Raw genomic sequence first — 72,089 nt, forward strand, 5'->3', positions numbered from 1 at the left:
CTCGATCACCTCTGAATGCCTGTACACCAATGCACGCAGCATGGGGAACAAACAGGAAGAACTAGAGATGTGTGTGCGGTCGCAGGGCCATGGTCTCATTGCCATTACAGAGACATGGTGGGATAGCTCGCATGACTGGAGTGCTGTCATGGATGGCTACGTGCTTTTTAGGAGAGACAGGCCAGGAAAGCGAGGTGGTGGAGTTGCTCTTTAGGTGAGAGAGCAACTGGAATGTATTGAGCTGTGCCTAGGGGTGGATGAAGAGCGAGTCGAGAGCTTATGGGTAAGGATTAAAGGGCAGGCTAGCATGGGTGACACTGTGGTGGGTGTTTACTACAGGCCACCTGATCAGGAAGAGGAAGTTGATGAGGCCTTCTACAGACAGCTGGAAGTAGCTTCACAATCCCAGGCCCTGGTTCTCATGGGGGACTTCAACCACCCTGATATCTGCTGAAAAGACAACACAGCTAGGCACACACAGTCCTGGAGGTTCCTGCAGAGCATTGGTGACAACTTCTTGACACAGGTGGTGGAGGGGCCAACAAGGAGAGGTGTGCTGCTGGACCTCGTACTAACAAACAAAGAAGGACTGGTGGAAGATGTGAAGGTCGGAGGCAGCCTTGGCTGCAGTGACCATGAGATGGTGGAGTTCAGGATCCTGCGAGGAGGAGGCAGGGCACTAAGTAGGATTGCAACCCTGGACTTCAGGAGAGCAAACTTTGGCCTCTTCAGGGACCTACTTGGAGGAATCCCATGGGTGAGGGCCCTAGAAGGAAGGGGGATCCAAGAGAGCTGGTTAATATTCAAACATCACTTCCTCCAGGCTCAAGAGCGGTGCATCCCTATGAGTAGGAAGTCAAGCAAAGGAGGCAGGAGACCTGCATGGGTGAGCAAGGAGCTCCTGGCAAAACTCAACCAGAAGAAGGAAGTATACAGAAAGTGGAAAGGGGGACAGGCCACTTGGGAGGAATATAGGAATGTTGTCAGAGTATGCAGGGATGTGATGAGGAAGGCTAAGGCCCGTTTGGAATTAAATCTGGTGAGAGATGTCAAGGACAACAAGAAGGGCTTCTTCAAATACATCAGTAGCAAGAGGAAGACTAGGGAAAATGTGGGCCCTTTGCTGAATGGGGTGGGTGCCCTGGTGACGAAGGATGCAGAGAAGGCAGAGTTACTGAATGCCTTCTTTGCTTCAGTCTTTACTGCTCAGGCCAGCCCTCAGGAACCCCAGACCCTGGAGGCAAGAGAGGAAGTCTGGAGAAAGGAAGACTTTCCCTTGGTCGAGGAGGAGTGGGTTAGAGATCATTTAAGCAAACTTGACACCCACAAATCCATGGGCCCTGATGGGATGCACCCACGAGTGCTGAGGGAGCTGGTGGATATTATTGCTAGCCAACTCCCCATCATCTTTGAAAGGTCATGGAGAACAGGAGAGGTGCCTGAGGACTGGAAGAAAGCCAGTGTCACCCCAGTCTTCAAAAAGGGCAAGAAGGAGGACCCAGGGAACTACAGGCCAGTCAGCCTCACCTGCATCCCTGGAAAGGTGATGGAGCAGCTCATCCTGGAGGCCATCTCCAAGCATGTGGAGGAAAAGAAAGTGATCAGGAGTAGTCAGCATGGCTTCACCAAGGGGAAATCATGCCTAACCAATCTGATAGCCTTCTATGATGGAATGACTGGCTGGGTAGATGAGGGGAGAGCAGTGGATGTTGTCTCCCTTGACTTCAGCAAGGCTTTTGACACTGTCTCCCATAACATCCTCATAGACAAGCTCAGGAAGTGTGGGCTAGATGAGTGGACAGTGAGGTGGATTGAGAGCTGGCTGAATGGCAGAGCTCAGAGGGTTGTGATCAGCGGCGCAGAGTCTAGTTGGAGGCCTGTAGCTAGCGGTGTCCCCCAGGGGTCAGTACTGGGTCCAGTCTTGTTCAACTTCTTCATCAATGACCTGGATGAAGGGACAGAGTGCACCCTCAGCAAGTTTGCTGATGATACAAAACTGGGAGGAGTGGCCGATACACCAGAGGGCTGTGCTGCCATTCAGAGAGACCTGGACAGGCTGGAGAGGTGGGCGGAGAGGAACCTCATGAAGTTCAACAAAGGCAAGTGCAGGGTCCTGCACCTAGGGAGGAATAACCCCAGTCACCAGTACAGGTTGTGGGTCGACCTGCTGGAAAGCAGCTCTGCGGAGAAGGACCTGGGAGTGCTGGTGGACACCAAGTTAAGCATGAGGCAGCAATGTGCCCCTGTGGCCAAGAAGGCCAATGGTATCCTGGGGTGCATGAGGAAGAGTGTTGCCAGCAGGTCGAGGGAGGTGATCCTCCCCCTCTGCTCAGCCCTGGTGAGGCCCCATCTGGAGTACTGCGTCCAGTTCTGGGCTCCCCAGTACAAGAGGGATGTGGCACTACTGGAGCAAGTCCAGCGAAGGGCTACAAAGATGATTAGGGGACTGGAGCATCTCTCTTATGAGGGAAGGCTGAGAGAGCTGGGCCTGTTTAGCCTGGAGAAGAGAAGGCTGAGAGGAGATCTTATCAACGTGTACAAGTATCTGAAGGGAGGGTGTCGAGAGGATGGGACCAGACTCTTTTCAGTGGTGCCGAGTGACAGGACGCGAGGCAATGGGCACAAACTGAAACACAGACGCTTCCATCTGAACATGAGGAAAAACTTCTTCACTGTGAGGGTGACAGAGCACTGGAAGAGGTTGCCCAGAGAGGTTGTGGAGTCTCCTTCTCTGGAGATATTCAAAACACGCCTGGATGCAATCCTGTGCAACGTGCTCTAGGTGACCCTGCTTGAGCAGGGGGGTTGGACTAGATGATCTCCAGAGGTCCCTTCCAACCTCAGCGATTCTGTGATTCTGTGATATTCATTATTGGTTTTACTCTTGTAATGAGGACTGCTCTAGGCAGTCAGGTTTTTAAGTACAGATAATGGACCATGCTCAGTACACACAAGTTAATAAGACATAATTACCATAATTCTGCCTTTTTTAATCTTTCTATTTTCACTGGATACATCCTGAAACTCTAAGGTGTCTTCCAAAAGCAGTTATTCTATTTTCTGGTTGTCTTTTTTCACAGATTTGATGTTAGAAATGAATCATGAATTTACTGTCATTAGAAGTGGAAATAAATGAAACTCAAGGCTATGTCACTGCTTCCTGAATGTTCAAGGGTAACTCAGAAAGACTCAAGAATAGCATTGTTCTTTGTCTACCAAATTACTGACATGCTACACACCTGATTCCAGCTGAAGTTAGTTTTATTAATTGTATCCTTGCAGAAGTGTTTCCCCTTTTGTTTAGGTATGGGCTCAGACCATTTGCGCTGTGAAGTTAGATTTTGTCCTCTCTGTCATCAAATAACCACGAAGAAATGAAATGAGCTAGGTTAGTTCTCTCATACACAAATTTATTTTCTGGATGCAACTGCTGAAAGTATCAGGACTTTTTTAATCTTATACCATTGCTTTGGTTCAGGAAAAGTCATTTTTCTCCTTACATGCAATAACAGTCCTCATTCCTGAGAAATTTTTCTCTTCCAGAGAATATGCAGTGTAATGAAACTATCATTGCTCAGGAGGTGAGCTAAAAATTTTGTGTCAGAGGAGATTGGTTCTACACAGAAAATAAGAAAAAGTTTGGTTACATTTACAGTAGCTGGTCTGTATCAGAACTGGGGAAGGACAAAATCAAGTAGCATTAAAGTCAACTGCGATTTTTTGATCATCTTGAAACTACTTACATTGTTTGGATTGCAATCAGACAGCTGCAGATGGCATTTTTTAGTGCTTGATTTATGAAGGAAGTTACAAAATATTTTCAGTACTTACAAGACTTACAGAAGTCCATGTCTCACCTCTGCTTAGGGAGAACTTTCTTGTTTTCCTTTCCAGGGAGGTTTCTGTATCACTAGAGCATTTGGAATTCTTGTGTGGGCTGTTCTTCCTCTTATTGATATTACATTAATGTTAAAGATGTTCCTGCACTGCAATCCAAGTGCTCTATTTTGGGGTGTCTGCCCTATGAGGTCTGAGCATCATTCCTCCTTCCAAATTAAGAACTGTGCAAGTATTTTATACAAACTCTGTTGATGCTATTAGATGTTTCAGCTTTGCAAAAGGTAGAAAGGAATGTCCCTCTCCATCTACTTGCTGTCTGTCCCCTGTCCTTCATCCAAGATTGACTCAGCCTCTTCCCATGCCATGCCCATCCACACAGCTTTCAAGATTGATCCCCGTTAAGCCCAGCCTCTGTCTCTGGTTCCTATCTAATCTATCCTAACAGCTGCTCCCTGTATAAAAATTCTTCTCTCCCTGTTTCTGTTTCTCTTTGCACTCAAGGGCCAGAATGAGTGCAGAAGATAGTGTGAGAGAATGGGAACAGAAGGGAGAAAGATCTGCAGACAGAAGGGGGAGGACTGAAGATTCGTACCATTATCAGGAAGAGGCAAATCTATGTGACTGGGGACTCCTTGTTAAAAACTGACAAGCCTGTCATCAGACAAGCCCCACAAAACAGGGTGGTGTGTTGTCTGTCAGAGTCAGAAGTATAACAGTGAGGTTGAAATGGATCCTGAGGGGAGGATCCATGTGTCACATTGCCATATTTTCACTGGAATGAATCCAGGATGACATGGCAGAATGGGGAAGGCAAAGAAACTTCAGAAAAGATGCTTATGTGATCCTCAGAATACTCCCAATTTTTAGTGAAGGTCTAAGAGGAACAGTAGATGATTGAGGAATGGTGCTATAAAGAAGACCTGCAGGTGCTCAGTCACTGGGATTTACTGAATGCTTCCTGAAGGATGACTATTCTGGAAAGGTATTTTCCAAAAATAAGACTGATTTAAAAAATAAACCATTAAATTATGCCTTTGGATCCACAGAAGCTGTCATAGTTTTTCTTCCAGTTCTTTTAGGTAACAAGTGATTAAAATTAATAGGTTTTAGGTGGGAGAACATACTGAAGCTCTGGAAAACATTTTTTTTGCCAAATGTATGGAAATTTGAAGACAATAGCCAAGTATTAGTTTCTGCATATTCTATAGCTTTTGAGCAAGATAGTGATATCTTCAGTTGTGGGGGGTGACTTCCTCAGCTGGGACAACACTGGCTGAGAAGAAAACATGGACAACAAGCAGCCCAGCCTTGGCAGTGGATGCTTGATAGAACCCTAAGGAAGATGATATGGAAAACACGTGTCTTCTGCTCCCTCCTCCTGAGGAATATATTTCCCTGTGGGTACAGACTCAGCCCTAGTAAGTGCAGGTGATACAATTTACATGTGTCCTGCAACTGTCATCAAATAACCCACTTCTTTCACAGGAAAAAGTTCCACTTAAACACAATGCAAATGATAGTACTCACTTAAAAGCAAAAATACTGGCAGTGACTCTGAGCCCAAAACGGTTTAGAGTGACATTTTCCTTCTGGAATAAAGGAGGATGATGATGGAAACCGAGCAGGATGCACTGAGGAGATGCTAAGACAGACATGTAACATGTTGTGAAGCAATTGTGAGTGAGTTTGGCCTCTGGATTTGAGCCCAGAGTTGTTTTTGCTGGAAAAGTGGTGCTCTCTGTGTGTGCTTTTGTCTAAATATCTCACAGAAGAAGGGCTGTTTTCAGCCAAATGTTTGCTGACTATTTTGAAGAGCTACTACAGCACTTCAGTACACCATCTCCCCATGGGCCAGAGACTTTCTGGGCCGTAAGTCTGACTCATAATATGTTTGTCTGCCAGCCAGTTAATTGAGCCATCACTGAACCAGGGCTGATGATTCCTGATTCACAGGCTGGACCCCTTGCAGTTTCATCGCTGTTTTATTTTTGCCAGGCTGTGTTTGGCCTTAGCCCCATCTATGCTAAGATGAGAAGCAGCAAGTTTAAACACTACATTTGCAGACCTCCTGACAGGCAACAGGTCTGTCTTAGGAACTTCAGGAAGCACAAGATCTGTCAGCCTCAGATAAATCTAATGGAGAGAGCACTGACAGCATCTATATTGGTGTTTTAGTTCAGAGCAGTATTCCAATTTTTAAGCAAATCCCCTGATGTTCCCCTGCTATGTGTTGGCTTGGTTCAAAGAGAGGTTTTATTGTGCATGAAATAGAATCCTTTTTGGGGAAAACTAAACTAGAGCATCAATCCAGGTGTAGGCCCAAATATGCTCCCACATCTCCTGGAGATACATGGGTCTGATAGATGGTCCTTTGGACATCTTTAAGTTACATGTGAGAAAGCTCATTCCAGGGGATCAGACTAAATACACTCTGAAAACAAATCCTTGGATTAATCCTACATGTAAACGTAGGAGCTTTGTGCAATATACTTGCTAATGTACACATTATTGTGTCCCTTCCTCCTTTTTGAATCATCTAATGAAGTGGACCACATACACTACTGGGTCTAGTTACATAGGGCTTGTGATGCATACAGATATTTCCAGATTGCAGGGAGCTGAAGGTTGTATATGTGCTTCTCAGAACACTGTAGTGGTCAACCTCTAAGCTCTGCCTTCAGTTCCTCGAGGAAAAAAAATCAGGAGTTTGTGTGTGTGCGTGCTAGCCAAGCGTGACTGTACCAAAGCTACCAGGTGACTGCAATGCCATGTGGTTCTCATTTGGATTTCAGCCTTTCAATACCAATTTCTCCTTGCTCTTTAATAGATCTGCACCTCTGTACAGCAAGGAATAAGGCTGTAGGATGTGACGGTCTTATCGATCAATGTCTCTAAGGCTGTTTTATCCTATTCCAGGACAGTTCCTGCTTCATAAAGTACAGCATTTGCCCTGGGTGTGGATGACCTGAATACTAAGCACATGGAGGAGCATACTGTTTGCTGTTGTGTCTAGTTAATGGACCTGATCCTAAATCTCAGTCTCAGTTTTGTTTCCAACCAGTAGGTTAATCCAGAGAGTTTCCTTCTCATTCTCGTTTACCAAAAGTAATCCTGAACCTGAACAGTGTTTTCAAAGAAAGTGACCCTTTCCCGTGATAATTTAGATTCTGAGAAGCTCATTCTTTCCAAAGGGACAATTCCTGCCTACCTCTGCAACCCACCTGTTATTACACCACTTGCTCTGCTCCACTCTCCTGTGACAATAGCAATAAGCTAAACCCCACCAGACTAGCATTTACTAGATCCAATGCAGCCTCTTTAGAAGAATACATCATTATATCTCTTCTCCAGTGTTTTATGCATTTTCCTGTGGCTATTAATCATACCTGTGTAGTTTTTTTTTTCTTTTTAATACTAAATGGTGTCACCATTATAGACCTTCCTTGGATTTGGAATAATTTTACCATTAGGAGACTTCAAATATATTTCATGATTTTCAACAATCTTTCATAAAGTATTCACTTTGTACTTGCTTGCTTTCTTAATCAATAAAACTGCAAGACTGGATATCTGTCTATCGTGTTCTGCTCTGTTCTGAACTATCCAAACCAGAACACTTCCAACAACTTCATTTCTTTCTGTGCCTAAAATTGCCATTAAACCTTTACGTTTTGGCCAATACATGGGACCATGGTAAATTATTTCTCCTGGAAGGAAACCTGCTGATCTGAGTTAGGTGTTTCTCTGGCACAGCTGGTTTATTTTTAAAAGAATATGCACAGATTTCTGAATGCAATGAAAGCTATTTGCTCTTTTCTTACGAACATTTTCCAAGGTTGTCTTTTGTATATTCTGCCTCTGCTTCTTGCAGAATTGCAGTTATCAGGGAGCTAAACAGGCAATAGTGCCCTAATTTTATAGCCTGCTGCAATGAGAGTGCTCCGATCCTGTGATGCTGTAGTGCTTGCCTAGCTCCCATATTCCCACAGTGGTTGCATCTGCCCTTGTCTTGTCAGGGTCACCCTGATATTCTTTCACTCTATACTGCTTTTTTTCTGGCAAACATAGAAGCACACAGCTGTAACCAAGCCCACCCCTTATTCCCTCTGTTGGTAGCCACTTTCAGGCCAGGGTTGCTTATACCAGATCAGTGTACTGCTGAATTGCTCAGCATACAGATTTGAAACATCTCAGGTGATGGTGTGTTGTCATATTTTAGATGGACATTATGAAATTAAAAAGATAGGTTCCTGGTTCACTTCCACCAGTGTGGTTTAGCCTTGGATGGACTTTGCTGAGTGTTTGTTGCCTTGAGTGGCTGCTTCCCAGTGCTTTTATTTACTGCTGTAAAAAGGGGCACTTAATTGCCCCTCCCAGTATGTCTAGGGATGGTAAATAGACACCTGTCGAGTTAAACAAAATCTGTGTTCACTTGCACAAAGGCTCACTTGATGAGAGCCATGAATGTCTTTCAACAAAATTCCTTCAGCTCAGTTTTGCCCATCATCTACATGGAGTTATAAATGTTGACAGCCTACACAGTCCATCTGTAAGACCAAAAAGTTATAATAATAGCAATATTACTCATAATGCCTAAAATTGGTACAAAACAGCCTGTTGGCACAGAGCCTGTTAAAAAACAAGATTGTACTGGTGGAAATAAGGCCATATGCCCATATAGTGCATGAATTTAGCAGTCCTCAAGCATGTCTGCATCTCAGTGGAGTTGAACTTTATTTATTTTACACAAAGTCCTTCCTGTCAAAGCTTCTCTTGTGCCAGATCTTCTTGTTATATATTTATTTTTGGCTCCCTGACATTCTTTTAGATATCTTCTTTGTTATCAGTGGCCCCAAATTTAAAGCTCGCTGTATGTGTCCTGGTTTGACCATCTACGCTGGACATGCCTGGGCTTCCTGACATCCTCCTGCCTTGTGCCATCTGCTACAAAATGTCCAGAAGCAAAATCTGAGTTCTCAGATTTCTCCAAAGAGACTTCTGGGTGGAAAAAGAGGACATGTCCAGGAAAACCCAAGCTCAAGAGCAAGTCCCACACTTTTTGCTGAATCCATCCTTATCCATGATGGGTGAACTTTTTGTTTTGAAGGATGTTGCCTGTCATAGGAATTGTGTCCTGTGGGAGCAAGCATAACTGTTCCTGTGTTTGAAATGATATCCCATGAGTACTTTGGTGTCTAATCTGGAACTCATCACATCTACTTAATACTTGGTCTTCTGAGACTAAAGGCATGTTTCTTTCATGCTCCTTGTTGTCTGTACTCTCTGTCCAAAGGAGGCTAAGAACTGACTGAGAACCAACCTGTGGAACTTGGCAGATGGGAAGTTTTGGTAATCTTGCATTTTGATGTTGCAGTGTGTCTTACTACACTCACATGTGGGTGCCTGCTAGCAAAATCTGAAGGATGGAGGTAAGTCAGAAGCTTACACGACTGTTAAAGGGAATATTCATCTCTGGTGGCTACCTTGTTGCTCGGCAGAGCCTAAAAGGAACTAGTAAATCACAAGTGCCAAGAGGAGAGCTCATACAGGTATGAGGTAAGATTATTTTTAATTGGGTTCTTAATGTATGCAATGCAATGTTTTTGAGCATTGTCTGGACTCAAGTTATACTGAAGTGGCCTTAAAGAGCTACACCCATAGTGTGATTTGCATGCATTGTGCAGAGTTTATCCCTACTTTTGTTGCTGGAAAGGCCTTCCAGAGCTAAGTAGTGTTGTCTCAGGATGACAGACGAGTGCATCATTTTGTTGAAGCAATTTCTTATCTGCTTGCTAGTGCCTCCGATCTTGCTGTTTACAAATATAAAGCCATACAAATGTTCTGTGCATGCCTTGCCTACTGCTTAATCATTCAGAGATATTCTGTTCCATCTAGAGGGAAGAGGGATGCACCCATTTTGTGTGTGTTCGTGTGATTAGAAATAAGGTTTTTTTGGTGCAGAAGCCTGCAGACTTCTGCAGGAGCTGTGTGAATGCACAAGCAGGCTCTGATCCTTTAAATCTATTCTGAGGCCCATGTCAGCCTATAAAATATGGTCTGGAGTTGAAAATAAAGTTTTAATTAACAGCTGTCATTTCTGAGACTGCTGCTGACTATGCCCAGCTTGTAAAAATGAGCCATTATTTGTGACACTGTAACGAAGGTAATTTTGTGTCAGAAAGACTGGAAGTGTTACTGCTCGCCCATTTCTCAATACAGTCCAGCACACTCTTTCCAGTCCATGCAGTTTTCTCGTCGCGTACCCACACATGGTCATCACTGCTTTTTGTTACATTCAGTGTGACAGCTACAGGCTCATGTTACCTAACTCCCAATCTTTTCAGTAGAATAAGCTGATCTGAGGAACTGGGAGGGCTATGTAGATATTTGGTGATGAAATATATTTAAAGGCTTTTGTGGCAGCTGACCTTGGCAAGAGACTGATACAGAGCTAAATTAGTTTAGGAGACCGTGCCAACCAAATGTTAAATAGACTGGACAAGTTGAGGATAAGTGAATGCTGTGGCTCTGCCATAGACTCAGAGGTCTGGGGAGTTCAGTCACAGCCTGTACATAGAAGAAAAATATAGGTTATTCTAATCTCCATATAGATGCACCATGCTAAGGACTAGACTGTAGCAGGTTACAGTACTACAGACCTGCAAAGTCCAGGAGAGAACACAGATGGCATTTATCTCAGCAGGAGAAAGTTTTCAGGAGGTGTAAATACTTACCCAAGTAAACTAAGTTTGGACATGCTTAGAAGACTGGTAAAGCACCTCCTGATGAACCTGCCACAAAATTGGCTATCTGAAAGGTCTCTCTTTCGGTTTGTTACCTGATAAGATGTTTTCACACCTCAAATAATATCCAGTTTCTCCTGATGCTGAATGGCATCATGCAGGTCAGCTGGGCTGGGAGACGGGCACAAACTCCTCGTACTGTTGCGGTTGGGTTCAGTTTGCACATGGCAGGTGTCTCAGTGGCCTTTTCTGTGTCTTACCAAGGGGTCGTACTTGAAAGGGGGCTTTCCTCTCTCATGGACAACACTTCAGTATCCTGCAACGTACCATGCGAGTCTCTCAAAATGAGATGCAACTAACCTGCCTTCCCCTCATTTTCTTCTTCTGTGAACTGCCTTATGTGTGACAAATTGCTTAGCCCTTGCTATAAAGCCACACAGGGCCTGCAGTGGGTAAATATAGAAAAGCTAAGTTTCTTCCTTATGTCATAGCTGAATTATATAAACAAATTGGTGCTAGGCCACTGTATCTGTACAGCACAAGGACTGGGCTCAATCCAGTGCCCCATGAAACAAATAGAAAGACTCAGACTGGCCCCAATGGGCCTTCAATCAATCCTACCCTGCAGACAGACTAATAGCAACAAAGAGTTTGGTGATACTTGTGGACATACTTTTCTGTAATAAATTAATATTATTCTATTTTGGGGAAAATAGAAGGCAAGGAAAGGTGTAGGCAGAGAACAAACTGATTTTGCTGCAGGAAAAAGAAAACAGAGGATAGAGAAATTATGAAAATGCACTTGCAAAAATAAAGCTGCTCCTTACACAAGCCAGATTGTTTGAATAGCTACCATGTATTTTTGTGAATTAAGTTAGTTTAATTAATTCGAATGGTTTTTATGCATGTTTTCAGAGTCTTTCAGACTACTGCAGACTACTTCAGACAGTGTTTTACTGATCAGCAATAAAGATTGTTAAAAAACATTTGCTAAGTGTGTTACATTATATCCTGACATTTGTTTGCTGTTCTAAAAAATTGTCCTGTCACAGAAGGACGCTAATGACTTAACAACCTAAAGCTTGCCAGTCTGTGAAACCTTGGTGTTTAATCGAGATAAATTTCCGTGTTTATATAGCTGTGTAATCAATGTGTGCAGGAGGGTTATGGTCTTATACAACTATTAGCTCTGCTTTACATAAATATTATGTTTCATCCGTGGACAAATGCATCATTTTATACAGCAAGGTATCACAAGCAAAAATTTAGAATTTTAATAAGACTTTCTGCCATATTTTTATGGCATATCGGATGTTTATAGGATATAGTATAATTTTTCACAAAGCTTCATGAGTCATTCTAGCAAATCATTGATTTCATACAAATCAAATATTACCTGGCCTGGGAAAATTTGAACGTTCTCAACTATTACTAGTTTGTGCACTTTGAGGAAAACTGTTTATGACTGGATATTTCTTAAAATAGTAGAAGATTTGGGAGTGTTCTATAAATTTCCTTTTTCAGGTGAGTGGTTGTTGTGGAGTTTTGAAAGTATATATTTCTATGAACTTGATCACAAGAATAGAAAAGTCACAAACAAGACAATAAGTGAAAGATATGGCAGAGAAGGGATTGTGCCTTAAAGCGTAAACTGTTAATTCCATTGACAACTGTACCAGTACTTCTTCAATTTTAATTGGAATATGAAAGTCTTGATCAACAAAGCTTCACTACTGCTTATAACACCTCTAGACATATTTATACACTTCAAGACTTAGAAGACAGTATTTTTATTTGTAAGGTAATATTCTGATAAAGAGAAAAATTGATAGAGTTGGATGAATTGCTTTCTGCAGACAGTAAATTTATTAAAAATGCAGCTTAGTGAAAGAACAAAGCTACCTGTGCATTTGGGCCAAGGTGGTGAATAGAAATAATAAAAGTAAGAAAATAGAGAAAAGTGAAATATGTTTCTCTTGTCTGTTTTCTAAATTAAATAATTTAACTTTTCATTTCAAAACAGTTTCAATTTGAAAAATGACTTAATCTTCTATGAAACTGAATTTTTAAAAGAAAATGAAACAAAACACTATAAAACATATTCTTTTTGAGGCTGATGCAAAGCAGAACGTCTTTTTTCTTTTCTTTGTGGAGGAGAAGAAATGGGGAGGGTTGGTGGGCTGCAGACAGGAAACATTCATGACTCTTACAACTTTACTTACCTGATGCTCTTATTTATGCATGCAGCCGCAGTAAAAGATCCTATGGTTGAAATTCTCTTTGTGTTAAATCAGTGGGAGTTCTGTCATGAATGTGAAAGGATCTGTGATTTCATTCTAGATCTTTATGTCCTTAAGAAGCATTCCTGTACTTATTAAATTTAGAGAGAAAAACTGGGAGTTAGAAAGGCAGAGACCCAAGAGTAAGAGTTTTTTTGAGATGAATGGATGAGGAGGATGCTCTTCAAAAACAATTATACCTAGATATAATACCTTTCCATTTTTCCTGTGTTCCTCCCTAATACTGCTCCCTCTTGATTCATTCTCTTTCCTGTGTATTTTCCTGTGAGAGAGAGCATTCACTAACTGCTGCAGTGAAGAGCACCAAAAACATTCATGAGGTGTTGTATTTCTGCTGCTGCATCAAACAAAGCATGAGGAAGTGGCCCAGAAAATGCTATCTCCTTTTAATTACTCCATGCACTTCAATTCTCAAGCAGGTATTAAAAGGCAGTAATGTCCAATGGACTAAGCAAACCATTCTAATAGATTCTAGAAATAACATGTTTCCCTGGAAGAGACAAATTAAACTGTGCTCTTGGGAATGTCCTAAAATTTCTACTAGGGATTAATGCTATTATTTTATTTTCAGAGAAAAATAAGTATTGAGCCTGAAATACACATTCAGTGATGAACCCAGACAAACTTCCGGAAACTTCTGCAGGTGCTAGTTATTATTACAAATATGCTAAGCATTAATCTTTAAATGTTCACTAACACAGTGCCATTTTGTGTTCATAGTCTTCCTAGTCAGATTTTTGCATGTTTAAGACTTGGCCCTGTATGTGCAAATGGGGCACCAAGCCATGTATGTGCATTTCACACACAAAACCACATTTCGTCATGCAAGAATGTACATTCAAATAGACTCGTGAAAAGGTTTAGCCAAAAATTCAACAATCAATTTGAAATCCTTTAAAATGTCTATGTGTTTAGAATCAAACTTATATCATTTCTTTCTCTCTACAAAACCTTTTTTTTCTACACACACAACTGTGAGTAGAATGCAGATTCAACACTGATTGTTTCTAAGTGGTTTAAAATACTTTAAACAAATTATTTGCTTTCAAAGCCTTGATCTTTGTTCTCAAGACCTTAAAAATGCCAAGAAAGACAGAACTTCTTGTCATTTGTTTTCACCCACATGTATTAGTAATTCATTCAATTTCTGAAAACTAATTCTGACTCAACTTCTTTTAATTGAAGAAATAGTCAATTTCTTCTGTAATTTTCTTCACTTGTGATTTGTGAATTAAGGAACTTGACAACTCACAATAATGATTGGACAATAGTGGACATTTTAAAAAATGACCTGTCCTTGAAATGTCTCATTTTTGCATTTCCTAGTTTCAAGGATGATGATGTGGATGATTGATAGAAAAGGAGGTAATAAATTGCCATACATATTATGCAGCTTTAAAGTGAACCATAGCATGACCAGTTCCATGAAACTTAAGTAGGCAGACACTTTTCAGTTCTTAAAGAAAAATGTGCATCAGCAAAGAACATCTAGCTGGGAAAGAAAGCCTTGGAAAAAATCCTATATGTTCGCATGGCCTACTCAGTTGCACCCAACTTCCTCTGGAACTAATTACGATACAACACTGGAATTCTTAGCAGTTTTTTCCACTGTGTAAGGCAAAAACAAAACAAAATTAATTGCATTGTAGCTGCTTTTAGATGAAGAAGATGAAGCTCTTAGAGTGTAGAGCAATGCAAGTGATTTTCAGCTCTTTTTGAAAGTGAGTAAAAGTCTTAAAGATGAAATATGGCTATAGTCACAAGCTACAAAGACTTTATGCACTTCTATATTCCTGTGATTATGTACTAATCAGAAAAGATCTAATCTTGCCAGGTGTAAAGTGTTTGACATTGCTGCAACAAAGTGCAGGATCAGGCCTGCCTTGATTAATGTTATCTATGAATTACAAAACTCCATTTACTACATTCTGAGCAAAAGTTATTCAGATCTCTGAACTTCCTCCTCCAGCTCCTTGGTGATGCTCTCTGCTGTGTTCTCACAGGGGCTGTGCAGAACGCTGCAAGCAATTTTTTGGCATAGTTACTGTTCAGTTACCTCCACTGTTTTCCTTCCCTTCTAGTGTCTTCTGTCTACCTTCCAGTGTCCTGTCAGCCTGAATGAAGGTAAATAATATTTAAGGTATTGTTTTATATGGTCCAAATGTTCAGTAAAAGGATTCATGAATTATGATAGTAGAGGGTAAAAAGGCCTCTGAAGACAAGAGTAGAAATCTATGTCAGCAGTTCAAGGTGGTTAACTGTAATAGCAAACTGATTTTGCGTTAGGACCACTATAATTTCTAGTTCCTGGAAACTTTGATATGAAGTTTTTCTGAGCAACCCACACAAACATTAAAAGCCTCTGGGATGCTCAACCATGTCCTAGAACATAAAGGAGGCAATGAGGAGGAAACAGCATTAGAATATAAAGGAGAAATGCTGTTTTCCATTTATTGAGCCTGAGGCTTGATGCATGAGGTGAGCTGGGGGTACATGGTAAGAAGAACTTGGATTTTGTCTATACAGGCAATAAACTCACTGTTCACAGACAACAGTAACCTCCAGATCATTAGTCAAGCTCTGTCACATTTTGCCACCTCTGTGAATTCATCTGTCTCCATGGGCAACCTACCAATACCCAATTGCTGACAGCAATCAGTAGCCGCACACTTTCAAATGGGCATGGCCACGCATTTATGGATAAATAAGGGAACTCTCATATGAGCATATCAACATCCCTGAGACAAGCTGAACTGAAGATCTTCTGGTGGTCAAGCTTCATCATTCAGAAGTTCTGCGGAGACTGCTAGCCTTCCTGCCCGTGCTCGTTACCGTTACTCTATAAAAGTGAGTCTAGGCCAAATCAAGTCCCTCCTGAGGTAACTCTTCAGTCTCCTGGTCCTTTTGCTCTTGGTCCATATTTTCTGCTCCTCTGATTGCTTAATTTAGTTTCTCTTTCAGTGGCTATCTACAGCTGTAAACTGTTGTTCTTTCCCCTTAAAACAATTCCACTATCAGCCTGCCTCTTCCTTGAAGGGCACGTATTAACATCTGTCCTCCTTTCTTCCACCATCAATGAAAAGCCATAGCTGTTGCACAAAACTCTCTTATGAGATCTAAAGCCACCAAAACGTTTCCAGTTAAGATTTCTTATTGGTCTGACAGTTATATTAGGCTTGAAAACCTGATTCTTTTTTCAGACACTTTAATTTACTTTAAAGTTGTATGATATCTACTTTAAGGTTTTGGATTCCTTTAACAGATGAACAGTGAGGAAAGAAAAAGGCCTTTTGTGTTTCTGAAAATAAGGGTATGTCAACACTTGCATTATGTACCTTTGTGAGCAGGCCTGTGGGAGACCTTACAAAATGTATTTTATGATTTCTAGTGCCTCCTACTAGTGGGGATTAGCTCTTCAATTTTTTTTTTTGAAAAAAATGGTCACTGAAGATTGTTAATTGCTGACAAAGTCAAGGCAAATCAAGAAATTTAACAGTTCAGCTAAGTAAGGTCTAGTTTCTCTTTCTCTCATTTCTTGTGATCTCTTTTTCCCAGTTCTCCAGTCATTAACCTCCCAGATCAGTTAGGACCTGAATTTCTAAAGTATAACAAGAGAAATTATCTCAGAAGTTCATACTAATATTGTAAATTAGTTAAATATAAGTATAAAGGGCAGAGTAAAGCTCATTTATTTTTCTTCAGTGAGTCATCCTTTTCATTTGCTTTTGTGCATGACACTTGTATGCATACAAAAGGAATGAGAAGGAAACAAAATTATTTCCGCTCCACCTCCCTCATACACTTCCTGGACAATCTTCATCCTTGCATGGAGTCCACTAAAATAAATCAGTCTTATTCTGTGAACAAAGATCTGGTTATACCTTGTTTCAAGTTTCAAGCTACTTCTGAGGTATACTCCTTATGGAGTTTACTTTTGGAGGTCATAGGAGAACATGGTCTTAAAACTGTAAAACAAGATCTAATTTGAGTTAGAGGCAATTCCCTAGCCCCTAATGGAGGCAAATGAAAATGGAGAGACTTCTGATTATGTGTAATGCACTGGAATCAGGCATTCTGGAATGGCTGTCCAATGAAAATCACAGTCTTTTTTTATTATTACTTACGAATAGTTTTTTTCTGCTTCCCCTTACAGTGTTTCACAGTGGCACTGTAGTTCCACCTAATAAGGAACCACACTGAAATGGGATGTTCTAATTTGCTATTTTCATTGAATCAAATTCTGGAAATTGAACAAAGTTATTTTTCTTTGCTTCGCACACATTCTTTTTTTACTTACTCCTTTTCTTCTTCTTCTTCTTCTTCTTTTTTTTTTTTTTTTGAAAATAGGCAGTCTCACACCAAATAGAACATGGTTTTGAACAGATTATTCTAGAAGGGCTGAAATTGCTCTGTCTTGCCATTTTTATTCAATTTCAAACTTCAGGTTTAAAAGGCTTCATGGTACAAGATAGAATTATGTCTGGAGATGCTGTCTCTCCTCTTAAATAATGTTCAATTGCTGAACAATATATTCTATTCATAACTGATCTATTGCAATTGAAATAAATAGCTCTTACATTACATTCATCTATTATCATTCAATACTGAATTAATAAAGTTTGAAACTTTTTATGGGACTGTATTTTGAATATTTTCCTGAACTGATAGATCCATAAATCTTAGATAATCTGGAGTTTCATTATGTATCCTTGAAGTAGAATCTCTTGCTTAGAAAGTTTCTTCCCTCCGCTTATTCTTTCACTGTAGATGAAATATCTAAGACATTTAATTATTTTAAATATGATGGGACTAGATAATGGAGATAGAGCCTTGGATTTCACGTATATGCTAATATTTTACGTCTTCTAATGCCCAAGAATTTCAGTGTGAGTTGAAATGTCATATTACATACAAACATACCCTAAAATAACTGTATCTTTTGCTGGTAGATTTACCTCTAAGACCTTTATGATGCTTGTAAATCCTGATAATGATGACCTGAGAGACATTATTAGTAGATCTCAAATCATGAATTTTACAAAGCTACCCATCAAGTAGCTGCTTTGCTGTATAGCTTCAGGATTTGAGAGAGAAGGAATGAACTGAATGATGTGACTCAAGACAGCTAATTAAAAGATCATTAAACTCTCTAAAACTTGTAAAAAAATCATTATAAGCAAGGAGGTTGAAGGAGGTTTTAATTGCTCATAAATTTTTTTTTAGACAACATAGGAGGCAACAATCATCTGGTCTGGGGAAAGAAAGGAAAAAAAAGAAAGTTTTTTTCAAAAAAATAGCTTGTAACAGTGCTTGAAGCCTCCAATGAATTTAATACTGTTGGGAATCAACTTTATGGGTTCTGTAGATTCCTGCATCCAGCTTATCTAGTGATTGACAGTCATATTGATGAAAAGATTTCATGACTCACGCATGATTAATAACCAGATGTCAGGAGGAAATAAAACAGACCTTTTCTAGAGTCATACAACAAAGAAAAAAATTTGTCTCATTGCCATTAATTTCAGTCACTGATGCTGTTTGTTTTCCCGTTTAGAAGGATCAGAATGTACTTGCGAAGTCTGAAAGTGCGACGCAAATGACACCCAGGCAAAGCCCCTGGTTCCCTGTACAGGCTTTCTTATTTACATTTATATGATTGGTAATCATAACAAACTAGAATGAAGAGTGGGGCAAGCAAGAAATAAAAAGCTCAAACTGCTAAGTATTAAAATGATGTTGTGGGTAACAGAGCCTGGTGTTTGCACTCACTAAGACACAGATGTGTATATCAGTCTGAATCACCAGTGACTGGAAACCAATATCACCTGTGGCTCTAATATCACAGTCTCAGTTACATTTCTACTCTACAATTTGAGGGGAAAAAAAATCAAATAAGCAAGCCTCCTTCAGAGACCATCAAGACTGGGGTGCCTTTGGATGCATAAGTTCACTGCCTAACCTGCCGAAGAGTCTACAGTGACTCTTAAATTCAAAATGCTGTTATGCTTTGCCATCCTCCTTTTCCACAGTACTTGTTCTGTGGGTAGCAGACTGTCAGCACATTTAGCAACTTTAATGATCAGTAAAGGCAAAGGAAGATTGGGGCAGTGGGGGAAAGGGAGAAAACCTAATCCTTAAGGTTTGACACATTTCTTATTTTACTTGATTAATTTAATGTCAATGTGAATGAGATTTGTAATGAAAGTTAGCAGAATGTTTTTCTCTTTGCTGGGCTTATTTTCTCTAGCTGAATAATCTGGAACACCTGTTTTGGATTTCATGTGAAAGTCACAGAACTAAACATTAATCAAGCAGCTAAATTAAATAGGGTTTGAGTTATGGTGCATTAATCTGTTCTCGATAAATCTTGAATTGTGTGATTGAGAAATTCAGTTCAGAAAAGATTTATCCAGGTTGGGTAAGACAGTTTGCTCTTTGTGAAGCCACAGAAATGAAAATTGAAGCAATCTGTACCAGGAATCTCTGTGCTGCTCTAGAAAACAGATACAGAATGGTGGTTAAATAGAGTTCATGGCTATTGTGCATTAATGGATTGTGACAGGACTCAGCTCCCTTGCCCAGCCTTGAAAAAAAGAGTGGACAATGATGCACATTTTCTGGTTACACCTAAGTTGTGTCAGACATTAGCTATCATCTTTGTCTTCCTGTGTTGCCATTTTAAGGAATGTCTCATATACGAGCACAGTAAGGAATTAAACTCTTTTGTATTTTTGTGTGTGAACTAATAAATGCACTGAAAAACTCTGGATATGGTTCTTGTTTGCCCTCCTCTCTGGATGCTCATTTACCTCAGTGCAAAAATGAGCACCACACGGATGCAAAGCAGGATAGTCTTTTGCACCAGTATAAATGACTGTCCAGGTGCTGAATGCAAAAACAGATCTTAATTTGAGGAGTCTTAACTTTGAACTTATTTCTTCTTTCATTCTTTTGGGATGGTAAAGGATGTAATCAGGAGCGGATATGAACATTCTTATCTGTGGCACTATTTATTCACTTTCAGAGTCATTGACTTGTTTCTTGGTCTCAGTTGGGAATGGTAACTGGTATTTCAAATAAATCTTTCATCTTTTTGACACCAATCCATTCTATCTTTATAATCTCACATCTCTTATTTAGAGGCAAAGTAAGCAGTAAATAAAGAGAACATACTGTGATTTTTTTAGTGTAAACCAAAAAAAAAAAAAGGAGAAAACCATGGGTTGGATAGGTCCATCAGTTTTGGAGGAAAACCTACTTTGGATTTCATTTGTAAGGGGAAAAATATCCAGACAAAAGCAGGTTTTATGGAAATGGCGTGTGCAGAGATAACAGAATTTATGTAAAGAAAGTTCAGAAATGCATAATAAATAGTTTCTTCTGAGTTTTCAGCCCTCTTCTCTCTTATAGAAAAGACCTGGCTACTTCTTATTTACAGACTTTAAAGAAGAATATAAATCTCTAAAAAATGGAGTTCTGAAGGAAGGGGGGTGGAAAAACAGTCCCCAAAATGTATTCATGAACACAAAAAAGGTAAAAATGAGTTTGTAATTTACTGCAGCTCAGAGGCAGCAATAACTAATACCCTGGAAATTTACCCATTTTATGCATCTATTTTGCTTGCTTTACTACTCTGCTGTTCATAAAAAGAGCATTTATTTCAGCAACTGTCATGTCACTTGGCATTTATGTGATCTCTGAGCTATGTGTGAAAATGCACTTTTTTTCCAGTTCCAATTTTTATTGAAAAGTTATTTATTTTACAAATTGATATCAAGGTGATTTGTTTTCCTGTCTAACAATTTTTACTATTCTATTTTTATGATGTTCATTCTTATCACTTGGGAATCAGACTCATAAATCATTTGGTTTTGTTTTTCACATCCTTGTTACTACTACTGTACATGCATTTCATTCTCTGTGCACTGCTATCTTAATGCCACCTAGCTATTAACTGGGAGATTAAAAAACATACTTTTCTATTGTTGTATATTTTTACCCTTATACTGCACTTATGGGACATTTTGGATTGTCCATTACATTATGCACTCAGCTATGTCTTTTGACAATTTACTACATTGTTTCCCTTTGATATTGTTATCATCTACTGCCTGTGAACTGCAGACCTCCAGCCAGGGATCAAAGCTGCTCTGTGACTGTCATTGCTCACGTGGATAGCAAAGAGACTGTACCAGTCCTGTACAACTTTCAACATTAAGTGTGAGATGAGAGACATCAAATACATGGAAGAATTACAAAAGGGAAATGCAAGGGAATCATTTCCTGACTAAGTTCAGCATTAGACAGAAACATGGCAGGAGCTAAAGGCAAACTAGGCATGGCTTTGCAGGTGCTTGTGGGAAGCCTGGGAGGTAAAATTTCCAATTAGTGTTATCTAGCTGCAGAACCCTACTGCTCAGTATAGTGCTCCTCACACCATGTATGACTCTGTCACTGAGGAAACAACCTCAATTTTCCAGTAAGCTGCCTGATTATCTGTTCCCTCTGAAAACTTACAAGTGGAGCTAGTTGAAATGATTTCAGGAAAACATGCTTTTCAACATGCTTTTATGAAACTGAAATATTCTCTAGGACTATGTCAACTTGGGACTATATTCCAAAGGAATCAAAGGAAACATCTATGAACAAACAGCATAGCTTTGGGCCAAATCACTTACTTCTTTATCAGTTATCTTGCTAGGTGGGTTGCTGGGGCGGTGGAAGCTCAGTGCCTAGGATGCTGGCCCCAGTTCAGCCCCATCCTCCAGGAATCCTGTTTTCCCAGCAACCCACCAGTTGGATCACCTCAGAGCTGGGGAAAAGTGTGTGGACAATGGTATTTTGGGGTAATTTTTGCACAATAAAGTTTGGCCTCCCCCTCCACCCCCAATCAGAATGAAGCTCAGTTACTACTGAATATAAGCAGCCACCACATATTTTAGCCCAGTTAATGCTGTGTGTGTGTGTGTAAGAGCATATATGTGTGTCCTCGTGTAGCAAGCATGTCCGTGTGCAAGTCTGGCATGCTGAAGTATGAAAGCATTTATGATATCTCGGCATACTGGCACTAGCTCCATAAGATGTGTGATCTCCATTTCCTGTCTTTTCTTGACTATCACAACACAGCTGCTGAAGTTCCATGATGAGTTTCGATGACGTTTCCCAGTGATTTGGACGTAAAGAACATTACTTCTGAGCTCTTCAGGTAGCCTAGATAAAATTCTCTTGTCTGAAATTTTGGTGACTATGACACCAAAAATTTGAGGTTGATTTTGGGGGTGAAGTGTTCCTGTTTCTTCACTTGCAGTAATATTCCTTCAGAGAGCTCCCCTGTTGTTCCTCTTCTTTTAGCACTGAAATTAGGAGAAGAAAGTGAGTGAGACTCCAGGTGATGCAAATGGCATCTGCAGAGATATTTGTCCTCTTCTGCTCTAGGGCTGTAGCACGCCCTGAACTAAAACCCCTGGTGTCCTGTGTGGCTGTGGCGGAGATGTGCCGCAGTGTCACTCCTTTGAAACACCACAGTTCTGGAGCTTCTCCAGTAATCACCTAAATGAGAGAAAACACTTAGATAATCTCAGAGGCTCACTGTGGTTGCTGTGAGGCATTTTGTTTCAAGTTCCACCTCCAAAAAATGCCAAAGGTGAAATGGAAAATTAATTAACTGTATCAAACATTATTAAAAAAAAAAAAAAAAAAGAAAGGGTAAAAAAAGTTTAAATTCATCTGAAGAGATAGTTTGAATTTCCTGAGCTGAGGTCTTCTTTTAGAAAACCTGGCTTTCTAGTGATAAAAATATATATGTATTTAACTATTAAATGAACCTGCAGGTCAAATCGTTTATCTGCTCTTTTGTTGTGGCTGTCAGCACAAATGGCCTTGCTTCTTTAAGAAGACTGGCAGAAAAAGGAGGCTGTTTATTTCTAATCACAAACTTTAACTGTGACGAGGCCATATTACTCCTTCTTGGTCTAAAACTGATCAGAGAATAAGTGTCTGCTGAATGGCTATTGACTGGAAAATCTCATCTGTTGCCTTGGCAGCTTCGGTATATTTAGAAGCTGAGAACCCAGATGTGAGTCCACATTGTGCTTGTTTATGACTAACACAATACGCAGGGCCACTCAGTCCTGTAAAATATTCAAGGCTCTTCCCTTGCTTGAGATAATTTAGCTGCAGTGTCTTTACTGGGCTCCACACCTTGTCCTGACAGTCTGTGGAATTTATAGTCAGGAGGTAATAGGAATGAAATCTAATTTTGTGAAAATGAGCAGGAATTGCTATCTTTCAGGCATTAGCTGTGAGACAGACAGCTGGCTCCCTTGATGAGGAGAGCCTACCTATGCCATAGGTATTTTTACGACTGAATTCCTATTCCCATGGAAAAGCCTTTTGCATTCCCTTGCAGTATTGTCAGGTGTCTGCAAACGGAACAGCGATTGCATTACTTTCTTTCTGTGCTATAAGGACAGCCTGGTCACTGGCCCATAAAATAAGAACTGGGGAGCTATAGCAAATCCTCAGAGAGATCTGCTCATTCGAAAAACATTCATAAAAGATGTGTTTCTGTTTACATGCAGCAGACTTCCTGATCCTGAAGGAGGTCCCAAGCATGGGATGTGTTCCCTAGATAATCAGTTGTGTTTTTTAGAGGTAATGCCATTTTCAGTGCTCCTGCTTTCAGCACACTTTGCAAACAGCATTACCAATTAATAGTTCTCCTTTGCCTCAGGATTTAGGGGAAAAACTGGACTGCTGTAGACAAAAACATAGCAACATAGTGTTTGCCAGATCTGAACATTGCTTTATTAAGCCTGGTATTCTGCATCCAGCAGTAGCTAATGCCTAATGCTTCAGAGGAAAGTCAAACCTCACAGTCTGTGCACTGCCATAACATAGGGGAAGTATTCCTTAGAGAGCCTGCAGCCATCAGCTTAGTCTCTGAAGCATGAGATTTGATTATATGTTTGTTTCTTGGGTAGAAGAGCTGTGAGTATTTAAGCTTTTCAGGCTGGAGATCATGCATTAGATTAACCTGGAGGAATCCAAGGCCTGTGTAGAACAGATTGTGGATGGAATTCCCTTGGCAGAAATGAGCAAAGCAGCCATTACTAACATGCTGTCATATTGCTAACTGGTGCCGAATGACAAATTTATAGGAAATTTTGCTTCTATTTCTGCTCCTGAGCTATCTGTTAGTAGCTTGTGATTTCTTCTGGGTATAAGTAGCAACCTAATTTCCCACATAGTTTCTAAGTTTGTGTTGTGTTTGCAAACATCATAATCTGGTATGAGCAGTAGCGGGACTGAAGAGCTGGGTCATGTAGTGCTATTCACATCCCAAACTGTGGACTTCATGCAAGAGCTGGAAAACAACTGTTTCGGCTCTGTTCACTCTTTTCTACCTACCTCTGATTCATTTCCCCCCTTTCTATTCCAGGCAGTAGAAAGGCGTACTCTCATCTTTGATTAATTTTCTTTCTTTTTTTTAAAAAAAGAAAATTATGATTAATTTTCTTTTTTTTTTTTTCAAAGAAAATTACTTTTGTCTGTTTGCACTGGATCTATCTAATATTTGCCTAGGAAACCAAGGCAGACAGTACCTATGGCTCTAGTCACACAGAGTTTGGGGCTGATCTAAGCTTTGTGAAGAGGATTCATCTAGAGAAGGCAGCTGGAAGAAAAACAAAAACAAAAAAAATAGATGAGCCGAGCTGTTATTCTGTTGCGGGCACGCAGCCTCACACAGGTCAAAGTATCTGCAAGGAGATTCAGGTTTGTGCCAAAGGTGAATTCATCTGTTGCCAGGCCCAGGAGCAGGGAGAACACAGGGGCCTTTTAAAACAACGGCCTCCACCACCCTTCCCTCTGGTCCTGTGGCACAGGTGGGCAGCTGCACCATGCTCTTTCTTCATTCACCCCGTAATATCCAGCTGGGCTTATTTATTTTATCAGTAGTGAGTTACACTTATATCCAGCCCAAACATAAACCCTCTACCTCCAGTCACCTATCAAAACCCCTGCAGTTCAGCAGAGTATGTGCTAAGCAAGAAGCTGAGCGCTCTTCTGGCAGCATTATCCTGGTTAGTTCACTCCTCAGTGTTTCAGAGAAAATGAAAGCTCACCTTAAAACCTTGCTGTGAGCAAAAGCTTCATTTTTTTTTCTTCTTCAAGGTTTGAAAGGAAAACACATACCTGCCTTTCACATAGTTCTTTGTCCTATGAATGATAGGAAGTCATGCAATGTTTTCCTCAAAAGGTGATAAAGGCCTTTTAGCTTCCACGGGAGTTAAGGGCAGAGAATGTTTCCTGATACCTCCCAGGATCAGATTCCATGTCAATGCTTAAATTGCTACCCCTTTTTTTGAGAATAACAACTTTGTTATTGAAGACTAAAGAGTTGGCATCACCAGCTGGTATTTTCATGTGAGTTAGGTGTCAGAGCTCTGCTAATATAGAGTAGCTGTGTTGCCTTGTGAGATGCTGGGTATAGTTTAGACTCTGTTTTGGTCTATAAAAAGAACCTTCAGACCCCAAGTCCCATCCCTTTTTTAGCATGGAAGGAGGCTCTCTGCTCCATATGTTGTCTCCGAACATCTTCACTCACCACCAAAGGCCCTACCATTTTTTCCTAGCTGCACAGGAATGGGTGCTGGCTGCATGGGATTGAGAAGGAGGAACCGACATGGTGGGCTAGGACTGAGGAACATCTATTTCTAGATATGTGGTCTGGGGAAGGTCAGGAAAATGCACCTTTTTCTCAGGGCCCTGTGTGCACCAATGGTGCCCTGGCTTGTTGCATGGGCTTCTTGCTCCTTCACCTGCCACCTCATGTTCCTCCCACTGTCGCTGGACTGTTGGTGGAGCCTGGTACTGTCACCAGACCACCTTTGACTTGTCTTGCTCAGGTATTGTGCCCTGGTCGGCAAGGTCATATCCTCCCAGGACCTCCATTATGGATTTTACTTCTGCGGTCTGGACCCAAAATAGCCCTGGAAAACTTAGAAAGAAACCTGCCTTTCAGTCTCACTTGCAAAAAGGCAATCAGTATTTCAGATTTTCAGGAATATTACATATTGAAAGAGAAAACAGGAAGTGAAAATGTATTATTTCCAACTCACAAATCATAATATTTCCCTTCTTCCATTTACACTGATTTTTTTGGTATCCCATGGTTGATTTGTTCATCAGTCAGTTATCTGGGTTCTTGCAAACACTAGAAAAGCTTATATATGTATTAATCTAGATCAGAGTTCACACACAAAATAGTGTAAGAAAACTGAATTAATGAAAAAAATATTCTGCACAAAGTAATACCAAAGATTACAAAAGATACCCATAAAAAGGTCAAATAAATTGTGACAAAATGTTTACTGTGTTTTTTAAAGGTGATTCTTGCTTTCCAAAAACATGTCATCTTCCATTTCGGAAAGACTAAAACCTGTATTCTGAAGTTAAGTGTGAACTTATATTTGGTTGAAAGATACAGAATAGTACATTCATGTCAATTTTCAGGCATTAACTGAGTTCCTGGTGAGGACTGTCCTCTGTATAGTTTAGTTTTTTGGTGTCAGATATCTTAACCTCCAAATTTAGGTTCTTTTAGGAAAAGTGATAACAAAAACCTATCACAAGAAGCATTTTGATGATAAAATAAAAAATAATTCAGTCCCAACAAAACCTGCCTGTCATCCCACTAGCAGCCTGTGGAAAGCTAAATCCGAAAGAACAGTGAGTGACCTTGCTGTGAGGTGGTGCTGTTCTCATTGCTGCTCTGAAGTTTTCAAAACTTATCTAGTCTTCAATTTTTTAAGGTGCTATTAGCAATAATACTAACAGAACTGTTACAAAACACTGTCAGGCCACCAGCACAGCTGAAATGAAGCAGAATTTCTAACCCTTGATGTAAGTGCTTTTAAACCATCTCAGAATCTTGTAAAATGTTCCTCCTTTTCCAAGTGCCAAAGTTTTCCTTTTCTTTGGGTGGTTTGGGAGCCAGGTGGCTGTACCCTTACACCCTAACATTTTCCTACCACCTTTTTGTGGGAAGATTATCTGCCACCTTGCAGTGTAAAACTGCAAAAATTGAGTAATATTTTGCAGGGCAGCTGGACCTTCCTAACTTTATTTAGATTTCTAAGAACCACAGAGAGGCATCAGATCACAGATGCCACCTCCTAGATCACAATTCTGGTCTTGGCACCTCCTGCTTCTCTAGTCACTCAGCAGAACACTCTCTAGACATGTGACTGGGACTGCATTTTCAAGGTCTCTTTTAAAACATTTTTTTTTTCCCCACCTAAAGGTTTTAAGCTTTAATTCCTCTTCTGCTTGTATGTTCCCAGAGCTGTTCTCTCTTTCCTCACACTGTAATCTGCCCCAAATTCAGACCAACAAATCAAGTCAGCAATTTAACAAAAGTGACACTAATAGATTTTTTTTACACGCAGTATTCTCAGAATTCAGGTGTCTTTCACATGACATTGTTTAGTACTGCATTCCCTGAAATTATAAAGAACAGGTGTATTGTTTCAAACTGATACAAGTAAGACTCACTGTAGTGCCTTAATTCTTATTTAAATTGAGGGCTTACCTGAATGTAAGGACTCTGGTATACTATGACAACACTGGCATTGCCATATCTTATTCTTCCCAGACTTTCTGTGTTATAAAGCATTTACTATGAAAAACATATTAAAATATAAGCATTACAATATAGGAGAATACATTATTAACAGTCTCCCTGTACTGCTGGAAAAGAATTCCTAATATGTAATGCAAGTTCTTATCTTCATGATGTTTTGTCTCATGGGATATCATGTAGACATAAAGTTTCACTGAGCTTTGCAGACAATATACCTCTTAACTACTTATTCTTAGTAATATGATGAATTGAGGTACTTTATGCTAGTTTCTTCAGTGATCAAGATAACATACAGGATAAGGGATCTCTCCTCATGGGATGCCATTTGGATCTGCATGAGAGCGGAGAGATCTGACACAGGATTAAGCTCAGCCACTCTGAGTGCATCTATATTAGCAGTTTACAGTGAAGCATAGGTGCTTTTCTGGTGTGAATTCCTCTAGCATTTTCACTTAATGCACTGTAGCTCACAATTTTGTGCAGCTCTGGTAAGCAGAAACTGGCTTCTTTCTGTGAACTGGACTGAGAAACTGAAAATTTCTGGCATAAAAATTCTCAGGCAAAGAGATTTTTTTTTCTATTTAGTTTTAGTTGTATCAGTTCTCCAGTCTGGTTCATAGTGTCAGCGCAGCTGAAAGAAAGATACTGACAGCACGAACACTTTAAGCCAGTGTTGCCACCAAAAAACTTAATCTTGCAAAACCACAGTATCTCTGGTACTCATTCCTCTCTCCTCAATTTACTGGCTATTCCAGCATAGCTGTTAAATATTAGACAGAGAAGATGCTTCTTAGTATGAAATCCCATTTCTGTACAGCCTTTTCTGTCTGAGTACCTTACTTTTCTTTGTGCTTTACTAAATTTTAGCATGAAAACATTGATCATCAAGATCTTACTTCATTTCATTGAATATGGAAACTGAAGAAGCAGAGCCCAGTAAGCATTTTCAAAAGATTTAATCTTCGCACGCTGTTGCCTCTGACCTGAGTAACTATAGTCACTAGCTGGGGTCTTGCCAGCTTGTTCTTCTTGGGAAGAGAAACTGATAATATAAGCTGGGCATTTTTCATGGTTCTGATTACTTACAAAGATGGTACACAAGATGGGTGGCTTCCCATGAGGCAGGAGCAAAAACAGCAGGTGGCTTCCCTGCTCACAATTTCCAAGCCTATTTCCAGCTATCTTATTCTACAAAGGAGCCTAATGGCTTCTTCCACTGAGCCTGAATGAAAGGTGCTGAACATGCTCCAAAGCTTTGACAAGATCTGTGATTGTCGGTAAATGAAAGCCACTTTGGACGCCTTTCGCACCTTCCCATGCAGGAGCCCACTGGGTCCTGGCCTGGTTGGGCAGGAAAAGGGTCTGTCCAGACAGCTGCGCGCAGGACAACAGCCGCCTTGCTCTGAGGCTGTGTAAATATTCTCAGCTGGCCCCATTCAAGGAGATGGTGCTATTTTTGCAGGTTGGTGGAAAACAATGAAACATGATCACATGTATTATTATTATTATTATTATTATTATTATTACTATTACTATTACTATTACTATTATTAAGTGCTGATATATTCTGCATTTTCTTTTGAAAGAAATCAATTTACTGTATCCTATTTAACTATTTATTTAAATTTGGGGCATTTAGGAAATGTGCCTCTAGCAAAAAGAACAGTTGCACTTTATCTATATGGAAGGGTATTGATGTCCATAACTAAATCCATACTAGAGAAAAATTAGCTATTTATTTTCTTGGTTTTAGATCAGCGAAAGTTAAAATGAATTTCCATAAAGCCCATATTTGGATTAATGAGCCTTAAGAGGAAATTAAATCGCAGGATTCTGAACACTTCATAGAAGGCTGATAACAATATAAACTAATCTTTGCCTAACAATGCATTTTTAAAATAAATATTATACTTACAGGTGACCTTCAGTTCTCCAATTATTACTTCTCAACACTAAAAATTTTTAAATAACCATTTATGAACCAGCTGCTTATTCACCTTGAGTAATACCCTAAAATGGGTCAGGTTTAGAAGTTCAACCCTTTTCAGGAAAGCATATGGCATAAATTCTCTTCTGACTGATTTGGGGGATATAACTGCATATTTATGACTAAGCATATGCTTAAGCATTTTCCTGAATAGGCATGGATTCAGAACCACACTTGATTTGCTGATTTAGAGTTCCTGTTAAAAATCAGCTTCATTCTATTAAAGTCATATTATTAGCTGAAATGAACTTTATGCTACCTTATAAATGTATTTTGACTTATAATAGTCAAAAAGATTATAGGCAGAGCTTACAAAAATGATCCTATCTCAAACCATTCTAAGGAAACATGTAAAAACCATGTACCCACCCATTCTTGATCCTCTTCTGTGTCTGTATTGAATATTACATTGTAAACAGTATCATACTGCCTGAATCACCTACAGCAAAATCAGTGATCAGAGATTCAAGTTGACCACTGTCTCTCCTTCCAGAAATCTGATTTTGGTCTCCAGACAATCTTGACCTTTCTTGGTTTTATCCATGGAGTCCTTGTGCCACTGAGCAATGCTGATTCATAACCCCTCCCCCCCCCCCAGGTCTGTCAATAGCAATTCAATTTGCTTCTCTGAGTTTCTAGTAAAGAAAGAAAATTGATTGTGCCCTTAGTACAAAGTGAATGCAAAGTAGGGTTAATTCTGACTTGGGAACATTTTACACTTATTCTGAACTTATTCAAAATATCTACAGAAAGTTTAAGATGATGATTAAGCAGGAAGATTGTGTTTTTCCTAGGGAGAATACATTACAAAAATATTTTTCTTAATTCATATGCAGCTATTAAAATATTTTGTAAAACAGATCTGCAAAAAAGAGGGGATGACTGCTATTAAATGAGTCATATAAAAGCAAAAGGACAGACTTAATTTCCCCTACGTAAATATTACCACCACAGTCTTCCTTTTTAGTGATGTGTAGTTAAGTCTGCTAGGCCAGCCTCTGAAAACCTCCCCAGAAAAGCAGAGCGTTAAGAAGACAGTTCATGTGACTCGTGCTATTTATTATTCCTGGTAATAAGCTAGGCAATTTCCTACTTTCTCTACCTCATATATCTGGGGTCTAATTCAAAGCCCTGTAAAGTCAGAGACAAGGGGTGATTGCATGGGAGGTCAGTAGTATAGCTGGACTTAAATCCTGGAAAGACCAGAGTAAGGACCAATTTTCATGTGCTACATTCTTTTGACATTTCAATTTTCCCTGTTGTACGGAGAGACACAACAGAACAGCCAAAAGGTGGAAAAAAAAAAGGTGTAGACATACACATGAGATACAGGAAATCTGAGTGTATGACGTGGACCTGAATTAGGCAGGCAAGATATAATAGATAGAGCAAGACTTAGCATAGCCAGTCCTAGGTGCTTGTCTTGATCATTGTAAACTACCATTTCCTTTTTTGTCCAGGTTTAGCCAGAAATTTAGAACTTCTTTCATTAAGCAGTTCATTAAACATGTTAGCAAACTAAATCATGGTATAACCCTGAGCTCTATCCTTTGCAATTCGTTATTACATCTGACTGGTTAGTTTAAACCTTTTGATCAAATGATGAAATAAATACTGTTGATGGCAGAGAGATGTAATCCATTAAATAAGATAAAGCAAGATTGAATTTCCAGGCATAAGTAGAATAAATATAATATTAGTGGTATACTGCTGATAACCCAAACATAATAGTGACAATAGTTATGGTATGTTAAAAGAAATCTGAATGCTTATGAGAGCAGAAAGCCAAATAAGAGTAGGAAAATTTGTTTATGCCATGTGTAGGTGGAATAAATATCACAATGGATTGTGACAGAGAGAATAACTCTAGGTACCATAAACAACTGTTTCTTGGAGCAACTATTTAAAAAAAGTACAAAAGAAAAGCTGCTCTTAAATGATGAACAACAAGTAGAATGAAGTTCAAGGCATAACCACAAAAAAAGTTCCTGTAACGTTAGTCTAAAAATATACTCAAATTTAACATCCTTATAGGAAGGGTGGGGGGGAAAGAGGTTAAAAGGGCCTTAATAAGAGTATGGAAAAGGATGAAATTCTTGCAGGTGGCATGAAGATTTTTTAAGACATCTCAGTGGAAGCGTTGAGTGAATGTGTATTGCCTATCAAAAAGACAAAGATTCTGAAAGGACAACATAAAATGAAAATGATAAACAAAATTCTAGCACCACAGAGACTGTTAGAAGAAAAATACATACTTGGGGAAAAAAAAAGACTTGTCCAAAAAAGAAAATTTGAAAGGAGCATAAATACTGGCTAGTTAATTATAAAACCATAAAAAGAGAGGCCGAAAATGGTTTTGAGGTAGAACTTGCTAAAAACATTAACAAAGAATACAATCTTTCTCAGACACAACAAATGCAGGAATTTTGCTAGAGTTTGTACTGCTGATTCCTAGTTGAGGTGCAAAGAAGTAATCGAAAAAGATAAGGCCATAGCAAAAAAAGCTAAATGAATCCCTTGCATCAGTGTTTGCTACAGAAGAGCTTCAGAGTGGCTCCTGCACTGAAACTCATCTTCACAGGGGTTGAATTTGAGGAGCTGTTTCAGAGTGAAGTTTTAGTAGGAGAGACTTAAGTACAAACTGATAAAATGAATGATAAACTGTAGGGCCAGATGTTTTTTCCTGAAGAGTTCTAAGGAAACTAAAATATGAAATTTCTGAAATTATCACTATGGTATAACCTGTTACCAGAGGAACAGAGTTGGATAATATGAGATGCTTTTTAAAACCAAAACCAAAACCAAAACCACTTCTGACTCTGTAAGCATTGTTTTCACAATGCCAAATTTTTTGAAGCTGTAATACAACTTATAGTAGAATACAGAGATATAATAGAAAACATCCAGAGAAATGATATAATTAAGAATATGTTTTTTTGGAAGAGAAGTCACTCTTCATTAATCTTAGAGTTGTTTGAAGTAAAAAATCAGGTAAAGGAGAGGAAACCAGATTTGGTTTTAAAATAATTTTTCAAAAGGCTCTCTCACCAAAGACCCTTAAGGACATTAAGCTGTGAGGTGAGAGAAAAGGTTCTCTTGTGGGTTAAAATATGGATAAAAAGCAGGGAAAACTAATTAGAATTAAGTGTTGAGTTCCACAGGGCAGGGAGATCACAAATGCTCTTGGCATCCTGTGTTGGAGCGTTCACTGTTTGCTATACTCACACATTAGCTGGAAAAGGGAGTTAAAAGTGAGGTGGGAAACAAATGGGAGTGAGGAACCCAGAAAGCTTCATTAAACTACCTCTAGCATACTGCATGGTATACCCACATCCCGCTCTGTGTGATCTGAGTCCTGGCACCTAAGCATGGATCCTGTTTACCCAGCAAAGATATAAAAAAAGGTAGAAAGTGTGATCAGAGATATGGAGCAAAGGAAAAATAAACAGACAAAAATTTGGGGGCTTTGAAAAGAGGAAAACTCCTGAAAGTTACTAGTAGCATGGAGAAGGGGAAGGTATTCAGTAGATGGCACTGTACAAAATTATCAGGTAATAGGCTTTTAAGAGACAAGCAGAAAGGAAGTGTTTTGTTACACAAAATATTAAGCAGAGGAACTCAAGGTCTGGATACTAGAAATTTGCATGGGCTCAAAAAGTAATGAAACAAATTCATAAAGAGGAATCTGTCAAGGAGCATTAAATGTCAAGATTGCATCCAGATTCAATCTTTGGGTCAGGGAGATCTGAAACCATACCTTGCTTGTTGGTGGGATGCTATACCAGGGGAAGTACCAATACTGGCTTGTCCAGTTCTTATACTTTCTTGCTAAACCTGTGTCTGGTCAGTGATTGAACCTAATGTCTGATTGCTCATGGCCATTTTTATATTTTTAGCCTACTATTTCCCAATGAACAATTTTTTCCTAGTCAGGTTGTACAATGGTAATAAATTTTGTCTGGATAAAAGATTAAACATATTTTAAGAAATCACTTTCATGGCATTATGACTAATTGTGATATTCCTATCTCTAACAGTTATCTGTAATGAACATCTGTTAGAAATGCCTTTTAAGTTATGATCCAGCTTGTATAAATTTTATGTGGAGTTCTATCTGTCCTCAGGTCAGGGTCTTCCTTAATTATTTACACTTAATATGGGAACACTTTCTCAATGTCATTTTTTTCTCCTGGCCACTGCTAATTCAATTTGGTCTCTCAAAAAAAGAATTTGTGACATTCAGATTATATCAAATGGCAGTGAAGTGTGAAGTCTATGCAAGTATATCTCATGACATTTCTTTCATTCTTTTACCTTCTATTGTTTTAATGAATCACTTTTAGAAAGTCCAGATGCCTGTTTTATCTTTTTTTTCAATTTTTCTGTGTTATGATTGACCTTCTAACATTGCTTTCTCTTTCATGAACTTTATTCAGCTGAGCATTTCACTAGGTGAGAGATAGAGAATTTTAATTTTGCATTTTCAAATTGTGTAATTTGGTATGAACTTGAAAGAGATTCAGTGTGAGCGATAACGATTTTGCAATATTCTCAGTTGTGGATCTACATTAGGTATAAAATGTTCTGTTCGGATCCCAGTTATTTAGTTACATCAGCAAGGCTTTTGACACTGTCTCCCATAACATCCTCATAGACAAGCTCAGGAAGTGTGGGCTGGATGAGTGGACAGTGAGGTGGATTGAGAACTGGCTGAATGGCAGAGCTCAGAGGGTTGTGATCAGCGGCGCAGAGTCTAGTTGGAGGCCTGTAGCTAGCGGTGTCCCCCAGGGGTCAGTACTGGGTCCAGTCTTGTTCAACTTCTTCATCAATGACCTGGATGAAGGGACAGAGTGCACCCTCAGCAAGTTTGCTGACGATACAAAACTGGGAGGAGTGGCCGATACACCAGAGGGCTGTGCTGCCATTCAGAGAGACCTGGACAGGCTGGAGAGGTGGGCGGAGAGGAACCTCATGAAGTTCAACAAAGGCAAGTGCAGGGTCCTGCACCTAGGGAGGAATAACCCCAGTCACCAGTACAGGTTGGGGGTTGACCTGCTGGAAAGCAGCTCTGCCGAGAAGGACCTGGGAGTGCTGGTGGACACCAAGTTAAGCATGAGGCAGCAATGTGCCCTTGTGGCCAAGAAGGCCAATGGTATCCTGGGGTGCATGAGGAAGAGTGTTGCCAGCAGGTCGAGGGAGGTGATCCTCCCCCTCTGCTCAGCCCTGGTGAGGCCCCATCTGGAGTACTGTATCCAGTTCTGGGCTCCCCAGTACGAGAGGGATGTGACACTACTGGAGCAAGTCCAGCGAAGGGCTACAAAGGTGATTAGGGGACTGGAGCATCTCTCTTATGAGGAAAGGCTGAGAGAGCTGGGACTCTTCAGCCTGGAGAAGAGAAGGCTGAGAGGAGATCTTATCAATGTGTACAAGTATCTGAAGGGAGGGCACCAAGAGGATGGGACCAGACTCTTTTCAGTGGTGCCCAGCGACAGGACGCGAGGCAACGGGCACAAACTGAAACATAGGAAGTTCCCTCTGAACATGAGGAAAAACTTCTTCACTGTGAGGGTGACAGAGCACTGGAAGAGGTTGCCCAGAGAGGTTGTGGGGTCTCCTTCTCTGGAGATATTCAAAATGCACCTGGATGCAATGCTGTGCAACGTGCTCTAGGTGACCCTGCTTGAGCAGGGGGGTTAGACTAGATGATCTCCAGAGGTCCCTTCCAACCTCAACCATTCTGTGTGATTCTGTGATATAGTTTACATGTTTGTGTGGCCCAGGCTCCCAGGTACTTTGTAGCAAATGGAACCTAAATTTCATGTTAAAGTTTCTGGTATACAGGAATTTTGTTCTGGTAATAGGATGATATCTTGAATGGAAAATAAAAAAATTACAAAATAGTGAATAGCTAAATACAGACTAAAATAATTCAAGAGCAACTTGAAATATACTCATAAGAACATGTTTGAACAATTTGTGTTAATTAACATATTTTAAGAAGAATATATGTTAGTAAATACCTTACTGAATAGGGAAGTTCCCCAGATGCAGCAGTTCAGCTATTCCCTGTGGGTACATTGCTCAGCTCTACTCTAATATTTCTATTAGTGTATTCTGTCTAAAAATATTGTTCAGTCCACTCACATTTAGAGTGATTGTTTTAACTGTCAATCCTGAGCACAAGAAGTATGTAAGTTATAAATAAAGGCAAATTAGTACAGAGAAGGTGTACAGAAAAATCTACCTGGGGAGAAAAGGAGATGATACAATTACTACTATGGATGAAGGGAGGTGGCTGTATCAGTAATATTTCTGTCACCTTAATGAGACTAGAAAAACAAATTAACCAGCTACTCGGGCCTGGAAAATATAAAAACTAACAATCCCATAAGGGAAAACTGTAGCAAAAACTTGCAGGATGCCTGAAGTTAAGAAATTTGGGTTCCTTCATGCAGTAACACAGATGAAAAATAATGAGCATATGACAAATTAGAGCCTAAAATCGGACTGTGACTGACAGAGGTAATGGGTTGGTCCGGGACATGCTGGGAGATCTCATGCCTTACCACCAGACCCAATGCTCTCTAGTTCTCACAGCTTCTGCAAAGGCTCCTCACCTTTTTGCATGGAAGCTCTTGAGCTGCTGTAATATGTAGCCTACCTTGTTAAAATAACTCAGCGCACTGATAAGGGTTTATCTTAATGCAGCAAGCTTTAAATTGTGGTAGCACAGCTGCTGCAAGATCATCCTCTTCAGTGAGGCTGGAAAGCCCTAAAGGAGGGCTGGGATGAGCCAGACCATTTCTCCATGCTAAATCTTCCCCTGGTCACTTATCACAACAGCGTTGTCCATTATATCATTTGAACTTCATAACGTGGTGACTGTGGTTTGCATTTCTGGCTTTAGCACAAAGTGCTAGACTTGTAAACTTTGAAATATATTAAACTGACTTGAGCAAGGGCTGGAAAGAAGCTGTCACTTCCCAGGTGAATGCTTTAATTAGTAGATTGCAGCATCTCTCACCTCAGACTATCTTATTATTATTTTATTAACCTTGGAGACGGGTACTGAAGGAACTGAACTGTGTATATGGGCTAGATAAATAGGGAAGGCAGAGGAGCACCTTTGTTTTAAAATAAAGAGCATTTTAAAAGATGTGCTGAAAAGTTCTCAAAGAAAGCTCTGTGTGAGTTGAATTGGCAGGATCTGTGAATCTGGGTTTTGCAAAGATATTTCCCTGCAAGTGCAGACCAAAGAAGAGTCACAAGGATGGTTTCATGAGTAAGCCACAACTTCCTTCCTAATGATTAATTTAAGTGTCCCTTAGTTTATGTCTGTGCTTTTATGCATTCTACTTTAACCCTCAACATGAGCTTAGGGGGCCTAGGCTGGAGCTATGGATTTTATGGAGTGGCAGTAACAGTTCAGATTTGAAATGTAACTCTTTCTATAGACCTAGGCATTGATCGGAGTTATGTAAAGGAGGAAATGCAAGAGAGTAAATATGCAGAATAGAGTGTATATAGGCTCTCATCTAAAAAGAAAAGTTGCCTATTTCTACTCAGAGATGTGTCTACTGAGAAACTCATTCTGGAGCTGAAGAACGTCAGGAGAACAGCCTGCTTTGCAGCTCAATATCTTAGACTAAACTGCACCTTGAAAGGGTGTTGCAAGTGGGCAACACCCATTACGAGTCGGTCCATTGTTATCCTTTTGTTTAACTCTTGTAAATATAAGAATGTCCTTCTACATATGAACATGACATATTTCTCTCCATATATATTGACTTCATCTTTTCCAGTTAAATTATCCTGCCTTTAATTATGTGTTCAAGAACTATTGAAACTAAGTACAGCTGTAAAGGTTCTCTATCCTTTTATGAATAAAGGTCATGGTGGAAATTGACTTTTGTGTTTAGTGAATGCCATGTTGCTGAGTGGATATAGGTGTTCTCTGGGGAACGTAAGCACAAGATTCAACAAAACAAGGGGTTGTAATCCATCTGCTTCTCAGCAACAGCTGAATTGGAAATCTGATCTGAATGCAATGTTCGCAGCAACCTAGGAAATAATAAAGACTGAAATAAATTCAGCATCATAACTTGCACATTCAGTGAATTAATACATTTTGAAGGTGGAAAATAATAGAAGTGTTGGCATAGAGGAAACTTAACTGGCCACTAAGAAAGGAAATATTTGCGACCTAGCTGTAGACAAGAAAATGACACTTTTGTTACATTTTCTGTGATGCAGGTTTAAATCTCAGAATAACAGCTATATTTCAGCATTATATTTTAAAAACTGTTCCCTAAATTTTTGGCTGTGATCAATTACAGGTAAGTGTGCAGGTGCAGGATGTAGTATCTAAGCTATCTGACTGTCTTGTCGATGATACTGGTACACTATTCATCTGAAACAAATCTGGACCTGAGGCTGACTGCAGACCTCAGTTTAGAAACTGAAGTGTTTAAAGAAAGAAAAGTTTTGTAAATTTGACATCAAACCTGAGGATATAATGCCAGATTTCCTAGGCCAAGGTGTTAGAATGAACATTTGCATATTAAGATCTCAATTTCCAGCACTACCCTGGTGTGCTTTTCAACAACAGTCAGTGAGGGTGTCATAGTCATTGTGATTATGTGGAATTAGAAGAAATTAAATGAAATTAAAATTTAAGCATAGAAAACACAGCAGTGCATCATTTGATATAAAATGCCACCAATCAAGACATAGACAAAAAAAAAAAGGAAAGCCATCTTCTGGGTAAAAGTATGTGATAGATGCAGAAGCTGGACTTTTTAAAGGTCCAAACTTAGGAGGAATTGAGATAGCAGTGATAAATAAGACTTCATTTATCCTAGCTGGCAGCTGAGAAGCCACTCCACATACTTTGCACTGTTTGCATGGATTTATGGTGTCTTCTATACTATGTGACATATTTACTCAGTGGCAGCTACTAAAGGTTAACAGCTTGGTCACAATCTCCATATTAAATATGGTACAAACACTAACTTGTTATTCATGGGTCCTGAGAGAGTCTCAGGGCCACATTTTTAAGGTCTTCTAAATATTGTCTTTAAATTTATGCCTGCTAGGTTGCAGGTACCTAGCTTCAGCTGGTTGAATACTTAACTGAAGAGCAGAGACCATGAATCAGAAAGGAATTCTACACCCTTTTTTAAAATTTGGCCCTCCAAACAAAGATCAAAAGCCATAAATAAATTGTCCTATTCAAAATACTCTGGAGGTATCAGAGTTTGGGGAATCTCTCTCAACTTCCTGTCATCTTTCTTCTTTTTTATTGCAAGGCAATTCCTGAAGACAAGATCTTAGCTGGCTAATCTGATTCTTCTTCTTGTATAGTTATTAACACTGGCTAGTATAAGCCATTCTCCAAACTCACACAGTGGTCTGCCAATCACAGCGATCTGCCAATCTTACAATCTGCTGATTGTAAGAAATGACCACAAAGTGCATGTCTGGTCACAAGCGGTTTGTCAAACTATGAACTATTGGATTCACAATATTTCTTGCCACAGCTAGGGCCAAAGAAGTCTTTCTGGCCCAGCTATGCTGCTTGGACATGCACAGTGTGGCTGCACAGAGCAACCATGGGCCGGCAGAAGAAAAGTCCCTGTGGTGGAAGTCTGCAGCTTCTATCAACCATGGCCAGCAAATTCTTCTGGTTTTGTGTTGCAAGGCCTCTGACTTGTTTCCTTTCTCTTTCTTCCAGGGCTCCTAGATCCTTCCATGCACTCTGCGTGTTTGATCATGCAAGCAGCAGCCCATGCCAGCTGGCTGCTGCTTCTTCAAAGAGATATTCACAACTGCCTGGCCTTTGGTTGGTGGCTCTCACACAGGTCCTCAGTTCCACTGCCAGCTTTCACAAAATGGGCAAAGTTCAATGCATTTGCAGTCTCCACTTTAATTTAGCTCTGACTGAAATTGCTTTGTGGGTTCGGAAGTTATTAAGAGTGCTTGGCAAAGAGGCACCCATTGTTTCTTGCCTCACGGAGATCCTGCTTTCCAACCCCAGTCGTCTTGGCAGAGGTCTTTTTACAGCTCCACTTTACAATAACTGGCTTCAGGCAAGAATGAACCCAAGCAGGTAGAGTAAATAGGATCCAGAGCAGCATGCAGAATTGCAATCACTTGCCTTGATAAAATCAAGATTTCTTCATAGCTGTGACTTCCTAAGACTATATAAGTGACTTCAGGTTTGTAAGGAGAAATTCAATCTTTTATTAGATCAATACATACAAATGGCGAAAAGCAAGCTGTTTTGGGCATACTTTTACAGGTCTGAAATAAAAGCAGCAGCCTTCATAACTAAATACATGCTGAGAACAATCACTTGCAACTTTAATTTGACAATGTTAACCAATTTAATCCTCAGGAATTTTTCTTCTAATACAAGTTTAGCAAAGTGGGGAAGGAGGAACTGCTTGAATTTCCCATTCAGTAAAATATACCATATAATATCAACTAGAGCAAAAGAAGTCTTTTTTGCTCCAAAGCTTGTTGTTTTTTCCAACTATATCAATTTATCTAACAAAATCTATTACTTTCCCTACATACAGTCCAATGTAGGAATTACATTCAATGAAGTGTATAACCAAAACAAGTTCACAGTTTAACACAGATATTTCTCTAATTTGTCACACCCCTTGTCACACTTGAAATTAGCATTAATGATACTTAGAACTTACACCTCAGTTCTCATCTCCAAAATGATTTAATTAGATATTGTTTATGACGGTAATTTGAGAGTCATTTGAACTCAAGAGGAAAACATGATAGTTGTAGATGGAACATGAAATTAAAATAGCCATTCTAGCTTTGTAGAGGAACTGTTATGACCACAGGCTGTAGATATGTTCTAGATAGTCCAGCCACAGCAGAGTTGTGTCTGAGCATAACGAGCTACCTGAGAAAACACAGGTCAACTATGTCAGCAAAGGCAGTGGTTTCACGATCCTGTTTCAAGGTTAACGTAGACTGAGGAACAAAAGCAAGGATACAGAACTACAGATCATTTTAATCATGATAAACTGTTTGGTCCAGGCAGAAGGAGCAGACTCCTCATTGAGTCTTAGCCGGCAGCAATTACAGTTTCCTGGGAGTCTGTACTATTTTGGTAGAATCACAGAATCACAGAATGGTTGAGGCTGGAAAGGACTTCTGAAAAACATTTAATACAACCCACTGCTCAAAGCAGGAGCAACTAAAGCAGGTTGCTCAGGGCCATGTCCAGTTGAGTTTTGAATATCTCCAGAAAGATACAACCTGACAGCAATCTGTTCCAGTGTTCGATAATCCTCACAGTAAAAGAAATTTTCTTATTTTTAAATGGAATTTTCTATATTACAGTTTGTACCCATTGGCTCTTGTCCTGTCACTGGGCACCACTGAGAAGAGTCTGGCTCCATTTTCATTACAACCTCCCTTCAGATATTTGTACACATAGATAAGATCCTCCTCCTCTTCTCCGGGCTGAACAGTCCCAGCTCTCACAGCCTTCCCTCACATGACAGATGCCCCAATGCCTTAATCATCTTCATGGCCCTTTGCAGGACTTGTACCAGTATGTCCCTGTCTCTCTCATACTGGGGAGCCCAGAACCGGACCCAGCACGCCAGATGTGTCTCACCAGGGCTGAGTAGGAGGAACGCTGCCCTGTGGTGCATCACCCCACTGCTGAGCATGTGTTCACCATCCACAGCAGAGTTTCTGGCCCCCTCTGCGTGCTCTTCTGCATGAACTGCTGTGCCTGTTGGCCACCACTCTTGGGTCACATAACTCTGTTCATGTAAGCTGAAGAAAAAAAGTGGCTTGTAAAAGCAATGACTAGGTGCTACAGCATGGACTTTTAGTGGGCAGACACATGGCAAGGAAGAGGGAGATCTGGGCTCCAGCCCACTGCAATCTGAGAGGAGCAAAACCTGCATCCTGGTTGCAAGCAGGTTGTCAGCATCAAGCTGGAAGTGAAACGAGAGAAACACTGATGCCTCTCTTATAACAAGATAGTAATGAGAACCTAGTCTCAGAAGGATGCAGAAGATCGTAGGTTTTGCATTTTGTATGTGATGAAAAATCAGCAACCAAACTTGAGGAAAAAAGCCAGAGTTTAGACTGACCCAGGGAAGGGAATTAGATATAAATAGATCTAGTGTATCATAGGTAATGTTTCTTATCTCCATCAATTTAAAGATCTATAGTTGAAACTGGAGAATCTGGAAATTGCAAGTGCATTACTTGATCCAGAACTAAAATACTACTGAGGAGAAACAATTAGTTCAGCCTGGTGAACTGACCCAACTCCACTCATACATAGCTGCAGAGAATTAGGAGAAAGTAGTGAAAGTGACTTTAAATCTATTTAGAGTATTTTTTAGGACCTGGTGCAAGATGCAGTCTCTTTGCGCTGGAAGGAAGAACATTTCTGAGAGCAGCCAGAATAGATGCTAGTCTAGTGACTTTTTGCATAATAAAATCAAACAAAGAAATTCTCCAGGGACATCTGGTAATTAGAAAAGTCTCCAAAGCTAGTTCATTAAGCCATTTGCTGGCCAAGTACAAATTCTGAATAGAGAAAAAGAAATTACAGTCTGTGTTTTAAATGTTATTACATGCTTTAACTGTCATTACAACCAGCTAAAGGAGCTAATGGTGGTAGAATTAGTGCCTGAATCTCATAGCGGGAAAAGCAGGCTCAGACGGGGCTCATTATACTGTAAGTGGAATGGCCATTTGTTAGTTATTGATTGTGATTCCAGCTATCTGGAGACTGCTGTGCTGTCAGATGCAGCATGGATTTCACACTCCCTCTAACAGCTCTTGACGGTTACTGGATGTGGGATCCCCACCAAAATAGCTGTGTGGAATATATGAATGTCCTGTTGCACAATACAAAATATTGCACATCTCAGTGAGTGGAAGCTGACCTGTAGCATTTTCTGAAGGAAACTCACTATAAACAAACATATATATTTACATATATCTGTATATATATATATAGAGAGAGAGAGAGAGAGAGAGAAATATACATGCATAAAATATACATATATACTTGCACATAAATTCATAAATAACATATATATGTCTCTCTCTCTATGTGTGTGTCTTTGTGTCTGTGTGTTTCTGTTTCTGTCTGTGTTTCTGTTTCTGTCTGTGTCTCTGTATGTATGCTTACCTCTGCTGGCATGTTGTGAACAAAATTGAAACTGAGAATTTAATTTTTCCAATTTGAATTTAGAAAAGAATTTAAAGAAATTGTCCCTCTTTTGCCTCTTGATGCTGGCAAAGCAGCTTCCTCTTATAGATGGTTTTTCCAGTGTTATAATTAAAATGTTACTGTCTTGAAGAATGTGCTCAGAGTACCTGACAAAGCATGAATCTCTTCCTTCCTCTTCAGCATTCAGCATTTTGGAGTAAGACAGAAAATAGGAGTCCCTTGTATCTTGAATCCTGTTCACAAGGAAACACTAAAAAGAAGAAACCTAAAGGCCATCATTACAAATCAGGCCTGTAAATAAAAAGTAAGGACTGAACTAGAGTTAAATGCCCCATTTGCTGGTTAAAAACACAAGCCAGCTGCAGTGGCAGTGGTATAGAGCAGCGCAGCCTGTTTTGGGGAGGTCAGTACCTGCTGGGTTGGCTCACTTGAATGTGGCCTTTTATAACAAACTGCCACTGTCTTTGTTTTACCTTGAAACGCGCTATTGTAAACTCTACTGAACTGAGGATAGGATAGGCAGCTGGGAATTGTAACCTTACGTGCCTTCCCAATCCACTCTGTTTTCCTCAAAATATTGAATTATTGGCATCAGCTTCCATACCAGTGTGGCGCAAAACCAGGCTGTCTTTTCTTTAATCTCTGGGTAATATAAGCTTGCTGGATAATGTAATATGTGGACAATATGAGCTTGCTTGTGTATAACACAGCCTTCTTAAAAATGACTAAAGCTCCGATGATTAAGGGACTGCTGAGATGCAGGACAGCCAAGTTGGAGCCTTTGCTTGATCTGCTGTAGATGGGCATCAAGCTTCAGTGTCCCACATGAGTGTCCTTGCTTCCAGATAATCATCTGTTCTGGGAGAGAAAAATCTGTTTCATATTTTGCCCAGGGAAAAGTATACAAAGGCCTTCACAAAAAACGTCCATGAAAGGTGATGAGTCAGTGAGAACAACACATTTTCTAATCAGCCAACATCCTGAGGCACTCTAGGAGCTTTTCTGAATGATTTCTGCCTTGTGAGGAAGCAGGACGTGACAGTGCCCTCAATCCTGCAAGCAAATGATGTCCTGCAAAGCAAATCCCAGTGCCAGATACGAGGAAGCAGAAAGCCTTGGAAAAAAAGGGTTCTCACTGATGAAAGTGTTAATCTAGAGACTGGCTGGTCAAATGTCTTCTGCCAAAATTGTTTCTGACAGAAAATTGGGTTGGAGAACAGGTCAGACAAAGGCCAAGCCTATAACCACAATGTTTTCAATTAAAATACAAAATATTTTGATTTTGAAATGTTCTAATACCTGATGGGAGCTTTTGTTGATTGCCACAGATTCCCTCTCATTTCTGAATAAAATTCTTCAGATATACCTGGTCTAAAACAGGGGATAACACAACTCTGTAGTCAGGCCCTATAGGTATGACATGGCCTTTATCCGTCCATCTGTTTATCCACCAGGTTAGAATAAGCAGTACCAGAAGGCTAAACTGATGTAATGGGAGGTTCAGAAAGCTTTAGTGGGTTCAAAACCTTGAAATGGCAGGAGATTTAGTGGGTTCTTCACATCCTGTGGTGCAGGGAAGGGGTGAAAAATCCTCAGTCTCTTGACACGTTAGCCTGCACAGGGAGAAAATCTCTTCTTGATCCTAAATCTAAGACATCAGTTAACCTGCCTTAGTTTAAAATTATTTCAGTTACTTCACATCTTTCATAGCTTTGTCAACTGTCAACTGTTTGTTTAATTATATGGGCTGAGGTTTTCTTAGGTGGGCAAGGAATGAAACAGAGATTGCACAGATAACCCTAATCTGGATTTTTTTATCTTTTGCATTACGTGCTTTTGTAATCTCAATGTGGTCTTACATTTTGGTGATTGTGTTTGTGTGTGCGGCAAATTCAATTTTATCTTAGTTCATTTGAATAAGTAGAGGTAGAATTGTCACAATTCTGACCAAGGTCAATTCATCCTCTTAGATTTTTTTTTCTCTTTCTACTTTTCTGGTCCCTGATCCTTAATTTTAAGACAAAGAGAATGACAGCTCTTTGTCCCTGCCCTGCCTTCACTTCCACCTGCTCCATCCCCAATTATATCTATTCCATTTGAGTGCTCTTGGCCACATCTTTCCTTTTTCAGGTAAATAGTTGTAAGTCCTACAATATTTCTCTCTATTCTGTTTCTTTCAGAGAAATGGAGTATTGTCCCAGCAGGGATTTAGAGGGATGTTTTGTTATGTAGTTAAAAACATAATTACAAAATATTGGATCACCAGGGGACTGGTTGCTGTCTTTTCACTGGTATTAGCCATTGGTGAACTGCTGCTAAAATTTGCTCATAGCTGAAAGCCCAAATAGACTTTTATTAACAGGTGATAGAATCTTTGCTGTTAAAAATAATAGCAGTTCTGGTAAGCACTGCATTTACTCATGGGGTGCACAATTGCTTGCCAGGCAGGCAAGCGAGCAGGTGAGGATGAGCAGTGACAGAGGTAATATGGTGAGTCTGCATGAAGTGATTTAACACTTTATTCCCCTCAGCTGCCTGCCCCATCCCGAGGTAGCGCTGCTGGAGCAGACTCAGCAGGAGCAAAGTGTCCGTACTGCAGCTACTCTAGGTCAGCCTGGCATCCCTTGTGGCCCCTTTAGCTCATGGTTCCCCATAACGGCATGAAATCCCCTTCAGAGGAAATGTAAAAGAATGCAGCAAAACAGATAGACACAGGTCCCCTCTGATGCCTGCTGCTGGGGTCAGTGACCAGCCTCTGACAATGAGTTGAGGCAGATGTCGAAGGGCAGCAGTGTTTGAGAGCACAGCAGCCCATTTGCAAGAGGTCATCTGTGTCCTACCAATATAGCTTGCCTTGAGGCCACAGCCTTTTTTTGAGCTTACGTAGATCTTCCCAAGTCCCTTATGAATTGTTTTGACACCGTGTCAAGTACAGTAACTTGTAATTGTCATTAAAATCATCTAGTCCATACCAGAAGCACCCTTACTTGGGCTGAACAGTAACTTACCCACCAGTAATTTGAGAAAATGATTTTTAGGATAACATGCCACTCAGAAAACGTGCCTCATTCTCCCTGAAATTCATTTGAATTCTTCTGAGACCTAGAAAGAAACCACCTTTTTTAATGTTTCTTCCTTTTTTACCTTCAGAACCTTCTGTGTTATATTCAGGGCATATGTGTTTTAATTCCACAAGATCTCTTTATGATGTCTTGTTCTGATAAAGACTGTTAGGTAGCAAAATATCTACCTCCCTTAGTGTAAGTAAGTGGCAGAGACACCAGGTGAAATCCATATCCACTTCATTTAAAAATTAATATTTATCATACAGTGGTTTTATTTTGGCAGATTGGTGTTAGAATAAAGCTTTATTAGTCTACCATCAGTCTCTTATCTTTTTCTATGTTTTCCCCTCCTTGTAGTTTGCAACTAAACATAACCTATCTATATGTATATAATCTTTTCCTTCCCTCCTTCCCATGAGAAAACAACAAAATGATTTTTTTGTGGAGACTGAGGATTTTAAATGGCTGCTGGCAGACAATATCTGAGGATCTCTGCTGTTGCACTGAAGCCTAAGGGGAGCTCTGCAGGCAGGAATTTTCTTAGGCTCAACTTCTGAGATTCCCAGGGAGGAAATTTTAAAGAGGACAAGATGCAAAGTAAATTGTCTTCAGGCCATGCTGTCATTTTTGGAGGAGTGTAAAAAGAAGATGTACTCAGCTGCAGACCTTGGACCCACTGTCTTCAATACAGGAATGGAAAGCTGTTCCCAGAGAGAACTGTCCCTTTCTAGACAATCCAAACCTGGGAGATTTTCCTGAGAAGGGACTGATTTCAGGGGGAAAAAATCCCAGTCCACTGAATAAAATTTGTATCAAAGGACTGGTTGTTTGGTTAACATCTTGCAGGATTTGGCTGTGGGACAACAGACATTGCATCAACACAAAAATATTTGATTAATTCTAGAAAAGACATAGGCTCTTGCTCTGATTTAGCTGTTTGGTTTATGGTGACATTAGAAGAATATGGGAGATAACTGCAAAACATACCCACAGAACCTTAACTAAATATTTGGATTTTTGTGGTTCATCTCTGCAAGAAACTATCAATAGAGAAACAGAATCAAATTCTCAGTGTGGCTGTCTGTAATGTAGAAGCTGGATGAGTAACTTATAAAGCTTTGGTTTCTGCTTTTATGAGATCAATGTTAGAGTTAATTGCTTTAATTGCTGTGCCAACAATGCTGCTAGCTATTGCAATGCTGCTATTACAGTAAAAGCAGTTTTCCAGTCCTACAGTTGGTCACTTTGCTACCAATTCACCAAGATAAGCAAAGAATATACGGCTTTTCAAAAATAATTGTTAACTATATTAAACTGCAATTTCTGACACACATGCATGTGCTCATCTGCACAAATTTTTTTAAAAAAACCTCTCAAACTCTAACAGTAAAAAATCCTAAGACTAGTTTCTTTATGCCAGTGCTTTCTCACTTGCATATATCAAGCAAATGTTAACTACTCTTGTCACTGCTAATGAATAAAGTGTAGAGTTTGCAAGAGGTCTCTGGGGAATGGAGCACACTAATTCTTTTCTTCCTTTGCCTAAGTCAGCTATAGATGCTGGCTTTAATAAATAAATAAATAAATAAATAAATAGCAGCAGCAGGATCCTAAACTGTTTTGCACAAGTAATCTGACCTGACATTTTGTAGCTTACGCAGTCTCTTTTAGCTCAGTGACCTTTGCTAGAAAGGTGAAGTGATGTACATGGGGCCTGATCCAGTACCACGGAGGGCAAGGGAGCTTTCTTTTTACAAGAGCATTTTGACTCGTCTCACATCTAGGGCACTATATGGATATGCAGAACTTAATGTTGGCCTGAATTTCTGAAGTGCATAACAGCCTAGAAAGAATAGCCTGACTCCAAAAGAATTTGATTATGAAAACATCTACCACAGCTAGTGTCAGAGAGGGAAACATCTCTGAGAAAGCACACTGACAGGAGGAACCAGAGATATGGATAGGGGTTCAGCAGAATAAGCAAGGAAAGTGCTTGGCCTGAGTAAGCAAACTTAAGCTGAAATTTTCCTCTCTAGAAAGAAAAGTCTGCACTTCTCAAGATATAGACCTGTGAGGGCTGATTTCTTCTCAAATGACTAAACGCAAAAGGGAGTGTTACTACGCTGGTGTATAGTATTTCAACCTTCATTGGTTAATATTGCCTGCTCTGTATACTGTTACACTGAAGCAAAGATAAGGTGTAAATGGAAGTCAGTGTTCTCTATTTAAAATGCATATTTTTTAAAGCATGACACAGCTGATCTGGTCTCTGTACATGGACAAATAATTGTTCTCATGAGACAGATGAACTGAACAGGCTGAACTTTTCATAAAAAGTAAAGAGCCTGTGTCTGGCATGCTGCATGGCTAGAAATACTGCTTTGTTATCTGCACCTTGGATGGATAGTTCTGTCTACTGCTATTACTTGCTGCTTTGTGGAGATTGCCCATGGGGATTCTCGCCCTCTCTTACAATGCAGCAGCTCAGTGCTTTTGCATGAGCATCTTTAAGCGCACATAAGTCCTGCAAATGAATCAGAAGTGTAGTGCCTGTAATGGAGTGCAAAAGATTTTAAATTCCTTTCTCTGTCATCTTTAATCACCAGAAGAGGCAGATGCCTCCACTATTGCTCCAAAACAGATCCAGTGATTCTAATGGTCTTTGATAACTGGATGCCAATGGCTCAGTGCTGTGTGGTGCTGGTGACTTGGATGCTCTTCTGAATACTCTCAAATTCCATGGAAGCTAAAGAGAATCAAGGGCGTAAAACCTACATGTGATATGTGGTGGGTACAGGTCTCTGAGGTGTGGTTTTGTTTTGCTTTGTGTTCATAATTTACATTTCCACATGTTCATTAAGGGGAGGGCATTATTATAAACTAAAGTGAAAGCACTTATTCAGTGCTGGAAGTTTTTAGTTTGTACTGCAGACATCAATAATACATCCTCATGCAAATCCTGAATGCAAACCCCATAGTAACATTGTATGTCTTGTTTAAACACTCTGGAAAGGCAAAGTTTGTTTAAGTTGCATTTGCAGCTGCCGTTTCCAGCTCTGAGGAAGCTAATGAAGTGTTGGAACTGCAGCTGATCTGGGTAGAGAATATCTTCCTTTGTTCACAAGCCACTGCCCTTGTCTCTTGCCAGAGATAATATTTCCCTTTACAAACTGGTTTAAATGGCCACCTGACTGCTTTCTAGCATTCTCCTGTAAAATGACCTGGGTTAATAATCAACCAGCTTTTCTTAGTGTCACTTAAAAAAACCCAAAACAATAGCCCAACATTCCTTCCCCAAATCATTTTGGAGAATAAATTTGGAGAGTAATCAGATGAAAAATTATACTGACAGACGTGAGGCTTGAAAAACTCTGTTGGTACTGGAGGGACAGTAATAAACAATTGGGAGTCGCAGGAAGGAATGGGGTCAGCAAGTACTACCCTGTATAACCTGAATCTTCTGCAGTCAGCATAGTTTATTAGCTGTGTCCATAGGAAACTTTTCCCTCAGGAGTGCCCCTATAGAAATTAGCATAAATTAGCATGCTCCTGTAGATATATTCCTGTCTCAAAAGTGAATTTAGCACTTGCAAAAGGAATGGATCAACAGCACTTGGACCAAAGCCCATTCATTTCTAAAAGGATCCAAGAAATGGAGGTGTCAGCTTCTTACTCTCCTAAGAAATCATTCCACGGAAGAGGAGTCAGCTCTGCGGGTGACAGGGAGCATCTGCCTTTCCCATGGAGGCCCAGCCTTATAGTTGTACCCTCATTAATAAAAAATGGAGTGTTGCCCACTGCACCATGGCTACAGTTGTCAATTATCACAAGACATATTCTTCTTGCAGCTGAATAGAGAAAGAAGAGGTTGATGGTTGACCCAGGCTTACCATTCCACCCTTATATATTAGTAGTAGCATACTTCTGTGATTTACTATCTAGAAAGTCAGTTTAATCCATCTGAGCAAAGTCCAAAGTACTGCCAATACCTGTTGGAAAAATTCAGAGAAGACAAAGGATGAAGAATTCCTTCTTTCAGCTTTTCTTTCAGTGTCCTCGACTCACAGCTATTCAGGTGGTCATAGGAACCTGCTAATTTAAATCCTGTCCCTTGACTGAAGCTTACCTACAGAGAAGTTCCTCTTGTCCATAGCGTGTTTGCTTCATTGTTGAAACAGTACTTGCCGGCAGATTACTCTTTTTTTTCCCTAAAAACTATTTTTTTTCCTTTTGTCTAATCACTTATACCAGAGGTTTATGGTCTCCGCAGAAGCTCTGGGGGAAATATCTTGTCTCAGCTTGCAGCAGCATATAACATTATACTTGGTTGCAGGATAAACTGCACATATGTTTTACATGAAAATTTTATGAATTTACAGGTTCCTTAGGCAATCAAGTTTTAAGCTCATTCTACAGCAGATTTTTTACTGCCTGGCTTTGAGGTTTTCTTATCAGCCGTTATTAAAAAGGTATGGAAAATTGCCCGTGGAATTGTCTGTCTTGGGTAATTATCTGGTTCCCATTATCACCTGAGCATCTGAGCACTTCACAGGCTTTAATGTGTTTATCTTTACAATACGCTGGTGAGAGAGGAAAGTGGTGTGGTCCTATTTTTGAGGTGGGGAACTGGGGAACAGGCAAGTTACATTTATACTGAGAGGGAAAATGGCTCCACAGGCTGGGTCCTGAGTTCTCAATCCCCAAATTGGCAACCTGGCTGGGGTGTGCTAGGAGTTCAATCCAGCCAGTGCAATGGGGTTTTCTTTCCACAAAAGGCAAGGTGTGAGGAGCTGATGTACTTTAGTTCTTACCTTGGTTTAGGCCTGGGATGTGGCCGGTGTGAATGCTTAAATCTGGGACATCTGCAGCAATCCCATATCTACCAGTTAACATGTAGCTTAAGTGACTTGCTGAAGATGATACGTGAAATCTGAGGCAAAGTAGAAAGGGGGCTCCAGGCATGGTATTTGGATATGTAATACCTCTGGAGATGTACTACAGCTTCCCAGGTACCTGTGTGGAGCTGACACGCACAACACAGGGTTTACAAGAAACCTGCTCCTTCCTGGTGCAGCAGCTGGAGGCAAGTGTTGAAAATGACAGTAGATATTTAGCAACTGCGTCGCAGTCTAGGGTTCAGTTAGGTCCAGCTGGAAAACTTTGAGAGACTTAGGCTTCATGTACCCTAAACCACTGCATAGCCAATGGATGGATATGACTTTTTTTTTAATAAACTAAGTAGCTAGGATTCAACCCCTAGCTGAAAGGTTCCTGCTTGTCCTGTTACTTTAAATGTTGTTTCAGCAGAACATTTAATAAATGTAAATTTAAGTAAAAAAACAGTTGTGGAATTAAAAAATAGCACCTGCTTTATCACTACAAACACTTTGGAGGTAGGTATGAGCATTGATTGGCATCTCCAAATGTCTAGCACATTACTGAGTTTAGCATATTCAGCAATAAACAACTTATTCACCCAGTTGTCAGTGAGTTGTTTACACAAAAGCTTCCATATATTTTGTGAAGGCAGAAAAATGCACCCCATTATCTACTGCTTGAATCTTTCCATTTGTCTTTGCAATGCACTCAGAGCTCTAGGGCAAGTTTTTGATAAATAATTAAGGGCTAATCTTGGAAATGGTTTGTGCGTGGTGCTGCCATTGAAATCGATGGGTGTTCTGTGTATAGAGAACTTGTCCTAGTGGGCCCTTAATCTTGCAGCAAACCAGAAAGGCATTTGTTTTGCAGCTGAATGTTTGGTGGAATAATAAGAGCATGTATACAGAGATTTTATTTTTCACCATTCTTTGCAATGAGGAAGGACCCTGTAGTCTTTCTGTTCAATACCAATGCAATGGAGGGAAACAACAGTGATTTATGGAGAGACTAGCTTCTTTAATTTATAAGAATTCACTGTTAGCTATTAATCACTATCAATTTGTTATCAATTAGTGCATGAAAGACATGCTTCAACAGTCATTAAAATCTTTATAATCATCATTAAGTTATCATATGATTCTATGATTCTACTTATGTATATAAGTAAACAGAGTAACTTTGATTTTCTCTCTCAGTAAAAATGCCAGAGATAAAACTGCAAAGAATTCAAGGGTAGTTCCCAAGTATAATGACTGAGGTTACTTATGAAAAGCAAACATGATGCATGGAATAATGACATGTAAGATAAAACATATTGATAAATGCTGCTGTTTTAAAACGTCTACATGAAAAAGTGTTTTGCATTGCTGATGCTTGAATAATTTCTTAAAATTGCTAGCTATTTTATCGTCATTATTACAGTATTTTTAAAACAAAATGGTAGCTGAACTTAATGGCCATGAACCATAAATAGATAAGACCTTCCTTTACATATCCTCTCTGCGCTTGAAACAAAGTTTTTTAGTTCTTTTTGCAATGAAAGGTTGAGTTCATGTCTTCTCTTTTTATGCTGGTTACAAAGCAAAACCTTCCATGTGTCTCAGAGGGCTAAGAAGCAGATTACTAAAAAACTGGATGTATACTATCCTAAACTGAAGTGCCCCCTTCAACTGTAATTTTTTAAAATGTTCTGTGGGAAGTTCTCCACATTTTTGTCTTTTATCAAACAAAGGCTGCAACAATTGCATGCAGCCCTGCCCTGGCAGCCAGAGCTATGCAGATCACAGCAGCCTGCCCTGGCGGACCCCACAGTGACCATCATGTAAGGCTGCCCTATGTCCCGAGGGACCCAGTGTCTGTCACTGCGTTGTGTGAAGTGATGCACCACTGGTTGGTATTTTGGTAGAGCCTCTTTTTTTATTTGAGAACCGCACTGTGGCCAGCTTTGAACACTGTTACTCCCTCTGCTGGGTCTTGCTGCCACAGGCAGAAGAGCATCTGGATCCTGGGGATGCATCCTGCCCTCATGTCCCTCACTGGGCAGAGCTGCAGCAAAGTCATCCCACCTCCTCTTGCAGACACACGCTATCTCTGTCTTCCGCTCTCCTCAGTGTGATACATGGCATAACTAAACGAACACTTGAACTCTGGGGAATAAACCAGTTGGTTAATACTTTTATTAAAGTATTCAGTACTCAGTGTTCCTATTTTATCTTCCTTCCCCCCCTCCCTTTTCAATTAGTGCTGGGAAAAGCTTGGCAGAGCATGAAATGTTGTAGAATTAAATGCTATGATATATACATGAATTCTTGTATGATTTCCCCTTTTTAAATCACTGAAACCACACTGCTATAAAAACGTTTCTGGTTTGTAAATATTGATAAAACTCTGTATCTAATATGTAAATAGAATTTTAGTTGGACAAATTAAATAAAATGCCCCTGTGTGAATAAAATTTCTTTTCAAAGAACACAGCATTTGAAGTTAACTTTCATGTAACAGCCTTCTGAAAATCTTCTTTAACTTCAAAGGAGAGCCAGAGAGAAGCTGATATTGAATCCAGAATACATTTTTCCTCCAACTGAAAGGATGCTGTCCTCCAGATTGTATTCATCAAACAATTTGCATGAATCTATGGCTTAATTTGCTCATCAGCCTCTAGATCTGTGCATGACTGTGATCTGATCTCTGCTAACCTGTGTACATCAGGCTCATTCAGCTAAGTATAATGGCCTAAGGAAGCAGAGGACTTGCCATAGCTAGACACAGCTGAGAGGAGATATATAAAGGTGGTCACTGGGTGAGTTCAGTCCTCCGATCCCATTGCTTCTCTGCGCAGGGCAAGTACCTGAGGGTTGCTTTAAATTGAGACAGCTGGTGGGAGATTGAGAAGGATTTTCTGGGGGAACTTTTCGCCCAGAGTGGAGCCAAGACCAGAGCAGCAGAAGTAGAAACTGGTCTTTGTTACTTAAACATCCTTTCTAACCTGAAGACATCCGTTGTTGGCCAGATCCACCAGGTTTAAAATTCACATGACTGGGTAGGTTGGCACAACACAGTCAGAGTGCAAGTCCAGAGCCAGTTTCAGGGAATATGGATATGCCAATGAGATTGGTGATAACTTCTCTTAATTTCTCTTTTTCATAACAAAGGGACTGTGTGCTTTCCACCGACAATGTGCTGAAAAGATTTGGCAGTGCGGTACCCAGAAGACTGTGCAGCTCCTTTTCCCTCAGCCGGCTTTCTTTCCCTTTTCCTACCCCATCAAGGATTTTGGCCAGAATATATATGATCCAGGATGGGGGTAGTGCTAGAAAATAGGCCAAGTGAAACACAAGTGGGAAAAGCTTGCAACTGGAGAATAAGAAGGTGCAAGAAAATGATAAAGCCCATGAAATCCATGCAAACATTGAAACCTTGAATAAAAGCTAACAGAATGTTGTAGCAAATAGTGAATTGTAATAACACCGCTGCTGTCTAAGCCGAAATATGAGAAGCATCTTCACCTTGTGTTACATTAATACTGCTTTTGAATTGAAAAGAAGCTGAAGGTCTGATTTTTGCCCTGAAATGGACTGTTAATAGAGTGGGAGAATATCAGTTTCAGCACTGCCTGATGTTAATGGAATAACGGGGGCATGAATAACTCCTGTGCCATACACACAGTAAGCTATTGGAGAGAAGCAATCCATGGAGAGTAAGCATCAGTGCTTCTGGTTTTAGCTTGATAAAGACCTCTAATCTAACTGCTGAATGAAAAACCTTCTGGCTTTAAAAACGCTGAACAATTGTTGCTTGTGGTAAACTTACTTTAAGAGTGAAAAGTGGCTTTCAGCTTTGATAGATTCTGCTGAGATGAGAACCCTAAAGGATGAAATAGAGGTTACACTTCACCTCTCCAGAAGGACACAGAGGAATTTATATTTCTTTTTTAAAGCAAACAGATGCCAGAGGGTTATAGTCTTGCCAGTATTATTTCATTACTATTATTAGGTCTATTAGAGAACACATATATTGTTTAATGAAAATTATGAAGCTATATCAGCAAAAATAAATTAATGTATGGGATTACCAGTTTAGACCATAAGTCTGCTCTCTGGTGATGAAGGAGTTGCTGTTTTGATCAGATAGCCCCATCTCAAGGATATCTGGGAACACACTGACAACCCTATCAATTGTTTTAACTGTATTAGGCCTCATTTGAAGCATCCAAGTATAATTTTAGAGTATCTTTTAACAGCATAAGAAGAATTGAAATATTATGTATATGCAATAACTTGATAGCTTCATGCTTGGCATCAGGTATGGAGTGCTATATGGGGGATTCTGTTTGCCCACCATTAATGTGTGTCATATAACGTTGTATTATAAACGTCATTTAATACCTGGGGTGCATCCAGAATTGTGGTTCTAAGGTTTTATAAAACAGTTGCCTTGTGTTTGCTGTATGTCAGTTTGCGTCAGAGAGGCAGGCCTACAGGGGCAGCCTTCTTTTGGGAACACATAAATAGCTGGAGTCTGTCCAGACGTAAAAAAGAAAGAGAGAGAGAGAAAGAAAGAAAGAGAGGAGAGAGAGAAAAATAAAGAAAAGGAAGGAAAGAAGAGAGAAATCTGGGCACTGCTCAGTTAGTCTGGTTGTAGACATAAGCTCTTGCTAGATCTAAGCAGTAGTGGAAGAATTATGCGGTTGGCAGTGCTTTAATCCAAATAATGCTGTCAATCAATTACACTGCACAGCTAAGTGATTACCTTAATGAACACTACAGCATTTCTGTCCAGTGAGTTCTGACACACAGGAGTACTTGCTTCCTCTTCAATTAAATCCTTTTGGAGAGTTGTAGTAGGGCAGTGGGATAATAATCGAGAAAAAAACACAGGCAACAACTACGCACACTCACTCCGTTGACTCTTGTCATCACTTTCATTTGTTCCTTCTGTAATAGCATAGAAGGGCAAATGCTTGCATAACTTTGTATTGTGACCCCTCTGGCTGCTGATCTAACTCTCCAGTTAAGCAAACTATTCTCAGGTTACAGGTACAATTGCTATTTTATTTTTGTGGGCTAGCAGCACTGCAGGTTTGCTTGTATACATAGCACTGTACTCATTAACACATTCTGGTATTGCTTTTGTTACTTACGTTCTTACAAAACTCCCGGGCAACTAACATTAGTCATGCTTCAGTGACAGCTTCAAATGCTCTCCTGTGTCCTTTTCTACTCTACTCTTCAAATATTCTCTTTGGTAAATAAGCGCCAACAGGTATGACCATGTGTAAAGAGGTGCATGACACTAGTGTGGCATTGCTGTCACAGAGAATGGACCCTCTTTTCACTTTTTATTCCCATTTTAAGAGTGATTTAATAGCCATGAAATACATTGATATTTCTAGAGTCTGAGGCCTTCTGTTTTTCCATTGGAATAGGTATAGAATGAACACAGAACATGAATTTCTACACACAGTATCTACAATGGTCTTCAGCCTTGACTTTTTGCAGGCTCTCCAGAGACAGAATGGTAATTCAGTCTCATGTCCATTGATACTGTGGCTTTCTCGCACCTTGTCAAAAGAAGTGCTGCTTAGTCCCAGCTGTAATGAATATTCTGTGGAAAGGGCAGGGCATGAAATTTACTATGGCTGTCACTTAAACCTGTGTCTGGTTGGAACTAGCCATAAACAGAAATAGGCACTTTCACCCAGAGGGAAATGTATGATATTTCAATGTCTCATGTTGTTCAGTACAGAGAGAAAAAATAAATGTAACAATATAAAACTGTTAAAATGGGATCAAAAAATTCTAACAATTATGATAGTACATTCTGCTTACAGTTTTGTCATTGAAATTCAACATTTAAAAACTCCAGAAAAGAAATTTTAATTTGCCTGAAGAGCATCAAACATCATAGTTGTCAGCTGAACATTAAGCTTCAAGGTCATCACAACTGTACCTGGCCTCCTGGGGTCTGAAGCTGAGTTCCCTCATGTCTTCACTTTCTCTAATCAAGTAATGTAGATCCACAGTAATGCGAACTCTGTACTGTATCATGCTTTTGGATCAAAGGGGGGAAAAAATTACATCATGTAATACATCATCCAACCAGGAAGCTTGGCTTGCAGTATCAGCCTCTTAAACTGCCTTGAGGCAACATGGCATTTAATTCTGAATTGAAGTGATTCATGCCTCTGTATACAACCCTGATAAGACCACTACCAGAAGTTTTACTAACACTTAATACTGGAGAATGCTCAAGAAACAGTCAAGTAAAGAAAGGACCAAGGCCCAGGAAAATAAGCCTTGTGATGGCTTGTGAGGCTTACAGAGTTCAGTCTACTCAGTTTATCAGGAAGATACTGGAAGCTGATTGCATATAGTTGGTGACTGCATATTGTTGCTGCATAGAGAAAAGAAATGCAGAAAGTGAAAAAGAGACTTTTCAGCTTTCCACACGAGAGTAGGACTGATTTCAGTGGCTGAAAATTTGACAAATCAAGTCTTGAAGTATGGTATGATTTGCTAGCAAAAAGTAAATATTGGAGTATTTTAGCCAAAACAGTGGATGGGTTTAAACATTAAAAGAAGGGAAGAGAGTTTCTGTTTATTTGTTTGTTTCATTGGTTTCTTTTTAAAGGATATGTTTTAATCCAGATTCTTGAAAAATGAAGAACCTATATAGATAGAGCATGATGGTCTCTTTTGGCATTAGCTGGATCTGTGGAATATAGCCTAGTGCACTACATTGGATTTTTAAGATCCCGCAGTACTCTGTGTGTTTCAGAAATATGAATAATAGCTTCTCAATTGCTGAATTCAATTTCTTGATTAACAGAGGCCAACTGGATCAAGACTCCAAAAAGGAGAGTAGATAAATAGCCTTCAGTTTGCTTGACCTTGACTTCTAAAGGTGCATTAAGATCTGTGTATCTACAGTGAGATTTCTTTCCAGCAGCCCCATTCATCTTCCGTTTTGTTTTAATTGACCTTTTGAAACATTAGTGCAATAGAGCAACCTAATGGCGAAGAGTGAGATTAATACAAATACTTTGTGCCTAGTCTATGAGAAATAATCTAACCATTTACAGAAAAGAAACTAAGTTAAATAAATAAAGAGATGCTACCTGGACTATGAGAAAGCAATAAATATCAGCTAGAAACTACAGATAATGGTATCATATTTACATCTATTGCCTTCACTAATAAAGTATTTCTAGAATCTTATAAATTAATATCTTTTGGCAGAACATCATTTATCAACTGTTTTCTTCACTGTTTATTTCTGCGTGAAATATGAGTACACTGCATTAGATAAGATATTACATAGGAAAAAAACAAATTGTAAAAGCTTAAAAGAACCAATATTTCATGATTAAAATGGTATGCTGTGTTGCCGCGCTCTCGCTCGGTCCCATGGCGCCACCGGGGGTGCACTGCAGCTTCCCGCCGCAGGGCCACAAAGCACAGACCTCAGTGTGAGAGATGCTAAAATGGCGTTTATTGTGAGCTGTGATCAAGCTTATATACAGTTGCATTTCGTCCCCACTCCTAGGCTGCGCGTCACACCACGTGATCTTCCGCTACACCTACTCTACCGCTTCTCATGCAAATATCTTTGTCTATGCAGTTTCCCAAGATCCCTCACATCTCCCCCCCTTTTTAGAACCTCTTTTCCTGTACCATTAATTGATATACTCTGCGCTCATGTCTATCAAGCAGTTAAGCCCGTACATGCCGTAAGCAATAATTCAGAATTAGCAAGCCGCAGCATATCGCTATCACTACTGTGAGTGCTACCAAGCCCAGTGTTATAAGCCATTTCCAATCAAACCATGACAAGATCCACGCCCCTGTGTTGACCTGTTCCCCGTCAGGAAGGGTCTGACGTAGCTCCCGTTTTTCCCTTAGCCTCCAGGGTCAGGTTGGAGTCGATCATCGGGACAGCCGGCATAGTACTGGTGTTAACCCATAGTGGCCGGAACACCAGGCACGCTGGGGTCTCTGCCGGCCCTGCCTCGGGGTTGAGCGGGATGCAGTAGTGCGCTGCTCCGTGCGCCTGTGCTCACCTCCTCCAGTATGACTCTGCGGCCCCTGGAATCATGAAGCCGGCGATAAACATCAATCCAATCAGGCAGCAGCGTCCCCGTCTGGCGTTGCCCTGTTCAAAATGGAATCTCACCGAGAATGATTAGTTACGCCCCAGTCCCTTCCGTCCGTGCATTTAAGTCAGGTCTTAAGCATTTCATTGGAACCCATCTTATCTGCTCCTCCCGTTTTATCGCGGCATACCCTCTTCCCTGTGATATCAGTTCCCATCCTGTCTCCCACTCCCCTTCCCCTGGGAAGCGGACCTTCACACCTGGACCCATCGAGGGCGGTAGGTGCCCCCAATGTCTCCTCACTGGCTCCGTGGGGCAATCCCCTCTGCTGTGGTGGTTCAGCACGTAGAGCGCCCGATGCAGTAGCATCGCCTGTTTCTCAGGAGGGATGCCTCCCCCACAGCCCTCCGCCTCAGCTAGGGATTTTATTTTCCTTTTCAGTGTTTGGTTGGCCCGTTCTACTATTGCCTGGCCTGTGGAGTTATAGGGCAGGCCTCTGAGTAGAGCGATTCCCCATAACTGTGCCCATTGGGCCGTGCTCTGGGAGACAAAGCAGGGCCCGTTGTCCATCTTTATCTTCGCAGGCACCCCTAGCCACGCAATGGCTAGGTTCCAGTGGCTCTGTGCTGCCCGGGCTGTCTGCTTCTGATGCTGTGTTGCGATGATCACGGTGCTACAGGTGTCTACTGTTACCGCCAGCCAAGGCCGTGGCTTGAACTCCGGCATGGCATTACTCTGCTGCCAGAGGCACTCCATCATGACCGGGCCCTGGGCCTCAGGGGGCAAGTCTGACTCTGCAATGGCCCGTTGGAGCCTGTCACAGAATTCAGTGAAGCTCTCTGCATGTGTCTGTTTTATCTTTGTCCAGGGGGGCTCTACCTTTACTAGCTTCCCGAGTTCCTCATATGCGGCCCGCAAAGCCTCTGTTGTGGCCATGACCTCCCGGCCTCTGAGAGTTGCCGCTTGCTGGTTCAGGGATGCAAGGTTTGCACCCCGCCCCACCAGGCAATCCAGTGTGGTACCTACTAGGGGGTGGTTCGGGTCCCCGGCGGCAGCTGCAGCTAGGGCGGCGCAACGGCCTTGCCATGCCTCCTTCCACAGTATCCAATGCGTGGGCGACAGTATCGCCCTCGCCAGCTGCCGTAGGTCGTAAGGCGTGCATGCCTGGGCATGCACACTATCCAACAACATCTGAGTTTGCTGATGTTTCAGCCCATTCTCCTTCACCGAGGTCATCAGTCCCTGTACTATCTTGGGCTCGAGCGCCATCCACTGGACCCCTCCTCCCGGCACTGCCCTTACGGGGCAGACTTGCGGCGCTTGCTCGAACCGTAGGCCCTGAAGGGCACACGAATCGGCTATTAGCCGCCAGTCAGTGAGCGGTATGGACATGGCAGGGGCCGCTTCCCTTTTAGCTCTGCTGAGCAGGTCCTTCTGTTTCTCGACCTCCCGCCTTATTTCCTCTAATACATGCAATAGGGTGTCGACCGGGGCTGTTGTTACTTCCTCTCCGCCCTTCGGCCTCCCTTTCGGCTGCGTTTCTCCTAATACACACCCCCGCAGCCTGCGCATAACTTCCCGCAAGCCCCCACCTTCCTCGTCACTATCTTCTCTGCTCTCCTCCTCAATTGGCGATCTCACCCAAACTTTCCTTTCTCTTTTTAAGGTTGTACTCTGGTCTCTCCACTCCGATTGGCCGTTACCCTTCCTCCTTCGCTGCACTGCCTGACTCTCCCCGCCTACAGCACCCTCCTCTACCGGGGCCCACGGCAGCAGGGTCTTATCTTCCTCACTAAGCGCCTTCCTCAAAACTGCGCCAGGCACGCAATCCTCGGGGTCGGTCCCGTGGACCCCCCAGCCCTCTCCAGCTTGTGCGAGATCTTGCCAGGGGTACACTGGGGGCGGTTCCTGGGATTCCACCGGTAGGATCACTGGGACCTCCCCGCCCCCGCTCTCCCGTTCTTTCGCTGGGGCCTCCCCGCCCCCGCTCTCCCGTTCTTTCGCTGGGGCCTCCCCGCCCCCGCTCTCCCGTTCTTTCGCTGGGGCCTCCCCGCCCCCGCTCTCTCATTCTTTCGCCCCCCCCATCGCTAGACTTCTCCTCCGTTTCCGTCTCAGCCTCCTCCTGATGAAACAACACGTCGCGGGCGGCCTTCCAAGTCTCCATTTCCTCCCGCGACCGCTTCAGAAGACGGAGTGTAATTCCCCACGTCTTGAGATCTTTGGTCGTGTTTGTGGACATAGCTTGCTCCGCCAGCACCATAGTACATCACGGCCAGAATTCCAGCTGCAAGCAGTCCCCCGGCCTATTTACGGCTCCTTCTTTCTGGAGCCGCTCTACACATAGTGTAATATCCTTCGGCTTCACAGAAGCTCCCCATTCCTTAGCTAGTAACGCAACTACCTTTATTAAGGCCTCCATGTCGTCCGGCCGGACTCTCGGCTATCGCCCGCTGCTCGCCGTCGCAGCCGCCGCTCTCCCTCAGGAGACGGCCCGCCCCCCCCCGGGTCTCACGGCGAGACGTGTCGGTCCTGCCGAATCACGTCGGGGTCACCATTTGTTGCCGCGCTCTCGCTCGGTCCCATGGCGCCACCGGGGGTGCACTGCAGCTTCCCGCCGCAGGGCCACAAAGCACAGACCTCAATGTGAGAGATGCTAAGATGGCGTTTATTGTGAGCTGCGATCAAGCTTATATACAGTTGCAATGCTGGCCTGACATTTCGAATTCAGTGAAATCCTTTGTGACCCTCTTTTTTTTTTTTTTAGTTCTTCCATGGTGAAAGTTTTCTTAAGCAACATTAATTGCCTGCAATGTGGGGTGAGTGGGAGGTAGAAGAAACTCTTCCATTAAAAAACATGTTGTGTTTTGAGTTTTTCTATCAAACTCAAACTACTGAAAAACTTTACATGAAAATTGAAGTCCATTAATGAAGAAATTTACAAAGAGTTTCAATTTGCTGGCTGTGAGGAGGAAAGGGAATAAACACCTCCAAATGAATTTATGGTCTTAATTTAATGGCTAGGGCTCAGATCATGAACCAATTGTCTTGCCTTCTGGTTTTAACATTCATCTATTCTCTTTTTCTCTGATACCCTCAACACTGTCTTTGGGCTAGTTTTATGCCAAGAGCTCCTGTGATTGCCAATTCCTGGGTAAGAGCAAGCTCAGAGAATGAGTTAGAGGAGAGGAAAGTCCCATGAGTTATTTATAGTTAGTCTTGCCTCATTTCTCACTTCTCTTCTGCTTTATTGAAAAGAAGCTTTATCCAAGACTTTGGATTAAAACTCATACTCCCTAGACATAAATAAATGTTGTTATATCTTTTTTTGCCAAAGAGTAATGTAAGGCACAGAGGCAGCGTGCTCTGATTTGTCCTGCTGCCGGATTTTTAGCTTGCCCTAACACTGATGCAATTGCTATTGCTCCTGTGCCAGCTCTGCTCCCCCTGCCTTTGACAGACGAATAGCAGGATGATGTTTCTGTTCCTGCTGTATCTTGCTATGTTTGTTGGGGATATATAGCACCTGCTTATGAATCCCTATGACTTAAGTGTCAGACCTGCACTAAATCACAATTTAGATTGTGGTTGTCCTCTTTTGAAGGTAGGTACAAAAGGGAAGGAAATTCTTTGTAACAGTCTCTTTCAAACCTTCTATCTCAGGGCGAGCCACCCTCAAACCTTAAGAGCTTGCTGACAGTTCAGTCAGTAGTTACAGACAAATCCAGGAAGACCAGGAACCCGGAGCTCTGGTGCTCCTCTCACTTGATATCCCTACTTCTGCTCTGGCTCTCCTGGTCCATGCTTGTCTCCTATGTCTCAGGTCAGCCTCCATGAAAACGTTGCAGTGTGGTTCTGCCTGAGGTTTTAGCATCCTGCTCTAAAGCAGTGCCAAATTTTTTCTGCAGACTTGCTCCAAGAGCTCCCCGCATCTTCCAGTCTCAAGCCTTGCTGATGTAATTCAGCAAGGAGCGTGTGAACACCCTCTTCATGTGATCCTGAGGGCTTTGACAGGGCTGGGTTCTTCTTTCCCTGCCCAGGAGGTCTCTTATCATCTATCAGGGCCACCTTCGAGTTTGAAAACCTTCTTTTGGGGGACAAGTTGCAAACAGCCCCTGAGAGAAAACACCTCCTATAAAATTTCTTTTCCCCATTGTCTATCTCTGCGTGTGAGGTCTGGAGGGCTCTAGCATGACTGGAGAGCTGTCCTACTGCCTGCTGCTCCGATCAGAGTGACTGACATGAGTCATAGAAATGGTCAGGAAAACAGACACCTGGGTCAGTGATAAATCCATAGTACTTCACAGCTGTGTGCTCCAGGAGGTGACCCCTTCCTGCAACATCACCTGATTTTTAATAAGTGCCTGGGAGAGGCAAGAGATAGCATTAAGACTAGAAGGCTGCAGGAAGGGAGAAAGAAGAAAGTGCCCTTGTTCACCCTAGGTTCTCTGGAACTTGTTATCAGGACCCTGTCACCAAAGCCCTCCTGAATTGCTCCTGACTTTCTGCTTCATCAAGCTGCCCGTCTACAGTCAATCTACTTCACTACAAACAGTTCTGTACAAACATCTTTACACACTGGTGCTCCACAATTTCCATTTGTTTGCATTAGTGTCCTGTGCAGAGCCTTTTACCATTAAAAGGAAAAGGGGATAGAATTTATCCCATTTTACTCCAATGGTTTTCAATGATTATAAGGTGACTGAGCCATGGCTTAAATTTACCATGTAGTCCCCTTACTTTCAAACCTTATATATTACGTACAGTCTCATGTGGGTCCTTCAGAGCTTAATACTGATATTTTGACTTATTCTCATTTTTATATTTATATTGTCCCTATCTGTTGCCCCCCCAAATTTTATGACTGTCCTAATCAGGTTGGTCTCCCACAATGTGGCATTCCAAATAACTTCATTGTTTCAGTAAGACAGGAATTGATTCAAAAATGTTTTCACTCATTCAGGTGTTTTCCTTTCTTGTTCTTCATGTATCCGTGCAAAGTAATTCTGCATCACATCTTCTCAGTCCTTAGGCACCTCTGAGACCATGCTGAGGTTTCTGTCTTCATTGTACCTTCATGATATGCCTTCCATAATCATCTGAATTACTGACTCCTGGTCTCAGTTACCACCATCCTTGCAGCCATCCTGTAAGTGCTCAGCTGACACTGCCTTTCCCGTGCTGCTCTGCAGCCCCACTCTAAGAAAGCCCTTGTGGACAGGGATACAAGTGACAACTGGACTGCAAGGACAGTGCTCTCATTCAACCATGCATTAAAAAAAACCTCACCATGTTGTCCAATACCATTAATAGGAAAATAGGCCATTCGACTCTTTCCTCTCTGCTGGCTGGCATTTTATAAATGTGTACCAGATCAGTGCATACAGCTGTACTCCAGGAGCACTTTATTTATCCTAGTTACTGACCAGCTGTGTATATGCATCTTCTTTTGCTGATATGCTGCTGCCCAGCATAAGAGTCAAGCTCCTTCTTCTAGAAGCCGACAACCAAAAGAGAAGCCAGCTGGCATGGTGGGAGGAGGGGAAACCCAGCAAATGCCATGTTAGCCTCTGAGATAACACTAGGAGATGAAGAGAACTAAGTGAGATGCTGGAATGATGATAAGGAGGGTTGGGGGAAGGCAAGAGAATACCAAGAGTAGGAAAAGGCATGGGGAGTACTGTGGAGAATAGAGGAAGGTAGGAAAAAATACAGTCAAAGGGACTGAGTGTAGAAAACAGAATTGGCAAAGAGATAGGAAAAGTTACAGATTAAAGAAAATAATTAGAAAATGGGAAGAGAGAAAATAGAGAAATAGGGAAACTGGCAAAGTGAGTCTAGAAAATAAATCAGGTCACTTTATTCATGTTTCAGCGCATTGTTTTTCCTGTTGCCCTGTTGATGTGGTATATTGTTTTTGGGCTTAGTTTCTCTTATTGCAGTAACAATGATTAGGTCTGGAAAGCATTACCAAGGCAAAAAAAAAATGCTGTTAACTAACTGCAACAGGCAGGATTGACAAAGAAAAGTTTTTCCCAGAACAATGCAGTTCTGTTGAAATCTAATGTTTCATGGGGCTGCTGTGATGGGAGAATGGGAAAGTCTAATGTTTCACTTTGACAGTGTTGAAACATTTATATCAATTTGATTTGACTTACTTATTAAAGATAATATAGTCTCTTTAAGATTTAATACAAGAGAATAAATGAAATGAATCAGAATGCTCGTTTGGTATGTTTTGATGGTATTAAAGTGAAAGACTTTGTTAATTAATCAAATTCTTCTGAGATATTTATTTGTTTTCCATTTTTTGTTGAAGAATATGAAATTTCAAAATTCTTTGTGGAATAAAAAAGCTGATTTCAAATCACATACAGCCTTAGTAAGTTGATTTAAAAATTGACAAGAGCTTGGTTTCTTAAACACTAGAGTAATAGATGATAAGTCTTAAAGAGCTGGCTGCGATCCTATAGCTGAGTATTTTATACAGTAAAACATTTCTCAATCAATTCCTGTTTTACCAAAAGCATAGTGCTTAGAATGTGATTTAATACAGCAAAACCACTATAAATTTTGTTATATTGCCCCAAAGGTTAATTACTTTCAGTGTTGCAAATCTGTGTCACATTGCCAATCTGAATCTACCGAGTATTCTTCAGTCTCCAGCCACTGCTTCTTGCTCTGCTTTTGTCTGCTAGATTGACAAACTTCTGTTTTTCATGTCAGTGTTATGGACTAGGATTACGTCACTGTTTAAAATTCCTTTTGCTAAATTAAATAGGCTGAGATCCTGGCTCTTTCCTCATCAATAATTTTAGCTTTCTCTTAGTAGCTGTTCTTGGAATTTCCTCCATTTCATCAACACCTTTTCTGAATTACTGGCACCAAAACTCAGCATAGCACTTGCTACCTTGGTAGCAAATGTAGAGTTTATAATCAATATTCTTCTGTCTACACCTGTGAGGACAAGATTAGCCTGTCAGGCTAATCTTGCCCTTAGAGCTCAGGTTCAGCTGCTGCTCCAACATCAGCTCCAGATTGGATCTGGACTCCTTCCTCCCCAGGACAGAATCCCCCACCCAGGGTCTGTTCCTCCAGTCTGACTTTACATATAACTACGTAAAACTCCACTTTATTTTCCTTTCATCCAGATAGACAAATGATTCAAATCATTCTAAGCAACCTGTTCTTCCCATTCTTTACCATGCCTTCAGGTTTGCAGAATCTTCCAATTTTCATGAGTAGCAATAATTCTGACTTTATTTCTGACTTTATAGCTGACACTACTATGACTAGATGACCTGCTGAGGTCCCTTCCAACCTGCATGATCCTATGGTCCTAAGATTTTCTTCCTGGTAAACAGAAGCAAAGAACAAATTACTGAGGTTCTCCCCTACAACCTTCATGCTTGATAATGATTCACTGCTTACAACTGTACTTGAGACCAATTAATCAATTTTTAATCCATTTAATGTTTGGCCTGATGATTTTGTGTTCCCCTAATTTCTTGTTCAAAACATTGCATGGTACCAAACCAAGAGCCCTAGAGAAGCCTAATATATCTTTACTGTTCATTCTACTTGGCAAATTTATAATCTCATCAAAACCTCTCAAGATGCACTAGCCTTTCTAACAGCAAGCTTTTAAACAGAGAGTCACAGATAACTAAAATTAATGTTTTAGCAGAGCCAGCACGGAACTCAAAAGACTTGTCTTGGCTTTATTGAGTGGGTAATACTTCTTTCTCATTCCATTCTGTAACATCCCCAAATTATGGTTTAAGTCTTTGTTGTAAGAACAGCAGTTTGAAGGATGATGCCAAAATGACCTGGCTTATTTTTCAAAAGTCTCTTTCTCTCTCTTGCTGCCATCTAGTTTTTAGGTTCATAAGCAGCAGAAAAACTGTTGTTCCTTCTATTCATTGCTAAAAAACATTATTTGACCTCTACTGAATTAGTGAACTCTGTCTGCTCAGAATATAGGACTGTCTCTCACCTAAAAAAAGGCAGGACATGAGGTAGTTTTTAATTAAATAGTTTTACTCATATATGAAATGCTTCTGTTAATGACAGTTATGTAAGCGCCTTAAGCTTATTATTACACATTACAGTGCTATTTTTGTATCAATATATAACCTTTAATTATATTTTAAATAAATTAGTTATCTTTATCACTTAAGCAGACAAACCAAGTGTGTTTTATCCAGAATATCCAGTTTGCTGAATTGCATTGATGTGGTATACAGTTATTGTTTTGTAAGAACACAGGGGAAAGATCACAAGGAAAACAATTAAGAAAGAAATGTGGGAGGAAAGCTGAAAAAGGATAGCACAATTTGTGTCAGGGTAAGAGAAAATGGTTATAAAATCATAGCTAACCACTACTCAAGTATTGGATAAATGAAGATAAATTTCTAAGGCATTTGTTACTGGAGAGACAGCAATCCAGGAGAGCGTTCCATCTTATCTGCTGGAAATGCAACAGAGGAGTACAAGGAAAAGCTATGGGATTTACATGTAGCAACAGAAAGAAAATTGTCAGAACTAAATAATTGATCCTTACCTGCCATATTCCTGACAAATACCTGTCTCTTATTAAGACTTTATGCACAGAGTCCATCTCCCTACCGTAGCTGCCCAAAGGACTGCCTAGTATCTGCTAATATGTTCCCTCTACAGTCAAAAGGCAGATGCACAGGCACCTATGCAACATAATGTCCCCCCATTTTAGACAGTACTGGAGATGTCTGTCACCATTTACTATTAAGGGAGTGTAGACTGAGGTGCTTGACACTCCTGACTTAGGTATCCTATGTGAGTGCACCTATTACAAGACTGGCTACACTGGCAAATGAGAACTTATAAAGACTTAAACTCAGGTAGGAAATTAGGGTTGCCAGTCTGTGATAATTATATCTACTTTTTTTAGCTGGGATGTTGACTGATACTGTAGTCACGACATATTAAGCAGCAGAGAGAAAGTGGCATATGTATGCATTAGGACATATGTTTTATGGAAATAAAGTAACTGTGCATGATTTGTTTTTTTTAATGTGATTTCCTCAAAGTTTCTAGTTGTACAAAGATGTGCACCACAGAGCACCATACACAGTTCTTTTCTTAGCGTGGCTGTTGCAGACTAAAAGGAGCTGATGCAAAATAACAAAGCACTTGCACAATAGGTGATTATGGTAAGTTTCTCTGTGTGACTGTCTAAAGAAAATAACTTAGCATGGTCAAATCCTCAGCTGACATAGTGGTGTAGACTCACTGAAACAAAAAAGAAGCTGTAACTATAAATATTTTTGCCAGTTCAGAGTAACTCCAAGATGAAAAACAATATACCAGAGGCTTTCCTGTACTAAGTCATTCTTCTTTCTGCATGCACCACCCCTAGTGAACTCCAGGCATATTTAATTACGTTACCATATGTTGCCCTCCTCAATAGACATGTTTTTAATAACTTGACTTAGGACTATTCATGAATAATTTAGGATGGGGGAGAGGGAAAGGTTACTTTTTTGTTTTTCTTCAAGCAACCCCTCAGCAGACTCAGGAGGAAAAAGTCTTCTGCAAGACAAATTAAAATTTAGATAGTAATATATAAGCTAGCTCTAGACTTTTTCTCTGGACAGCAGTAGGATAGTTTAGGTCAAGAGTAAGACGGCTGAGGAAGACCATTCATCCCATCCTACCTCAGGTGTCTAAGAGCAATCGGGTAGGGTGAGCCTACCTCCAGTGATGAGAAGAGTCAAGGTTGATCAGATTGGAGTAGGAAAGGTTTGGATTTTAAGGCCAATAAAAAGGGAATAAAGTAGATGGGAAAAAGGTGGTATAATAAAAGTATTTACAAGCCTTGATTTGTTGTAATCTTGGCCCAATACAACTACTGCAATGCCACTTGAACTAGATGCCTATCCTGTGGGTGGGTAAGTCTGGATGAGTAGAATCCCCAAAACCTCTGGTTTAAAACAAGCAGTGCAATTAATACCACCTGCTGTGGCCTATCTCTGCAGAAGAATATAACGCTTTGACTGATTTGCTAAGTGTTACAGAAAGCAGTGTTCTTAGTCAGTGCTCTATGTATTCAGCTCAAGGCTCACTGGTCGAAGGGGCTAACAGCAAAAGATTATTACTTCTGATTCAATAAATAACTAGACATGCAGAGGCACGTACATCTGTAGACAAAGGTGGCAATATTTCTACTTCTTAATTGCTGGTGTTGCTGACTAATGTGGAGGACATGTATAATCGGCAGATGTAACAGAAAATGGCACTCTTCCAAAGTCAGGATAACTGCTGGGCCTGATGCCTGATAATTCTTGCTGCAGTGAGGATGAGAAGTAGGAAATCTTTGATATAAAATTTGTCACTGCAGGTTTAGGGTACATTTTATTGCTTTGATGCAAATAGAAGGCAAAGAAACAACTCAAATTAGAAAAAAAAGTCCAGTTCTTTTATCAATAATGAAACTGATTTATCTCGGAAGGAAGAACAAATGAGATTTTTCTCTCAGTTCTTCAGGTATGAGAGATTTTGTTCATTTTTATTTTTAAATGCTTCCTCATGTTACAGTGTCATTGGGGAGTGTGTTTTATTCTTTTATTTTTGCTGAGTTCACACGATGCCACTCCTTTTTCTAATGCCTTAATGTCAGATTGGCTCCATAAAAAGCCATTGTGCATTAAACCACTTTTCCACCTGGCATCTTCCTTTCACAGCATCCATTGCTTACAACAAACTGGTCAGCTAATTTTCATCTTCAGCTGACACAGCAGAAGATTCAGTAGGAGCTGGTGTGGCAGACCCATGATTGATGACCATAATCGTCCCTGTCTGGACAGAAAGTGTATCACCTACCAATTTGTTCTGTTCCTGCCAGCAAAAAAAGTAAAGGTCCTGACTCCGCTAACAAAATAGCTGAAGGTATCTGGCATGGCAGCAAGCCTCTGCACCAACTATCAGAACTGGTTGACACCTATTTGCTATGTGAATAAAGAGGTCTAAGCTCCTTCACTCACTAGCTATAACTATTGAGGCTGTAGGTTAATTCTGCTGTGCAGAGCAGTTGAACAGGCAGGAAGCATAAAGAGAGCAAAGGAGTTAATTCTGCAGCTCTTGAACAGCATGTGCCTCACGTCTCCAACATGGTATCCTGAGACTGTGGAAGATGCAGCTTTGAAACAGAGAGAATAATCTTCAGACGCTTTCTTCAAACTGCTTTCTGCTATACTTCAAACTGCTTTTCACATGCATTTCTCATTCAGAACACACATGTGTTGCCTAAGACAAATGGCTATAAAATAGCCAGATATAAAAATCTGAACACAAGATAGATATCTCCAAGTTGTCACTGTAGAGTTGGAGTGGGATGGCAGCAAAGTGGTATAGGAAGAGAGGACAGGGAACCTCACAAGGGAGTTTGGAAAATTACTGCCGCAGTCCTGTTCAAATCAAAACATATTGGAGTCACTGCAAGGCTCCTCAGCAGCTAGTGCATCTCTGCTCTGCAAGGGCCAAAGCTGATAATTTCTTTCCTGCAGAGATAGGCTTGACACATCTCATTTCTTGCTAACGTAAGGACTTATCCTCTTATCAGAGAGCAGCCCCACATTCAAGGGGCTGTAGTTTCACTGTCAGTGTTGCCAACTCTCATGATTTTATCAAGAGTTTTCTCATATTCAGTGCTCTTCTAAAAGCTCCTGGAGCCATGTGATAACACAGCAGTCTCAGATTTCATTTTCAACAACATAATGATTTGATTCCTTCTGGTTGGGAAAAAAGCTTCAAAATGTGAGTCATGAAGGACCAGTGGTAAGATCCCCCAGTAATTTTTTTAACTGTTGGTGCTTTTAAGAACATCTCTTGGTATTGTCAGGCCTAACTTGCAGTTTTGTTTTGTTTCTAGCATTAAATGCTTCATTTTGACTATTTGAAGCCAGGTGCAGAGTGTCAGGTAAACAGTGATATGGGCACTTCACTCAGGGAAGAGATGCTTCTTTCTGTGCAAAGCGCTGCTGCACAGGGTGGATAAAGATCAGTGTTCCTCTTGAAATACAAATATGATTGCGTTTAGTTTGGGATGGCTTTTAAAGGTCAAATCTGTTTATAAGCACTGAGAAAAACTAAAATAGGATTTTAAGAAATCTTGTAGCTTATACATAACTGACAATGACTGTTTCAGCAAATTAAAGAGTAGCAATAAGTGCTGAAGCATACTGTGTTCAGCGAAAATTCACTTGTATAGGATACTGCTTTTCTTTTTATATTTGGGACTTACCTATTTCAAATGAAAGGCTTTTGGTAGATACTGTATAATATATTGAAAAGCCCCAATGCTGTGACAGTCTGGACAGTTCCTAAACAAGGCAGACACAAGTATTCCTGTCATAGTAGCAAGATTTTGTAGCCTTTCCCAGTGAAAGTTCTTGAAGTTATTGAATACAGATGCATTCTCTGTCCAGGAAATCTATCACAGGATAATCTATTTTCTCTGAAAGAGAGAGGCATTGAAAAAAAAATCTTTATTTCTTTATCCAATTGATCTTTTTTAATTGTGCCAGTAGAAGAAGACGACTTTTACTGTACTGATTAGGTTTATTCAGCTTTTTAATCATCTGTGATTGTACTGCAGTTTAGGTTTCATGCTTACTTTTTTGTTGAAGATTTTGTGAAGTTTGTTGTGAAGTCTGTTCAAAAAATTAAGCATGAGAAAGCACTTCAGTACTTAGAGCAAGTTCCACTTTCAGAGGTATTTCCAACTAATCCCTGTTGATTCTTGTCCAAAACCAGGAGTTACTATTAATACCCTTGCTGCTTTTTATCTGGTAGAACAGCCATTACTTTAATGCACAAATTCTAGCCAGGTGTGTCAGTCCAGCAGAAAATTCCTGCAGGACAAAGTGCAAAGTCAGGTGGCAATTGTTTTTCGTCACCCTTATGCTGTGTGTTTGCTAGCCTGTTTTTATCCGTCTTTTGGCTGTAGTGTTGAGGCCATTTTGTTTCTTATCTTTGTTAGAGGATGATGCTTCATCTCTGGGTTTTTTTCCTCCCAGAATCCTTTCCTGATTTCCTTTTCTAAAAACAACTTATTCAAAGAATATTTCTGTCATTATGAAATCTTATTTTGCTGAATGCCCTCCTGTTTTAAGTGGTGATAATATTGCTTAAAATTTCTGCCCTAAAATTTGATTTAGCAAGAAATTCACAGGCTTATAACAGAGCTGACCCCAAACTGCAAAGAGTTATGAAATTAAGCAAACAGAAAGCTGGGACACCTAATACTGCCTGTAGCCTGCTCCTACATGGC

Source organism: Apteryx mantelli, chromosome 2 (assembly GCF_036417845.1).
Source record: "Apteryx mantelli isolate bAptMan1 chromosome 2, bAptMan1.hap1, whole genome shotgun sequence".
Taxonomy (NCBI): domain Eukaryota; kingdom Metazoa; phylum Chordata; class Aves; order Apterygiformes; family Apterygidae; genus Apteryx; species Apteryx mantelli.